The sequence below is a fragment of the Lygodium microphyllum genome, chromosome 2, assembly GCF_053477565.2.
Source record: "Lygodium microphyllum isolate KBCC chromosome 2, Lygodium_microphyllum_v1.1.10, whole genome shotgun sequence".
In the NCBI taxonomy this organism is placed as follows: Eukaryota; Viridiplantae; Streptophyta; class Polypodiopsida; order Schizaeales; family Lygodiaceae; genus Lygodium; species Lygodium microphyllum.
In genome coordinates, this window is record NC_141136.1 from 189917482 (window position 1) to 189989570 (window position 72089).

At 40.6% G+C, this 72089-nt stretch overlaps 1 protein-coding gene across 5 annotated transcripts; it reads right to left on the bottom strand.

The window, feature by feature from the left end:
* Window positions 1–14746: 14746 nt before the first annotated feature.
* On the bottom strand, window positions 14747–59033 carry LOC148040743 (Cysteine proteinases superfamily protein). 5 transcript variants are annotated; one of them, XM_087661413.1, is made up of 4 exons: window positions 58507–59030; window positions 35401–35483; window positions 35222–35313; window positions 14747–15127 (listed from the first exon to the last, which is right to left on the bottom strand). In XM_087661413.1, exons 1-4 carry the CDS (start codon window positions 58756–58758, stop codon window positions 15069–15071), a joined length of 486 nt encoding a protein of 161 aa, XP_087517539.1. In that variant the 5' UTR covers window positions 58759–59030; the 3' UTR covers window positions 14747–15068. The 5 variants fall into 5 exon arrangements, with proteins under 5 accessions (XP_087517539.1, XP_087517530.1, XP_087517520.1 ...); XM_087661404.1 differs by lacking the exon at window positions 14747–15127 and adding an exon at window positions 31929–32388 and having other exon boundaries at window positions 58507–59033; XM_087661394.1 differs by lacking the exon at window positions 14747–15127 and adding an exon at window positions 34234–34942 and having other exon boundaries at window positions 58624–59032.
* Window positions 59034–72089: the final 13056 nt, after the last annotated feature.

A 72089-nucleotide genomic window follows, 5' to 3' on the forward strand; every position in this document is an offset into this window, starting at 1 on the left:
GCACAGGGCGGGATGCACAGTTGCACCATCAAATGTGCACAAGGCATACACCCTTTGCACAAGTGACTGTGAGGATTACATCAATGGGTTTCAGGAAAAGGCTGCCCTCCTGTATCTATCCACAGAGCGTGAGACAGAGGGTGGGTTGAGTGTGACTGGAGTTTCTTCAATCATTTACCGAGAGGTGAGATTGAGGGACGTTACGACACTTGGAGTCAGGTATGTTCCAGTTTCCCTGTGCACCCACGGGATGGGTCTTTACCGTCCTCACAAGACACATCACCCTGTTCTGTACATTGCACCATAAGGCTCCCTTGCCTTCCTCCTTGCACTTATGCCAGACGGGTTGGACGCACTAATGCACCATCAACTGTGCACCCTGGCATACTCCTTCTACACCATTCCCCCTTGTCGATTTCTAAACCGGGTATGAGATATGGGTTTCAATCATTCTTCTTCGAGTGATATCAGTCATGGGGCGAGTGACTGATCTTTCATTCCAATTGAGTGACTGTGAGTTGAGTGCAATATCCCTCATCATCGACAATGCATTTCCTGCGATTCCTTCCATCAGCTACCTCCCTCGGTGCTGCGGCGTGGTCCCTGCCATGACAAACGTGTGCCAAGAAGATGCCTTGGTCCCTCCAGCGCCGACAACCACACTGGACGTGCCATCGATACTCAACCTTGATTCTTAACGAAACGGGCCAAGTTTTTCTAACCCTACAACTTCTGTTTCTTAGTGATGGTCATGTTTTAAGTGTGGGGACGTTAGTGGATGGTCTATGGCGTGGTCCTAGGTCCCTGTTACTCGATTAACCCTATCCGTTAAGGTCTTAAGTGTGGGGACGCGTCCCTGCGCGTCTATATTGCATATCCCTCTGCATATGCCTTACCCTGTTCATGCATGAATGCCTTGCCTTGCTTTTACCCTAATGGGATCCCTTTCCACCCATCCGGTTATGTTCCACCCACCCTTGGGGCTGTTCCCCTGCAGTTTTCCTTCATTCCCTGATTTTGAGGTCCTTCCATGTGAATGCACCCTACGTTCACCAAAGTCCCCATCCAACCTTACAGCCCTGTTCCTCCCATTGAACGGTCCATTTTTCCTTTTTACCTACCCCTGTTCCGGTGCACGGTTTTTGCGTTATTAATTTTTGAAGCATTTTGTGCAATTTAGCCGGGTTTCCATGTGAACGCGCTTTTCTTGCTTCGGAACCGTGATCTGATGTCATAGCCCTGACCACCACTTTTCCCCTGACATTTTTCCTTTTTATTCCACATCATTTCGATACATGGTTTGTCCGTTATTAATTTTCCGGTTTTTTAAGACTTTTTCGTGTGTATTTTTGACATTTTTCCATGTGAACCTGCCCTATTTGCATCAGAATTCCAATTTGATTTGACAGCCGTGTCCCTTGTGCCTTCCCCCACCTTTTTCCTTTTTCCTCCACCCTTTTTCGACTTCTGGGTTTTTACTTATTAAATTTTAAATGACTTTTCGGGAGTATTTTTGGAGTTTTTCACATGTGAACCCCTCTTACTTCCACCGGAACTGCAGTTTAATGTGATAACCCTGTGCCACCCCTTTCTGCGGACATTTTTCCTTCTTACTGCATGTCATTCCGGTGAATGGGTTGTCCGCTATTAATTTTCGATCCCATTTTCGGGTTTGTTTTTTTGGGTTTTTCCCATGTGAACGCATCTTATCTCAGTCGGAATTATGTTTTGATGTGATATGATTGTCGGGCACATCTTTCTGCACAGTTTTCCTTTTTTCTACACCTCATTCCGATGCACGGATCTTTCGATACTAATTTTTAAATTGCGTTTTTGGTTCGTTTTTTGTGTTTTTTGCACGTGACCGACCTTTACCCCTCCCGGAACCCCCGTCCCGTATTTTCCTTGTTTCCCCCCTGTCGTCCTGCCCACTTTTTGTTTTTACGCTATTTCGTTTTGACGTCCGGATTGGGAGTTATTAATTTTTCTTTATTTTTACGTTTTTTCTCGCGCCCGTTTTACGCATGAACGCGCGTTTTCAATTTTACGCGTCTCCACGCGCCCCGGTCGTGTCCGCGTAACCCGTACCGTCTTCCCCGCGCCATTTCAATCCCGTCACGGTAAATTTTTTTACCCCGCCCCGCACACGCGCGCGGGACGGGGGTACACGCCCATGGGCCCCCACCCTTTCCCCCCACCCCTTCCCCCCACCTGCCCACCCCATGGCCCCCCCATGGGCCCCCCCACCCCTCCCCCCCCCCAACTGCCACCCCTTCCCCAACCGCCCTTCTCAATCTTTCTTTCTCTCTCTCCCTTTCTTTCTCTCTCTCTGTGCACCTTCTTCCGCCTACCCCCAACCCCCCCGACTTCCTTCTTTCCTCCCCCCCGCCTTCTTGCCTTCTCCTCCTCCCGCAGCCGCCATCCTCCCTACCCCTCCCTGCCCCCCCAGCGCCTTCATCCTCGCCTTTTCTTCCCCTCCCCCGCCAGCACCTTCCTCCTCCTCCCTCGCCTTCCTTCCCCGCCAGCAGCCCCTCCTACCCCCGCCCGCGCCTGCTGCCTCCTACCCCTCCCCCAGCGGCCTTCTTCCCCCCGCCCGCCGCCATCTTCGCCTCCTACCCCCCGCCCGCCATCGTTATCTCCCCCCTACCTCCCGCCGTCTCCGCCTACTCCCTACTCCCCGCCCGTCCGCTTTCCTGCCTACCCCCCGCCCGTTCGCTGTCTTCTCCCTTCTCCTCACGCTGCCACGTCGCCCCAGACACGCCGCCACGTCGCCCCGTCGTCGCCGCCAGCGTTCCGACCACCCAGATCGCCGTCGCCGCCGCGTGGAGCCGCCATCAGCCGTCGAAACGCCGCCATCCACCTCCCCTTCCTCCTCCTCTTCCTCTTCCACCTCCTCCCTCAGGCTAGTCACTAACCTCCCTAGTTAATTAACTAACCTAACTAGGTTAAACTAACCCTAGTTAATTAACTAACCTAACTAGGTTAAACTAACCCTAGTTAATTAACTAACCTAACTAGGTTGAACTAACCCTGGTTAACTAACCTAATCCCACTAACCAGACTTAATTGACTTATGCTTAACTGACTTATCTGATTAATGTGATTTAGGTGACTTAATTAATCACTACATTCATTTTTCCATTAAAAAATTTAGAAAAATTTCTAAAAATTCATTTTGCCTTTTGTCAATTTTTGGGAATTTGCCTGCCGGAAATTGCCTACCCTATAATTTCTGAAAATTCCACATTTCCTAAATTTACCCCCAAAAAATGTAGAAAATTCATTTAAAAAATTGTAAAAAATTCTAAAAAATTTTAAAAAAATTCTAAAAAATTCCCCTCACCTCCCTTGCTCATTTTCCATTTATTCAAACATAAATAATCACAACTAAAAATAAAATAAATAAATAAAAATAAAAAACCAACACAAACCACATCAACACATCTGCTAAGGTGTTGTCATTGTTGTTTCATCAGTGCTCTTTACTTTTCCTTTACTGGAACTCTTCCATGCGCATTCCTGCATTACATACACACCCCTTCCAGGTATTTATTTTATGTGCTTTATTTATTTTTCATTTCCCCCTTAATCACAAATTAATTGTTAAAATAAACCCTTTAATTCACCCACAGTTTCCACGCGCATTCGCGCTAAACACACATACTTTTTAATTAAAATCAACCAGTCGTTCACTTAGCACGCGCTACGTGCGCTAAAGAGGCACTTTAATTTTTTTTAATAAAATAAACCAGCCGTCACATGAGCACACGCTGGCAAAAAAGCGCTCCACATCACCTTAATTTGTAATCAATGAATTGCATTTAGAGACCCAGTCGGGAATCGAAGTCCATGAATCAAATAACTGCACCGTTTTAACCTAATAATTGGTAAATAAATTTATAATAAGGAACCGCCGTTTTCTTGCTAAGGTTTATCACCTAATAAAAAAATTCACCCATTTTTATTAATTAATTAAAATCAACCCTTCATTAAATTAATTCCCCCCTCACTGCACTTAATTCCATTTTTAATGAAGCGTTTCGTGGGAGGGGTATGCGCAGTCATTAGTGTTATTTTCCATGGTCTAGTCTTGGTTCTATCACAGATGTTGTATTAATATGTGTCGGATATGGTATGGTTTTGGTTTCCTGTCTTAGTTACGGTTACGGGTACGGTATGCAGTTTTTTTTTCTTTTATTGCGTGATACGGGGTTCAGGGTGTTTGTCTGATGCATCGCATGAAGCTTTCGATCGCATTTGTCTCAAGGTCATGTCAAATTTTTTCTAGGATGTGGTTTGCTTGGGGTTAGTAGGTCGTGTCACGTTTGATTGGTAATTCTCTTATCCTTGGTTTTTGTCTGTTGCTTTGCAGGCATTCTCCTTGATTGTCTGTGATTGTGGTGTGTGTGTAACCATCTGAATGGCGCCTTCTCATGCTCCTCCCCCTATCCAGTACGTCCCATTAGTTAGTAGGGATTACTCGTCCCTACTTACTTTTGAGCCCCTCATGAAGGCAGGACTTGCTGCTTTTGTGGCCACTCCTTTTCCATTACTTCCAGAGTATCCGTCCGTATGTGATGAGTTCCTGGCCTCTTACAGCAAGAAGACAGGCGTAGTCCAAGGAATGTCTATGACATTGACATCTCGAGGCCTAGGGAAGGCTCTGTCTTTACCCTTCAAAGGAGAACCTTTTGTGACCACTCGTCAGCTCTTCTCTAATGACGAGATTCTGAAGCTGTTGCAGAAGCAGACAAGGGAAGTCCTTGATGTTAAGAAAGTGATAAACTCTTCAGGAGTTTCGTTTTCTATGATTACTGATCCCGTATGGAAGACGATCTGTCAGTTTCTTCAGGACAGGTTCATGCCTGCCAAAACGCCATCCCACTATTTGTCCAAAGAGCTTTTCACAGCTTCCAGGATGGTGCTGAAAGGAGTTGCTATTGATTGGAGCACATACCTCCTTACTAAAATGGATCAGCATTTTGTTAAAGTCACCAGGGGTAATGTTACCAATGTTACCTATGGATCCTATTTGTCTGCCTTCTTGACCTATTCAGGTTTACAGAAGACTGTACCTCCACCTCCTCCATCAGATCCAGTACCTCCTCCTCCACCTTCAGAAGAGTCAGCACCTATTGACATTGAGGATGATGATTCTCCGCCTCCCCTGGTCATACAGCGCAAACGCTTGAAGAGGGTAGCGAATAAAGCCCCTTCTGTACTTCCATCAGTGCCTATCCCTGCTACTTCTAGCAGTGAACTCCCTGGGTATCTCACTTGTAATAACCTGTTCCGAGCATATCGAGAAGGATCCTTGGAGATCTCAGTTCCCTCCCTGAACAGTCTCGTTTCAGGAGATGCCATTCCTTTCCTCTGCAAGGATATTCAAAGTTCCATTGAGTTGTCAGTGACAGCCTGTGTTCAACAGCTGTACGCATCTTTCTATGAGGAGCTCATACAGTCCAAAGACCAGTTGCATAAGGCAACATCTGAGTTAGCTTCTGCTAAGGATACCCTAGCAGATCTATTTAAGCAAATGTAACAGCAAACCCAACTGGTTGCCACTCAAAGCGATGAGATTTCTTCATTGAAGACCCAGTTATTCGAGGCTCAGTCACAGGTTACTAGCCTTTCAGCAGAGAAGGAGAGGATGTCCAGCGAAGCGAAAGAATTCCAAGTTGTTTTAGATGACAAGCTTTCAGCTTTACAGATGGCTAATGACACAGTGGCCAACCAAGCCTCCCAAATCCAGCAGTTGCAAGATCAGCTTGCAAAGTCCCGCTCTGTTCCTCCAAGCCCTCCTGTTCCATTGATTTCTTCTCTTTCACAGCAGGACTTGGCTGTCCTACAGAGACAGGCTACTTTGTGCCCTCTATTTCAAGACAAAGTGGAAAGATTGCAGTCCAGAATGGACTTGTTATGGTCTACCTTTGAACAATTTCAGGACTTTGTCCTACCAGACCATTCTTTCTTTGTCCACTACCACTTACAGAAGTTGGTCTTCTACATGAAGCTTTCCACGATGGATTTACCTTTTCCAGAGGATGGCTGGAGTGGGGCTTGGTCTGCTGAGTTGTTGACAGAGGTAGTCAGAATGGTCTTTGAAGATTCTGTCACGCCAGACACCATGTTGATGTCATACATGTATCTACGAGGAGATTTGTTAATTCCAAATGAGGTAGATATGGCATGGTATGTGGGGGATGTGGTCTTACAGGCTGTTCTATATGTCAATCATTTGGAGTTGCGCATAGCTGATATGTTCCAAAGTTATTCCTCCAAAGTAGCTGATTGTCAGGATAATTCGTGGCATCCCATGATTGATTCGGTGGTCCTCAATCAAAGACAAAACACAGCTCCTACCTTTGTACAGAGTACTAACCAACTGAGGATGGATCTCTTAACTTATCTTTCCAAACATAATCCATTTGATGCTACCTTCTTTGATGCCTATCATAGACGATCTCTCTTAGGACCTTCTGTTCCTACCCTCCTCTATTACCAACAATTGGCTCACCGCTATGCTATATATTTTTCCCTTTGTCAAACTAATTCCACAATAATTTTACCACTTCTTTTCCAACCTTCATCTTTCCCTCAAATTCTTATTTTCACTTACTGTTCCTTTATTGAGGATAGGGTATTTTTCCCTTCTCCACCCTGTCCTTCACCCCTCATAAATGTACCCTCCACATTTCCTATTTATCAGTTAACACCGTTCCTTAGTGATTCCTTCCAAATTTCTGCCACTCCTTCTTTAACCTTTTCTTCCTTTTATGATTTTTCCTATCCTTCCCTACATCCACTTTCCCTTATTCCATTACCCTCTCCTAACGCTTCCATATCTCAACCACCTCAGTTGGTTAGTGACTGTGACGGTTTTGATAATCAGATTTCCAGAAGAAGGGGATGGAGTTCGGATGATTGCCTTACAGGACCACAGATTAATTGGCCAGTAATTCCAGGGGAATGGACAGCTTCCAGTCAAGCTTATCAAAACTATGTTCATTTTGCCCAACAATATTCACAGTCTACAGATCCCTCAGTGAGATTAACTACTCACTTTGCTTGGTACCTGGCGTATATGCATAGGCACTCTCATACTGATTCAAAGCCTATTCCAAAGCTGTGCATGAATGTCAATGTTAGCATTGATTCCCAACAGCTGGAGATACTGTATTTTCATGCCCTCTGTTTGCCTAGCAGATACTTGGTCCTGTTGGAAAGGATGTGCTGTCTCCAATTTTTCCAAAATCCTCCTAAAAACTTTGTAGATGAATCCTTATCTATGGATCGATTCCGACAGCATCAATCTTTTAAGCAGGATCATCTTCATTGATACCTTTCCAATGTATAGTGGAAGCTTTTAATGGAAATCTTTCTTTTTGAAGAAGTCATTCAGATGGTTGTGTTGTGTATTAGTGTTTGTGTTGTGAGTTCATGTATGTCAAACGAACGTGGTGGTTTCCTATTGGATTTCGTGTATGAGCTATGTTTTGGAGATTTGTAGAGTTGGGGTCGTGGTTAGAGAGTTGAAGCTAATGCTGATGAAGAAGAAGCAAAATCTTATATCCTTTACAAATTTGTGATGATTTTTAGTTTAATAAGAGGTGTTAATTTCAAAAGAGTTTTCCTTTCTTTGTATTTTTATATCAGAAACAGGTTATAAGTTGGGGTCGTGGTGGACGGATTCTTTTTGAGAAGATATTGAAGATCAAAGTTGAGCTTTTCCCTGAACTTGTATTCCCTTTTTCCTGGGTCGCGAGGACGCTTCCTTATTAAGTGTGGGGATATGTTGAGTGTTGAAATGACTTGTTTTTTGGCTGATTTTTGTTGTTTTTGAGAGCTGAATGGTTGATTTTATGGGATGATTGATTGATTTGGAAGTGGTTTGAGAGTGTTTTAGATGATAATGATTGTGTTTTGGAAGTTCATGATGTTTGTTGATGGTTCTGTGATGTTCTGATAGGTTCTGATTGGTTCTGTATACCTTCTGTTTTGCTCTGTTTTGGTCTGTTTTGTTCTGATTGTCTTCTGTAAGGAGGGATAGAGTATTGATTGATGAAGAATGAGATATTGTGAAAGTTTATTGAATGGTTTGTGAGAGTTTGGAATGATTTAAGAGTGAGTTATGAGGTTTTGATGACCTTCTGTAACCTTCTGTAGGTCTTCTGTAGAGCTTCTGTTCTGTACTGTCTCTGTTCTGGTACTGTTCTGTAGACTGTTCTGTATGCTTCTGTAAGTGTTCTGTGGAATGTATGTGTGACTTTTGGGAAAAGTTTTCTAGCCTTGGAAAGAGGTGAATACAAGTGCAAAAGAGCTGAAGAAAGTGGAAGAAGTAGCTGCTGAAGACTCAAGAGAAGACTAGAGTGAAGTGACAGTAGTGAGCCGTGAAGAGACACTGTAGTGGCTCTGGTGACTCTTCATATCAGACATACCTCTTGGGAGGGGTGTCCACGACCTAAGAGTGATTTTTGAGAGTGATTTTTGAGAGATTGTAGTGAGGATATGATGTATTATCGATGGAGTGAGAGAGAGAGAGTCAGAGATAGCCAATTCTACTCAAACAAAGTGATTGTATATGAGAGATTGAGAGAGAAGACTATGAAGATATTGAAGATGAATACTATGTGATGTATTTCCATTCAAAGATGGTGTACTTCTTTGCTTTCTTTGTTCTATTGATGGATTTTATGAAGATGTTGAAGAATATGGTTGATTCTATTAAAACCGTGGGAGATCTACATGATGTTGCATGAAGATTTGTTGTGCCTGGTGTTCTTTTCTTCATTGTGATCATATGAAATATGAAAAACAAGCTTGTTGATGTTACAAGATAGATTTTCTTGCAAAAGAATTCCCTTTTCCTTGGTGTTCCTCTTGGGGCTCCATGCTTCAAAAAGCCAATATCTTCCCAACAACAGAGGGTATGAGGTCCCATAGGAATTTGGTTTGACCACCAAATATATCAGCCAATAGTCTCTTCTTTCCAAGGTTGTCTTTATGTATGGGAGAATGCCCAAAGGCTTGATTCTGCTTTGGTCTGCCAATTTGATAAGCCACTATGTAGGTTGTGTTCCTTGTAAGCCTAGATCTTTCATTGTCACATCCATCATTATATTTATTAATGAGCTAGCATCAATCAATGTGTCTACTACTATTAAAACATCCTTTAATCCATAAGCCAATCTCTAGAGTTCCTGGATCTAGGAAGGTGTGAGGTGCCTCCTCCAACAGACTTGGAGGAGTCCTCTAGTAGTCGACTGAAATTCATATCCATTCACATCACCATTCCATCTCCCCATGGGAAACCTTGGACTTAGTTGAACATGGGAATCTCAATTCTACTTCATAGGGGAACATGGACAAGTCACCCCTAATAGCAATCTAGCGCCCAACTAAGAAATGCCACTTTGTAATCAATTAAAGGCAAGAGTGAGGTTAACACCGCGCTTGGTTCAAAGAGAGTGAGAGACGAGGGAGAGTGTAACTCGATCCCCCTACCCATAAGGTAAAATCCCAGCTCTGGCCCCCTAAAACAGTGTTAAACCTAGTAACTAATCCTACCGGTATTGGGGGGTCGTGATTTAATCAGCTCTATATCTAGTATTGGAAAGTTACTCGACTTATCGAGTCCACCCAGTAATAGGTGTCCAATCGTCAGGATCGAAGCCTCCCACTTTTCTCGATGGGTTTGCTTAGTTTTCTAATTAGCAAAGCATACTACCACACTATCTGGACATATAAAATCAACTTTCTTTTATTACTCTGTTAAACTGGGTTCGTTAAACTCGACCTTTAGCACATAACAAAGAATTCAAAAAATTAGATACTTTATTTTATAATAACATCCAGAGCCATCACTCCACAGAGTGGTACAATACCATCTTTTTGTAGAAAGATACCGTCCAGCCTAGGATAGGACCTTCCAATCCCTCGGGATCAGGCTGTATATGATCACACTCCGTCTGCAGTCAACAGGGAAATTTACTGGCTCAGAGCCCCTCTAAGCTTCCCTGAGTCTGAGGAGCCGTCCTACATAACAAGGGCACTTACCACTCGGCCCTTTGCCCTCTCAGGTGCTTGAGTGATCAAAATCAAAAACACCTACCTCCCTTGGGAGAGTAGGACCCCCACGTGCAGGTGAGTTTTTTCACACTCCACAAAGTATAAGGGAGCATTGGATTGGGGAACCCAATGTCCCGAACCACCGCAATCCACAATTCGTCCGGCTGTGCAAGCCCAGAATCATAAGAGCCATAATTCATCATTCACAAATCCAAAAGCAGTCATAACCATAAGACATTTTAACACAGTTATCAATGCTATGCATAGAATCTATCCTCTTCATCAATTTACGTGTTCCTTCCTAAAAAGCACTTGATAATACTAATGTGATTTTACAAGTCTAAGTAAGTTCTAACTAATCGTGATCCATATCTTAGATACTAACCTGATTATCTCCGTTTGGCCATCCATCGTGACTACGGTTTATAGCTGCAACCTCAATTTGTTGTGGGATAGCTGGTTCTTCTGTTTGAATGGGTTCAGGGTTAACTTCTGCTTGTGCTTCAGCATCGTGTTGAGTTTCGTCAACAACAGTGGTGACCACTTCCTCGTGTTGGGGAGGTCTTTGATCGTGACCTCGCTTAGCATCTCGACGTCTCTTGGGAGCCATGAAAGAAGCTTCGTGGGTTCGGGCAGCGCTTCCATGTAGGGGTGGAGAGAGAGAGAGAGAAAGAGAGGCTCGGCTGATTGTAGTAGAGCTTTGTCACGTCAATAGCAGTAGAGAGACATCTACATGGATCATTGTGTCTGTGTGTGTTTTTTATGTGATGCTCTATCCCTGTTTATATAGTAATTGGGGGGGAGGGAAGGGGGATAAAGAGAGGGTGCTTGCTTTTTGGCGTTTTTTATGATATCATCATTTTCCTTTATTTTTTCCCTGCAACTTTTTTGGATCATAACTTTGTCATATAAACTCAAAATATAGTTGTTCGGGTACTCAAAACAATCGAAACGCATTTAGTCGACAAGCTTACATGGGTAGCATTGCAAAAATCCATCAAAAATAGGTTAAAATAACAATTTTTATAAATCACGTTATTTTTATCGATCCTTTATCTTGGATGACTTATTCCCTTCAAAATAAGTCACAATATATATTTAGATCCATCTAAAGTGGAAATTAAGTCATCTAAACATGATACTAGAGATTTCAAACTATTCTAGTAAACCAGTCCTGCTTCTTGTAAATCCTGTAGAAATTCTGTAGTTTTTTTTTCCATGTGTGGGTGTGCAACATAAATCAATTTTCTTTGGAATGTATACACATATTGTTTATTAAAATAGACTAAGTAATGGGGACATTACAGAAGGTGTTAGCCACATCTACTTTCTTCATGAGTTCTGAGGCTCTGTTAGACCCGGTTGCCACTAAGGGAGCAATTCTTAGGCCTCTTCTTCTTGTAAGTATGCTTTTGAATTTCTTTCAACAACTAGGAGACAACATAATCAACAACTATCAGAATGTTAAGTTTGGTTTAAAAGTGTCTAGGTCTTTGACTAAATCATATTCTTTGATAGAATCCTTAGGCTTTTCCAATCAGCTAGGGAATGGGACTACGCCCACTTTTATCTTCCCTTTTTCTTCTAGGAGCAGAAACATCTGTGATTCTTCTCTATGAGGAGGTACTTCAGCATCCTCTATCTCCCAGACCTCTAGTTGTGCCTCTACAACTGTCTCTGTGGCTCTATAGTACTTTTTGTACTACATTGTTATGTATTGCCACTGTTTTGTTTTTCCCTAGGAAGGTTTAACTTCACAACCTTGGCAGAGGGAACATTCTCTTTTGGAATTACGGGTTCTCTTTTCTTTGCACATGTTATTGTGGCCACTTCTAATTCCACCAAATCAGAAGCAAGTTATTGGGTCTTCTGTTGGGTATTAGGAGTAGCTTTCACAAGAGCAGGACTTGGACAATCTTTTGCAGTGTGGCCTTCTCCTTTGCATTGACTACATAAGGACTTGTAATCCACAGACCTTCTAGGGTTTGAAGAGTTTAGTGAGACATGACCCTTTTATCCACATCTGTAACACTCCAGCTCTGATCTCTGGCCACTGCTAGACTGTCTTCCTCTGTAACTCTGAGAGGAAAACCTCCTTGGACCAAAATTAGGACCGAACTCCCTAGGCTTTCATCCAATGTCATGTGTTATCATTTTGGATTCCAGCAAGTTGAATCTTGTGTCTTTATCTTTCTTTCTTCTTTCATGCATCTCTTTCAAAGAGAATATATTCTCTATATGGTTCTTCCTCAAACAGTATGAATAGAAGACTCTAGGAATGGTTGGTTTTCTAGTACATTCAATGGCTAAATGTCCCGCTTGATGGCACTTTCCATACCATGTATTAGAATACATCACATCCCTCTCATCTCCCTCAGGAGTGGATATATCGGTGGTATTCACCTTCGGTGTCTGTAGTTGTTCTATAATCATATCCATAAGCTATTTCTTGATACTTGCAAGATTGAGTTGGATAGGTAGTCCTTCAAATTTTCACCTCCTAGAGTACTTGTAGTAGGGTTTTGGGAAGCTTCTGTGATCACTGTATACACTGGTTGGGTGGATCTAGAGGGTCCTCTGTTCTGGTTCTGATTCAAAGCTCCTATTGAGACTTGGGATTGTTGATTCTAGTGGATAGTATTCCATTGTTGTTGAGTTGCCATTGGAGAAACTATTTGGGGCCACTGTTGTTGTGGTTGATCCATAATTTGAGGCATTGTTGTTTGCGACCACTGTGGATTAGGTGCATTGTACTACGACGTTATTTGCTTCTGGGGGTAGGGATAGAAAACTGTCCTTGGGACTGCATTTAGTGGGTAATACTATTCCTGGCATGGGAGGACGTAAGACTTCTCTTCTTGAGGTCATTGACAACCTTGCTTTAACTTCATCATATAGTCTTGCACCTTCCTCACTGCAGCTTGCAGATTGACTAGTCTTCTCAATTCCACGAACTTGCAAACTTCTGGTTATAGGCCTCTGAGGAAAACTCCCTTTTGAATGCCTTCGTCCAAATGATGGTTAGTCCACCTCTTTAGTATGGATTCCATTCACGAGACATAAGCTTCTACTCTTTCTCCAAAGAACTGACTTAGGTTCATGAACTTCTCTCGCATCCACTCTTCAAAACCTTTACGCTTGAATTTAGTGAGGAAAGCTAACTTCAGGTCATCTCATGTGCCAAAAGTTTCTACTGCTTGTCTTTCATACCACTGAAACGCCGCACCTTTGAAAGTGGCGGGGAATATTTCTAACCAATGCTCGGGGATTTTGACATTGTTAGCCACACATGCTATCATAAACTCTACTACATGAAGATCAGGATATTCATTGTACTCTCCCTTAAAAATGGACAATGGGACTATATTTGCTAGCATGTCATCAATATTTTCAGGGCAGATTTAACTAGGAAGGGAACCTTGAGTTGCCATAGGGACTTCTATAAAGAGTGTTTTTAAGGTGTCAAAGGACACTTCTATTGCAAGCTCGTTCTCGGCCTTGATTTTTACATTCTCTCTTCTCACATATCTCTGGACTCATTCTAGTGCTTGCCTCTTGATTGCATCATTCATCAGTGAGTTGGCTCCACCTAGTTGGTCTGTACTCAACAAAACAGAATCAGAGGGGGCTTCAATCACTGGAGGACTCTGTGGTCAACATCTCTTCTACTTCTTGCTTTTCTACGTCTCTGAATTCAGCTTTCAAACTGCTACAGAGAGAAAGGTATTCCGTTTTGAAGGTATCAAAACTCATTCTTCTAAGGATTGTTGTGGTGCCATCATCATAGTAATACCAGCTTCTAATAGTTTCAATAGTACATGTTGTGAAGAATACTCTATCCACCAACTTCTAGTGGGTTGCTAATTGGACAAACAGAAGATTGTCAGTACACCATGTATCCCATGTGTCCTGTTGTTGAGCATCCATAAACAAATTCTAACTCTTTTCTTTCTTGTTTTCGTGAACCTCCACTTGCCACAACTCTTGAAGCTTCTCCACAATCTCCCACTTGATGATGTCTCAAAACTTCTCAATGAATGTTAGATCTCCTATGAATGATCATTCTCTCTATTTCTGCACTTCGCTTTGCTCCCAACTAGTTTGCTACTAAGATGCACATCTCTATTGCTTCAATAAGAAGAGGAAATAGTCCACCATATGGAGCATGCACCAAGATGGTGATATGTTTCCACCATTGTGGAATGAAATTCTTCTGGAAAGTGGCTTTAGCAATAAAATTCTCTAATTCTTTAGTGGTTGAAGGAACTCTGTAAGCATCCATTGAATTCTTATCTTCTTGGCAATGTCATTTCCTTCATTTTCTGGCTCTTTTGATACTTGTTGATGGCAGTGTTCCCCGGCTCTGCACCAAAAACATGGAACCCTAAAGGGAACACCACGGAAATAGGATTTCTACTGCAAGAAAATATATTTTGTATCTTCAACAACCATGTCTTTCATCTTTTATATGATCACAACAAAGAAAACAACACCATGAACAAGAAATCTTCACACAACTTCATAGAAACAATTCTCCCACAGCTTTAACTTTAACAAAATCCATCATTCTCTTCATATTCTTCATAGAATTCATTGATAGGCATTGAAAACACAAAAGAATACTCCAATTCAAATGGAAAAATATAATATATAATTCATCTTTAAAGATCTCGTGGCTTTCTCTCACAATCTCTCATAGTAGATACATTGGTTGTTGGCATAGAATTGACACACACACACACACTCTCTCTCTCTCTCTCTCTCTCTCTCTCTCTCTCTCTCTCTCTCTCTCTCAATAATACATCATCTCCTTACTATAATAATCACTCATAATAGTCCTTCTTTGATCATGGATACTTCTTCCAAAAGGTCTCATATGAAAGGTCACCAAAGCCACTACATTGACTCTTCATAGCTCATCACTATCACTTCACTCCAGTCTTCTCTTGAGTCTTTAGTAGCTATTTTTTTCACTTCCACGAGCTCTTTTTAACTTACATTCACCTTTGTCCAAGGCTAGAAAAATTTCCCAAAGTCTCACATATATTCCACATAGCACCTATAGAGGCATACAGAACAGAACAGAACAGGAACAAAGGCACTACAGAAGCTCAACAAAGGGTTATAGAAGGTCAACAAAAAACATCAGAACCACATAAATTATACTAAAATCATTCCGAACTATCAAAAAAAATTCAATGAGCTTTCAAAAAACCCCAACCTTCATCAATCATTACTTTATGCTTCATATAGAAGATAAACAGAATAAACAAAAGCTATCAAAACCTCAACATAACCTACCAAAATATAACAGAGTCTCATATCTCTATTGAAAATCATCATGAGCTTCCAAAACACAATCAACCTCATCCAAATCACTCTTAAACACTTCAAAACTACTAAAAATCATTCAAAATCCATCAAAAATCAACTATTTAGCCCTCAAAAACAACAAAAATCATCCAAAAAACCTAGTCATTTCAGCATTCAACATGGTTACTACAAGATGACATGGGCTTATTTCTTGAAGTTAAATTTTAAGGCTTTCTCCAACTTTAAGGATTGGTTACTCTTTGAGAAGAATAGGTTTGGGTCGAAAATTGAAGACCTTATGATCGGATAAGGACAAAGAATTTGTTTCTAATGAGCTTGCTCTTTTTTGTGTAAATCTTGATATTCACCAGTACAAACACCCCTCAAGAGAATGGAATATTGGAGTGGAAGATTTGCAATATAATTGAGATGGCCCATACCATGATGGAGCATCGTCAGAAACCTCAATGTCTACAGCTGAGGCTACTGCAGTTTGCATTCTTAATTGATCCCCTACTTCTATTGTTGTTGGTATAATCCCTTATGTGGCGTGCTTTGGGTCTAAGTCAGATGTTTCTCCTTTCAAGTTTTTGGGTGTGATGCTTATATTCACATCCTGAAAACACATCATGACAACTTTGAAGTGGCTTCCAAAAAATAGGTATTTGTGGGCTATAGCTCGCAATATCAAGGCTACTGATTGTATGATCCCATTAAGCGAGATGTCTACACGAGCTGTGATGTTCGGTTTGTGGAATTTCCAACCTTATAGGGGGTGAGGAACACCCCATTCTTAGAGATCTCAATGATAGCGAGGTAGTTGCAACTATTTCTCTGGAGTTTATGCCTCTTGAAGACTCTTCTTCAATGAGGAATTTAGTTCTCACCCACACGGGACTCATCGATTGCACCCCAACCATCAATGGACCTTCTAGAAACTTTAACAGATGGAGAGCGATGACCGGCCTCCTCATTGGGCTAGTGATACTCTTCATGATGTAGGGATTGAGGGGGTCCCTAAGGAGTGGCAACCGTAGGATGGCCCACAATGTTCTCGGAGGAACCAAACACACCGTACTACGGAGCTTGTGTACACTAATTATTGTTTGATTACTCATGTCCTGCAAGATCGGAAGCCCACCTTCATGAAGGAGACTTTATAGCATGATCATTGGCGAAAAGCGATGGAGTAGAAGCCTGAGTCGATGAGAGGAATGGCACTCTGTATCTTGAGTTGAAGCCTCCTCATAACAAGATCATTGAAGTCAAATGAGTCTTCAAGACCAAATATCGCAGTGATGGCACATTGGACAAGCACAAGACCTGCCTTGTTGCTAAAGGTTTTGCACAACACCCAAGCATTGACTTCCATGATACTTTTGCTCCTATAGCTTGGATGGCTACTATTCATGCAGTTCTTGCCTTGGCTAGTCATAGGAGATGGCCGGTCTATCAGTTGGATGTGAAGTCTACCTTCTTGAATGGGGAATTGAAGAAGGAGATCTATGTTGACCAGCCTCCCGACTTTAGTTCTTCTAATGGTAAGGTGTATAGGTTGAGGAAGGCTATCTATGGCCTTAAGCAAGCTCCCTGTGCTTGGAATGAGAAGATAGATTGGTTTCTCCAGGAGATATTGGGGTATTGGTATTCTAAGGCCGACTCCTAGTTTTATTCACACCTCAGGTGGAGGTCCTGTGTTGTTTGTCCTTTATGCGGACGACTTGATTGTGATAGGTGAATATACTCAGATGGTCAAGCAGACAAAGGCAGCACTTCATGAAAAGTTTGAGATGATGAATATGGGACTTCTTCACTTCTTTCTAGGTCATGAGATCTATCAGACTCCAAGGGAGATCTTTATTTACTAGTAGTGGTATGTACAAGAGCTCATGACAAAATTTGAGATGGCGGGACGCAAGTCTCTTATGACTCCTATGCTCTGGAATTGGAACGCTACAACTCATTCCAATTCTCCTTTGGTGAATGATCCTTCATCTAGCTTCTCAATACTCGTGTTGACTTATGTTATGATGTAGGTGTGTTCGCCGAGTTCATGAGTGAACCCAAGATGGTACATTGGCACGCTACTCAATGGATTTTGTGGTTCTTATAGGGGACTCATGATCTTGGGATTTATTAACCTATAGGTATAAGTGCTACAGACTTGGTCCTTACAGGATGGAGTGATTCTGATTAGGCTAGCAATGTAGATTATCGAAAGTCCACAACATGTTATTGCTTTACGTATTGTTTCCTCGAGCAGCAAGAAGCAACCCATGATTCCCCTATCTTCAATTGACGTAGAGTATCAGGCGCGGCGTCTTCTACTACATGTGAGACAATGTGACTTCGCAAGCTCTTGTAGGAGCTTGGCTGCCCGTAGAAAAGTCCTACTGTTCTTCAATGCGACAATGAGAGTTGCAATTCCTTAGCCAAGAACCCTATGTTGTTTCATGCTCGAATGAAGCATATTGAGATCTAGTATCGTTTCATTCAAGAGAAGATTTTGGATAAGACTATTTTTCTAGCCTACTGCAAGACAGAGGGCAATCTTGCGGACTTGTTTACAAAGGCGCTTCCTCAAGCTTTACTTCACCAACTCTCCAGATCCCTTAGCCGGCTCTGTTGTGTCCAAGATATGAGAGGGAGCGTTAGAGCTTGACATTTCTTGAACATGCAGGTGCAGCAGGTGCAACACGCAGTCCGCATGGCAGGAGCATAGGGGAGCATCTTCAACAAGACAAGTGGTAGGCTACAATCGATAGGATTGTCCAATTAGATAATTTTTCTGTTTACTCGATTGCATTTAATGTAGACGACTTGCATTTTCTGGTGTATTTTTTGTGGCCTATTTATTGGCCTTGGTTTCCACATTCTTTTATAGATGTGCTCTCAGTTTTTTGGGTTGCAAACATTAGTGGAGACTATCCTCAGGGTTCTCAGATAGTGAGATCTTCACATTAGTGGAGACTATCCTCAGGGTTCTCAGATAGTGAGATCTTCGAGCTGGATACATACATAGACATTCCCTCTACACCCATGTATATATCTACATCCCTATATAGCATTTTTCACTGCTGATTTTTTGTGTTTCTCACACACACACACACACTCTCTCTCTCTCTCCCTCTCCCTCTCCCTCTCCCTCTCCCTCTCCCTCTCCCTCTCCCTCTCCCTCTCCCTCTCCCTCTCCCTCTCCCTCTCCCTCTCCCTCTCCCTCTCCCTCTCCCTCTCCCTCTCCCTCTCTCTCTCTCTCTCTCTCTCTCTCTCTCTCTCTCTCTCTCTCTCTCTCTCTCTCTCTCTCTCTCTCTCTCTCTCTCTCTCTCTCTCTTTGTGTGTTCACTCTTTGTTTTGGTCGTATGCTTCCACACTACTTCACTCTGACAATATATACTTTATCATCTCAACAAGAGTCATCAATTGTTTCATATCCTCAAAAATAAGAAGCATTTTCAGAGCCTTCACCTTATCAAGGTAACTTCTATTCTATTCTAAGAACCGCATATGTCCCAACAACTTTACTCTAGCTTGTGCTAGCTTACACTCCTCAAAATTAGCTGGAAATCTGAAACAGTCCAATTTGGCAAAATCTAGGTTCAATTTCCCATAATGATGAGCCCTTCACTATATATAGCAAAATCATTAATGGATACTTATGAATTTCCCCAACTAAAGAGCAAATACCACATTTGGCCTCTCCTAAAAGCATTTAGACCCATGGGATAAACAAAAAGGTGAAACCCTGTAACATTCATAAGTCTAAAGAGTAATGAAGGTCATCTTCTTCTTATTCACAGGAAAAATAGACAATTGGAAATACTCTGAATATCCATTACACAACTCAACCATACCTCTCATAACTAGCTACTTTATCCAAAATCTTATCAATGAATGATAGAGGATAGTGATCCCTTTGAGTAATTGTATTCAAATGTTTGAAAACCCCATACATTCTCTAGCTCTAGTCTTCTTACAATGGAACTTACCCATTCTGAGCAATCCACTTTGTATATGAACCTTATCTTGAGAAATTTATCCACCTCATCTTTGAATACCATAGCTTGTTCATTTGATAAGGGTCTAATCTTTAATATACAAGCTTGACTCCATTCTTAAATTCTATGTGCAATTTCTCTTATATGTATCCTTGAGTCTCCTTATTAGAAGTAATGGACAAGTTTGGATACTTCCAAAGCATATCTTGATAGGTCTTCTTATCATGTTGGGTTAGCATTATCTCCATTGAGGTTCCTTTTCCAATGAAGGATACCTTTTGGCTTTGCTAGCTCCTCTATTTATTCAACTCTTCCATTTGGATCTTCCTCCTCTTTAACTTGGCTAAGAACCACTTTCTCTACTTCTAAGAGGGTAGTAAATCCTCTACTTTAGAAAAAAAATCTTGTTTTGATGCCTCCTCTTTTGTTTTTTCAAAAATAAATGTTTCCTTCTCTTCACTTTCACCGTCCCATGACTTTCTTGCTTACCATGCTAAACTTCCTTATCAAATCCTTCCAATCATAGAGAGCAATGAGGCCTTGTCCCTAACCTTGAATGGCATTAAATGCTCTCAACCATGGTCTTCTCAAAAACAATAGAAGGCTCCTATACTTGCATGCATCACATGATAATTTATTCTTGTGGAAACACCAAAAACTTTACCTCAAAATCTTGATCCCTAGGCACTTAATCTTTGAATGATTGGCAAACCTAATCCAGAAACCTAAAAGCTTGTCATTCCAAATCTATCTTTGCACACAAGCTTGTGTTATCCTAGATACCTAAGTACCACCATCAATATATGCTTCCCCAACATTTCTCTATTATTCAAGACATATGTTCAGAATATCCTTGAAAATTTGCACATTACCATCCCTTTCCAAATCTACTTTGGTTCGGTTCATCAACTTCTTCCATGAAGTTGAAAACTGAGGATACAGTTCCATCAGCTGACCATATGTCACATCCACCTTCTTGTTGAGAAAGTTCCTCTTCAAGTGATAGCTTTATTGTCCTTCCCCTAATGGCAAATCTCCTTTCTTTAACTTCCTACTAGGACTCTTATCTTCTTTATCCCCCTAGTTTCTCTTCTATAGCCTTCTTATTCATGTATCTCTAAGAACTTTCATCTTCCTCTCTTCTTTTTTTTCTAGGTCTCTTCATAAGATCACGATAACTTCCTTTATGTCTATTAGATTTATCACTCCCTTTCCAAACTCTTCTACTTTCACCCCACTAGACCCCCCTTTGTCTTTGATTTCTATAGCATAATCATCTCACGTAATTGGAACATTCTAGTGCATTGAATACATATTTCCTCATCTTCATGGTAAGGACACATGTTACTTGGATGACCAACTTTATTGTCATAATAGCATGATTTCAATTCCCCTCTTACTCCTTGAGGTCTCACATCCTCATCATATCTATTATGCCTCCATGTTCTCCATCCTAGTCTCCTCGTTTGCTCCTCCATTACATGGATCCTTAGTTCTTGTAACTACTTGGAGATAGTATTTATTTTTTCCATCAAAGACTTTTACTTTTTAGGGATTTTGCATTCAAGGATCTTTGGTAGAAATAACACATTGCACCATAGAGGAGATACAAGGGGTTTGCCCATTGTCCCGACCAAGCCATCTTCCATTCCTTTGCATTTGCAATCTTTAAACTTACTCATACATCTCTAACTTCTTTTCCACCTTGAGACAAAGTGGAGCCCTAATTACAACAAATCTTTAGCATCAAGGGTGACTTCTCTTCTCCCAAAGCATTTGTCTAGTGGTCCCCCAAATCCTCAAATCCTCAAGTAAAATCCTCCACATTTTGAGCTTCCTTTTGTATATACACCAAGAGGTCCCACCATAGCAAAATCACATCCTTCTTCTTGGTAAATCTTTGAATCAAAATTATCTTGGCATCCTCATAATCCACCTTCAATACTAGTTACCAGGTAGCTTGTTGGGCCATATACATAGCTACCTACTTTCTAGCCACTCCATAGATCTTATTGCAAAAGATATTTGATAAATTGCATGGTGTATTCTTCCTTTCTTGCAAATAACATCTTAAATTATGTGGTCATCATTTCTACATAAAGCTTGTAGGAAGATCCTAGGGTGGGGGTAGCAAAATATGTGATGTAAAAAGAAACAAGAACCACATCACAACCCACCAATGCACCAACACATGTAAGAAACTCTAAAACCATAGGTAACCATAATACATCCCAACTTGATACATATTTGAAAAGGGGTAATGCTCATATAGGATGATGTAAGAAACTCTAAAACCGCCTATAACTATAACACATTGCAACTCGATACATATTGGAAAAAGGGTCAATGCTCATATAGAATGAAAATACAATCTCCTACCTCAATAGCAAAGTTCAACGTCACAATCTTCAAGCCATAATCAATGGAGCATGGTGTATGAGGGTGTTTTGACAATGTAGCTTACTCAAGAATGAACTTGACATTGACTTTAAGAAGAAAGCTCCTAAGCAAGGCTAGCTCCTAGGCAAGGGTATCATCTCAAACACAATGAACACAAAGTAACTCTCCTTTTTTGGACATGGTAGCTCATTCATACTTGTAGTCTCTATCCAATGTATAGCCCTTCAAAGGGCTAGGCATGATAGATCAGGGTCTCCAATCCTATGTAAGGCTTGCACACTACTTGCATCAATATCAAAATCATGTGCCACTTCCAAAGTAGTTGGCAAGTAGCTCTCAAGAATTTTGGTGTACGTGTGAGAGAGGCTAGGTGATCTATGAGAAAATAGCAGCACCATAGTAAAATTTGCATCCACATCAAAGGCATGATGTGGATGCAACTATTAGGAGGTAAGATCGTGGCATAAGGTACATCCTTATCAAAGTTTGAGTAAGTGCAAACATAAGATACGTGAACACAAGTGCTTGCTCATGTATGCATATTCACACACTTCCACAAAATAAGCACCATACCAAAGCCATACTTGCATTCACAAATATCATGAAGTTGCATGGACTATGTTTTCCAATTATGAGGTGGTTTGTTGCAAGGCTTTAGTTTTATGATAGCCTTGAAAAGATAATTTGATTTAAGCAAAGAGATGGTCACTCTGCCTCAATTAGTTTGAAAGAAAATATTACGATAATTCATCATTTTAGTTATAATCTCAAAAACATAAATGTCACTGTTTGGAAAGTAATGATAAGAAGTTCGGGAGGGGGGGGAGAGAGGAAGAGGGGTTTACATATTTATGCTAAAGACGTACATTAACACCCATGCTTGCACATGCCTAGCATGTATAGTCATAAGGCAAATATAAGTACACAATGAATTATTCTGCTTGCATAAGTTTATGTGTGGATGTCATACATTATGAATCCATGAGTGAATGCATATGGCATGATGTGGCATGTAAGACCAAAATAATGTGTATCTTTTGTGTGTTTTTAAAAAGTGTTTTTGAGTGAACCACGTAGTTTTTGGCATTGAAATGCAATATGGGCTTGCATGCTAGAGACACAAGCTTTTCTTGCAAATCTTATGCATGGTGGACACTAACCAAACTTTAGAATAATGATTTGCTCTAAGGATTTCATCTATGCGAAAAACAAGAAATAACAGTGAACAAAATCATTAGATGGAGGTGCATGGTGAAGAGCCTTTAGATACTCCATATGGTATGTTATATACTTGATTGAAATACTCATGTGGGAGGAGAAAGAGCAAGAGTGTGTCTAAATGTGTATGAGCTTGCATGATATATCAAGCTCCATGTCCTGCAACATTTAGTGATTGACTTGGTCACTAAGCATCCGTGCTAGATAAGTGCCCAAACACATGCACTTGTGGTTGCATGAGTATTGATAGCAATGCTTAGAAAAGCTATTTGAAGACTAAATGAAGCTCTAATCATTTCCTTTTTATTGGTTTTATCTATGAACAATCTAAAATGAAATGCTAATGTTCTACCTCTCTCTCACAAGCATACATTGTGGTGTTGTGAGAAAATTATAAGAGGGTGGTATATTATTTATATCTTGCAAGAAGTAAGTTTAAGACTTAGGGTATAGTTGTTGGTGGAGGTGGTTTTTTTTCCTTTTTGATTTGGGTGGGTTTTTTTTTTAAATACTATTGCTTTATAGGCACCCTAATGACCTACGAGAGAGAGAGAGAGAGAGAGAGAGAGAGAGAGAGAGAGAGAGAGAGAGAGAGTGTGTGTGTGTGTGTGTGTGTGTGTGTGTGTGTGTGTGTGTGTGTGTGTTTTGTTAACCTCCTTTTAGGAGCCTTAAAGGCGTGTAAGACAAGCAAAGAGACACCGAATTTTTTGCACTAGTCCACTTCAAGATGCCATTTTTGGTACAAAAAGAAAACCCATGTCAATGTGTCATTTGTGAAAAAAGGAAACAAGCCACTAAAGCTATCAAAGATATTAAATGCATCATGATCCAAAAGTGTCAAGTCTTTCTAAACTCCTCTATCATGACCTTTGCCACCTTGATAAATTGCCCATCCACCCTTCTTTCTAACTATCTTTACATTGGCAATTGCGGTGTTTTGATGTAAGTTCAACTATGATTCATACTTTTGCTCACTTGCAACATTTTGATTGCATTAATTTTTCGACTTTATCTTTCATGATACCAACTCCAAAGTTGCTTGATTTTTTCCTTCTTTAATGACTTTCCATGGTATCATCTACTTTGAACCCTTTTTCTTCTAATATTGACACCTATGTCTCTAAATATCCTTGGTACTCTTCACCAACTAGCTCCTATTGTATTTCTATATGCATGCCTCAAGAAGGCTTCATAAACATGCATGGAATGCAATCTTCTTTGGTATTGTAGCTTCCTCACTACTAAAAACATAGTGTTTGTCATACCTTGTTGATCTACCTCCTTCCTTGTTTCTATTTCCTTCTACATTTGCTCTTGCACATATGCACCCACAACCATACACACATACACATGTAGATCTTGCCTTGAGACCTTTTTGAGGGAAAGAAAGAAAGAAAGAAAGATATATTAATGTCTTCCAAGGCCAAAATCATCCTATGAGGCAAATCCATGTACAATACTTATCCTCACTAGACATCCAAGTGTGACATGCTAAAAGATACTTAAATATATTGTGCAAAGAACACACACCCACAAAGAAACCTTGTGTATTTGCCTTACGCTGAGACCTTAAATGACAATGTGTTCATATATGGCCTTGCTCAATCTGACTTTATATTGACCATTGGCTACAAGCCTTTCATATCTACAACCATTATAAACCCTATCAACTTTCACTTGAAATCCATGTCATAGTCTTTGAGACCCTCATAACTATGGCAAACCATATACACATACTACAAATGCTCATGTCATTATGAATTGGCACATCTTAAGAGAGTAATCCAAATATACTAAATAAACTTGATCCTTGAGCCTTTAAATGAAGGGTTCATAATGATATAGCTCATTCAAAATGCAAGTTACAAAGTCTTGAACTTACAAATGAATCATACCCTTAATAATGGAAGAATAAACTCTAGAAATACATAAATTTTTGAATGAACTATAGCCTTAATATGCATGCAACTCTGTCTCATAGAAACAAATGGGCAAACTTGGAGGGTTCAACTCACACTTGGATAACTCCCTTAATACCACTATGGATGTAAACCCCAAAGAGCACTTAGCTATATTGAAGCTTTCTTATAAGTTGCTTACTAGCAAAGCATCTGTGTGACCCCATTCCGAGCTTTATATGGTTAACAATGCGCATCATCTCTTAATTTTTCCAATCCAACCTTGCAAGTAGATATACCTTGGGCAATGTTTACGAGATAGATGACCAAGTGAAAGCAATCCATCAAGACATCATCCTCAAGATTGATAAAAGATGTATGCTAACAATAAGAGATGAAAAGGATTCTTGAGTGGAGGACGTATGGTATTCCTAGTGCCTATAAAGAAAAATCTCTATACCTAGGTATGTACAAAGAAGCTAAGTCCAAGATATTGTACACCCTATGTAATTACTAAGTTTCAAAGAAAGCGCACCTATAGACTTAGATTGCCCAACCATCCCAAAAGTTCATTATGTATTTCATATAAATTTGCTAAAATTCTATATACCTAAACCTAAACATATCTTAGATGATGAGTAAATTGTAATGCATGCTCAAGAAATAATGAAAATAAACGCTAATAGAAACACAAATACTAGAGAAAAGCCTCTAAAAAGACACATACTGTAAATGCAGTATGCTTAACAATTATGATATTCGCTTGTTTTCGAGATTTAATATAAAATTGAATGAACACTTAAAGCTGAAAATGAAAATTAGTCACAAAATTACAGCCATGAAAATGTAAAAGTAATAAAGACAAGATTGAGGGTTGAAGATGGGCAAAACCCCCCTCCCCCCCCCCCCCCCCCCCCCCCCCCGAAGGAATGTATTTCTACTCAATCCAAGTCCCTTAGGAAAGAGCTCAGTTACAATCAACCTGAGAGTGAGAAAAAGTAATTCTCACTCTCACAAGATCATGCAAATATGTACAAACACGCATGCATTATCTATTATGCAATGATAAGAACTGATTTCTTTACAGTATGAGAGAAGAAAGAGGGGAAATCAGCCTTTCTCCATCGTTGAACAGTAGTACATTGATAGGGCTTCCTTCTTGTTGCTAAAATGGAAGAAAGAGCTTGAGAAGGAGGTGATGTAATGAATTTATAGGCTTGCTGTCTTGTAAAACAACAGTGATAGAAGAGGGAAAATGGAGGAATTTGATAATGGAGAAGTGGAGGATGATGATGGGGATGGATGGGAACAGTTTTTGGCTATCTGTGGGTGTTGTACATGAGTTTACAGCAAAGAAAAATGATGCTAAATGAAGAAAAACGAGCTCTTATTTATAGGAGAGGGAAGAGCTAGTACAAAAGGGAAAAGTGGAGTAGCACAAGACAAGTGTCCAGCCACATGTCATGAGATGTGACAAGTGGTGGAACACTTGGAAACTTGTGTGACAAGTATCTTGACACTTGTCTCTTCTCTATGGCCTTCCTTTTTGGGCTGAATACTGTCAAGAATAGAAACAACCAAATTTAGTAAGCACGGTCAGAGTACAGAACTTACTATTTTTAGAATGGCATCCCTATTTTTTAGGACTAGCATTTTTAGGCTAATTCGAGGCTCCTAAAATTTAGGGACCTTCTAAAATTTAGGGACCCCCCCAATATGGGTATCGTATGAAAGCTTTTTTCGTGTACATCGCAAAAACGGTATCAAAATCTTCATGTGACTTTCCTATCCAAAGAAATGTGCATTTCAAGCTTTCAGCCCACACATACACATTATACAAGCATTTCATGATCATGCCATCTTGTTGATTGTAACTGTCTGTTCTGGTGGATCTAGCCCACACTTCAAGGCATCAATCTTTTCTGTGTGCAAGTCTAACCCTGATATGCGTGAATTCTAATCACATGCGCCCAATCGGGCCATATAGGTGGAAGTGTGAACTATCTTTTCCTCTAACCCACCGTGTGGGTCCACCATAACCTGTGACCACTCATCAGTGGCTAGCTCCAATGCACTTTTCTTTATATCTAATTAGTGCAAATGAAATAAATTTAATAAATCATTATATAGACAAATTAATGAAAAATTATACAAATTCAGTTTCTATAGAGTTGTGACAGTCCTCTGGCTTTTATTCAGTTGTCCTCAGCTGAAAAGCTTCTTGATATGGCTGAAGAATGTTTGGGTAATCCTTCATGAATTTTTCATCTACCCACTATGCATCTGTTGTGGGTAGATTCTTGAATTTTCGTAAGAATTTTCGTGTCACAAGGCCACTTCTCATGGTTCGATCCTTGTGAAACAAAATCTGTTCAGGTTCCAAGAGTTGCTCTATTTCTTCAACTTCTGGGGGATCTTCAATAATGGGTTCCTTTAGTTCTGGTCCTATGTAAGGTTTTAGCAAACTTACATGAAAAGCATTGTGTATATTCCAATGAGCAGGAAGCTCAAGTCGATAAGAAACTTCATTTATTTTCTCAATCACTTTGAAGGGTCCAAAGTATCTACTGGAGAGCTTTGGAAAAGATGAATTTTGACCGGAACCTTGTTTGAGTCTGCTTTTATCAAACTTTAGCAAGACATATTCACCTTTTTCAAAAGCCAAAGGTCTTCTTCGTTTATCTGCTTGTTTCTTTTGCCGCTCTTGGGCAACTTTGATAGTGGCTCGAACTTGATCCATTGCTGTTTTTAAATTTAAAGCAAACTCATCAGCAGCAAAAATCTTATCTTTAGTGCGAATAATTGGAGGAGGAATCACTTTACCCTGTACTATTTCATTTGGAGCTTTCCCTGTGGATGAGTGCACTGTATTGTTGTAAGCAAACTCCAATAATGGAAGATATTTCTCCCATTGTGACTTATGTTCATAAGCTTTCAACATATCCAAAAGAGTGAGATTCATCACCTCTGTTTGGCCATCAATTTGAGAATGAAAAGCTGAGAACTTTAAAATGGTTCCCAAATTCTCAAATAAAGCACGCCAAAAGTTACTTGTGAATTTGGAGTCTCTACCTGAAATGATCTCAGAAGGCATACCATGTAATCTGAAGATATGTTGAATGAAAAGTCTTGCAACTTGTGCGGATTTCAATGTTTTATGACATGGAATAAAATGTGATTGTTTGTTGAATCTATCAATTATGACCCAAATCATATCATGACCTTGAGATGTTCTTGGAATACCTGAGCTGAAATCCATTGTGATAGATTCCCATGGATCTTTGGGCATTGGAAGAGATTGCAACAATCTTGGAATCTTCTGCCTATCATACTTGGATTTTTGGCATACCACACAAGCCTCAATGAAGTTATGTGTATCTCTTCGTAATGTTGGCCAATAAAAGTAGCACTCAATTGAACTTAGAGTGGCTGCCCTCCCTCTATGCCCTGCATAAGGAGGTTCATGACTTTCTTTAAGCACCTTTTGTCGAATAGGAAGAGTGACACAAAGGCAATTGTTCATGAGAAGGTAACCGTCTTTGATGGAATAATCTGGATGAGAACCTCCTTGCTGTAAATTTGACCAAATTGCTTTTCTCCACATCATTTAGACGGCGGCTTTCAAAGGCTACGGCATGGCCTTCTTGATTTAGCACTGCACCAATACAATCACCGCAAGCATTTGCTTCCACCACAAATGGTTTTACCAGATCTGGAATGATAAGAACAGGTCCAGAAGTAAGAGCTGTTTTCAGCCTTGTGAAGGCTGCCTTCTCTTTTTCCTTCCATTGGAAAGAGATCTTCTTCTTTGTAAGGTCATGAAGTGGAGAAGCCATATGTGCAAAATGCTTGATGAAGCGGCGGTAATAAGAGCATAAGCCAAGAAACGATCGCACCTCATGTACATCATGAAGATAAGGCCATTCTTGGATTATCCTGATCTTTTCAGGATCCATCTGAATCCCTTCAGAAGAGAGAGATGACATGCCCAAGGTAATTTATTTTATGCATGAAAAATTCACTCTTTTTACCATTTACCAAGAGTTGATTTTGTTGAAGTAATTGTAGAACAATTTCCAAGTGTTGATGATGCTCCTCTTCATTCTTGCTAAAGACAAGAATATCATCAAAGAAAGTACCGACATATTATCGATGCTCTCTAAAGATGCGCTCCATCATTCAATTAAAGGTGGCTGGTGCATTGGTTAATCCGAAAGGAACCACCAAGAATTCATAAAGACCGTATGAAGTGCGGAAAGCAGTTTTGTGTACATCTTGTGGTATTACCCTAATTTGATGATAACCACTCTTTAGATCAATGCGGCTGAAAACCTTTGAGCCTCCTAGACGATCCAAAATATCGTCAATTCTGGGAATAGGAAACCGATTCTTCACAATGATTTTGTTGAGGGCTCGATAATCAATGCACATCTTGAATGTGCCATCTTTCTTTTGAATAAGAAAAACCGGTGAACAAAATGGTGAGCTACTTGGCCTAATTAGCCCACGGTTAAGTAGGTCTTTGACTTGCTTTCTGATTTCTTCTTGTTGAGGACGGCTCACACGGTATGGTGCTATATTAGGAGAAGAACTGCCCGGGATAATATCAATATGATGGTCTTCTGGCCTTTTTGGGGAAAGCTGATGAGGAAGATCTTTCGAAAAACAATCTTTATACTTTTCCAAGAGCTGAAGTTGCTCTTGGTTTTCAACATTCATATTATCTTTTACATCAGTGACATAAAGCAAATAACATTGAACACAATCCTTAATTGCTCTAGAGACTTGCATATGGCTTACCATAGATATGGTGTCTCCAGAAACTCCAGCTTGGATCTCGTACTTCTTGCCTTTGTTGGTGAGTTCTACCTTCTTTTTCTGAGAGAAGATTGTTGAATCTACTCTATGATTCCAGGGCATGCCAAGAATCACATCGCAACCATCAAGGTCTCCGATACAGAAGGTATCTTCGTCATTGTAGCCTTGAATTTGAAACTTGAGCTTGCCAATGTAGGGTGTCACAGTCTTCACTGTGTCACCTTCATCAGCATTTAAAGCTTGGTGAACTTCTGCCGGAGTGTCTATCTCTTCATTCTTTAATCCAAGCTCTTTAGCTAATTGCAAGGAAATGATATTTTCATTCGCCCCAAGATCTATCAAGAATAGTGATTGCTTACCTTGCAATTGTCCCCAAGCTTTTAATAATTTGCGCGTCTCTGGAGTGTGAGTTGTGTTTGCAACTACATCACTGATAGCATTGATTTTCACTGGCGACTTAGACTTGTTGTCAGAAACCTTGCTTTGTCCCTTGTTTGGACATTGCTTCACTATGTGGCCTGTTTGTCCACATTTAAAGCACTTTTCTTCTTTCATGAAGCGTTGCTTTTCTTCTTTGAAAAGTTGCTTTGCTTGTGGATATAGATTGGAGCGAAATTGAGGAGCATTACGAGGTGCATAAGACTTCATCTTCTTTTGATTTGATGGTTGCTTTTGCCGTTGTTTTTGTCCTTCATTTGGGGCTGAATACTCCTCATCATCAGCTACTCTCTTTTTATCATTCTTTTGGAATGATTTGTTGCCATTGTGCTCCATTTCCCATGTCTCAGCATGGTCAATGAGTTCCCTGAGACTAGAACAATGATAATGATTAAGAGCAGTACGAAGTTCAAAATGCAAACCTCCTTGAAACTTCCTAAGATTTTCCGAACTGCTGATCTTCTTGAAATGTTGGACCTTCAAAAGTAGCTTACAAAATCTCTTGGTATAGTCACCAAGTGACTCATTTTTCCTTTGCCAAAGCCGATCCCATTCCATTTTTACATCTCTTTTTAAATGAACAGGAAAAAATTGGCTTTGTATCATGCGAACAAAGGACCGCCATGATTTTGGGGCAGCATGATCATATTCCAACCCCGTCCACCAAATATAGGCTAAGTTGGTTAAATGTAAAGCTACAAACTTAATCTTTTCTTTTTCTTTATACTTGTCACGACCATACAAAATTTAAAATTGACGAATAAACTTCAGAAGAAGATCAAGATTTCGGGAACCATCATACATACTGAACTTAATCTTCTTTTCAAGTTGAGATAGTGACTTAGTCTTTTTCTTCTTCTTATGCCTTTGTCCATGCTTGGATCTTGAAGTTGAAGATGATAAAGTGCTTGATGGGGATGAAGATGGAGACGAGGGTGAAGAATGTCGACGCCTTTAACGATGATGAGGTCTTTCACGATAAGGGTGTGACTCTTCGTCATTAGAAGAGGGTCCATCAGAGTAGACGCCAGATGACTTTGAAGAAGAGGATGAGCTTCGACGCGATCTCTTTCTTTGTCTTGAAGTAGAATGGGACTACCTCTTAGAAGTAGTTGGACTTCTTGATCGGCTCCTTTCATTGGTATGGCTTTGTCTCCTTAAAGCAGATGGGCTTCTTTTCTTAAATTCTTTGGAATTCTCAACTTTTTCTAGTTTGAGAAGTTGATCACGAATTTGTTGATTCTCCTCTCTAAGAGTTTGAATGGCTTGAAGAATAACACTCGACTAATCCATTGAGACTCTTAAGAAAAAATATGCTCAAGCACTCAATGCAAGGGCTGAAAACAAACAAACTTATAATTGTAAGCACTACTAGTGTTGGGGTGAGAACCGAGCCAAAGCTCTGATACCCCTGTATACGTCCCGAACAACGTAGTATGCTTAACAATTATGATATTCGCTTGTTTTCGAGATTTAATATAAAAGAGAATGAATACTTAAAGCTGAAAATGAAAATTACTCACAAAATTACAGCCATGAAAATGTAAAAGTAATAAAGACAAGATTGAGGGTTAAAGATGGGCAAAACCCCTCTCCCCCCCCCCCGAAGGAATGTATTTCTACTCAATCCAAGTCCCTTAGGAAAGAGCTCAGTTACAATCAACCTGAGAGTGAGAAAAAGTAATTCTCACTCTCACAAGATCATGCAAAGATGTACAAACACGCATGCATTATCTATTATACAATGATAAGAACTGATTTCTTTACAGTATGAGAAAAGAAAGAGGGAAAATCAGCCTTTCTCCATCGTTGAACAGTAGTACATAAATAGGGCTTGCTTCTTGTTGCTAAAATGGAATAAAGAGCTTGAGAAGGAGGTGATGTAATGAATTTACAGGCTTGCTCTCCTGTAAAACAGCAGTGATAGAAGAGAAAATATAAAGGAATTTGATAATGGAGAAGTGGAGGATGATGATGGGGATAGATGAGGTCAGTTTTTGGCTATCTGTGGGTGTTATACATGAGTTTACAGCAAAGAAAAATGATGCTGAATGAAAAAAAACGAGCTCTTATTTATAGAAGAGGAAAGAGCTAGTACAAAAGGGGAAAGTGGAGTAGCACAAGACAAGTGTCCAGCCACATGTTACGGGATGTGACAAGTGGTAGAATACTTGGAAACTTGTGTGACAAGTGTCTTGACACTTGTCTCTTCTCTATGGCCTTCCTTTTTGGACTAAATACTGTCAAAAATAGAAACAACCAAATTTAGTAAGCACAATCAAAGTACAAAACTTACTATTTTTAGAATGACATCCTTATTTTTTAAGACTAGCATTTTTAGGCTAATTCGAGGCTCCTAAAATTTAGGGATCTCCTAAAATTTAGAAAACCCCCTCCCCCAATATGGATGTCATATGAAAGCTTTTTCCATGTACATCGCAAAAACGGTATCAAAATCGTCATGTGACTTTCCTATGCAAAGAAATGTGCATTTCAAGTTTTCAACCCACACATGCACATTATACAAGCATTTCATGATCATGCCATCTTGTTGATTGTAACTGTCTGTTCTGGTGGATCTAGCCCACACTTCAAGGCATCAATCTTTTCTATGTGCGAGTCTAACCCTGATACGGGATCTTCAATTGAAGGTCGCAAAATTAGATGAAAAATGACAAAAGGAAAGGGGACAGGCAACAGCCCCTAAGTCAAGAAAAATATGTATATGGTGTAATAGTTTGCAGCATGAGAGAAAGGATCGTACTGCCTATCAGGAGGCCTTGGCACGACAACTCATCTTTTGGAAAGATGGCAAGTTCCATGCACAAGAAACGGGATTGCCTCTTGCTTTGAATTTTGGAAAGGGAGGTATGCAGAAGTTGTTGGAAGACTTGGTTGTCTAAAATGCTTATGCGGCTGTACATGCTTCTACTTTTGGTCTACAGTTGGATAGAATGCATGGCTAAGTGATGATTGGTCCAAAGGTTAAAATATGGACACATGCTTTACATTTAGCTAAAAAGAGAAAAGTTACTGATAGTGAAATATCTCATGCAGGGCAAGACATTCATAACATAATTGGTTGGGAATCACCAACAGATGCATATTCAGTGTATGCATATTTAACAAAGGTACAAAACACGGATGTATTTGTGGAAGAGAAACGAAAGAGAGATGAAGATAATGCAAGGACATCTAAAAGAGTGACAAGAAGAAGTGTGGATCAGCCTAAAGCTACAAATCAACCACCTCCCGAGCATATATACGTGAGTTCTGGTCACAAGCGCCCAATCGGGCCATATAGGTGGAAGTGTGAACTATCTTTTCCTCTAACCCACCGCATGGGTCCACCATAACCTGTGACCACTCATCAGTGGCCAGCTCCAATGCACTTTTCTTTATATCTAATTAGTGCAAAGCAAATAAATTTAATAAATCAATATATAGACAAATTAATGAAAAATTATACAAATTCTGTTTCTATAGAGTTGTGACACATACTCTGTGAGTGCTTAATCCAATGGAATGGCTTCTCAAAGGGCAAATGATTTCACTCTTTTAAAAATAAAAACCCCAGTTCTTGCCAAAATGAAGGCCTCTTAATTTTGTCAATGTAATGTAGCAAATGTTTACATCACATGAATGTAATATTCAAATCGAGTTTTTATTTACATGCACAAAGAAAAATCCTAAGGAGAGAACTCTTAAATTCGGTACTTCAATTCAAATTCAAAAATCTCCTCTTCTCCTTTCCTTTCTACCTCTTGTGGATCAAAAAGAATGGAAGGGAAGTGAAGTGAGAAAGGGCAAAAGTGTGAGAAAGAAGTCATCATCAACATGCTGTTGGTTTCTACCCTTTATACATTCTCATTCTTCCATAAGCCCTTTTCTATCGTTGAGCATTCATCAAATTGTGTTATGACGTGTCTTACACTCTATACCTTGTCTACTTACCCTAGCATTTCCTTATAGAGTCCACAACCTCTTGATGGTTGTCACCCAAGGCCTTAGACCACCTAGGCTAAGGCTTTGGAGACTAAAATCAAATGGATTTCCACAAAGTCTGTTTCTATAACGCATCAAGCTCATGCAACCCTAATTTCTTGCACTGTCATTTTTAAAGTCCAAATTCATCCCCACTTATAAAGAAGTATAGCACTCACTAGCAATAAGTTGGGATATCAATCAACACTTGAGAGTTTGTCAAATTTACAGCTTAAAATAAAATCTTTATGCAAAAGAACATGATATTGCACTTTCAAGTCCCCAGGGGCATAATGTTGGCTATGTATATGGCTTTTGCCACTTCAAGAACTGCTGGATCACTTGATTGCATACTACTTTCAGTTTCTGTAGGCCCTTCCTTGATCCAATGTGGCTCTTGCCCAAGGACCAAGATTGCATTATTGCCATCCAAATTCCTGTGCAATAAGCTCTTTCTCTTAACACTCAACGAAATCTGAGATATCAATTGAACCCAACATTTTGTTCCATTCATTCATACTGAGTTTTTTTGTATTTCCATAAGTGAACCACAAATATCATCTGAAATGTGTCTTTGCCCTTTTGACAAATTTAGGATAAGATTTAACAGGTTCTTCCTCATGTCATCCACCTTTTCAGGTGTCACTTCTTTTTCAAGAAGTGACCTGCACTGTGCGGAGCCTGTCAAACCTTCACTATATGCCTGGCAAAGGGTTTGACATATAGCTATGACATATACTCCACAATCATAACCATTTTTTTGCTGAGGTGCCCATGGTTCATAAAGCTTTGCGGATTCACCATATGAACCTGCATTGACCTGTGATTATGCTCATAACACAATACAGTGCAGAGACATCTCTCATCTTTAATGCGTATAAAGCATGGGACAGGTCTGTTTCTTAACAGTTCAATTTTATTGCCCTTCACGATCAGCAATACAAATATGCATTCTTATATCCTTGAGCTTTTATCTAGGAATGGTTTGATTCCCTGTAGTTTCCTTTTATGAAAACAGCTAACACTTCAATATCTGCCCTTCACAATCATCACATTACCAACATACACTCAAATATCAATGAGCCTTACCTAGGAATGGTTTGATTACAGAAACCAGTTTTTTGGCAAGCCTTGAGTTGATACCATGCATGCTGTCATAATGCTCAAAAGCATTGTGCCTTCTGAAAGTCAGGTGATCAGTCAGTAATTATAATTTAAGAGCTAAGAAAAAAGATCAGGGTGAAGATACTAGACTCTGAAAAAAGCACCTGTAGTAAACAAGCAGGGACCAGTGAGATCCACCATCTGCAAGCTCGACATCCTCATTATTGTTCAAAGGGAACATCAGTACCTGTTAGTGAAAGAATTTTTTCAGGACAGAAGGGTCAAATACTTCAGGGAAAGCCTTACGAAAGTACATCTCATTCATGGACTGCCTCTTTTCTTTTTTGGGTTTGTAACAGGTCAGTCGTCAAGTTGGCCACATGATCAGCATGTAGTCCAGCCATTCTACAGCTTCACAGACGCACAGAGTTCCCTATAGTTAGGGCCACCATAACCCATAAGGAACCCACCAGTGCCCAGCAATACACCCAACAATACAGGACAATCATGACTGGCTATAATTGGCCAAGATTTCTGTTGAGCTGATGATTTGAGAACCATGGACACAGGTGTCAGACAGAATGGCTTCAAATAAGGATACTCTTCCCTTGACCACATCTTCAAAATCACAAACCATCACTCAAGAGGGCTTGGGCATAGAGACAGAGTATCTGTTCTCACACTTTATGAGTCATGACGACAGATTGGGTACATGCCTTAGGTTCTTGAGAATGTCTCACATAGTCTGAAGAAGGATCTGTGTGAAGCATGGGTCCCCCCACCCCCCCCCCCCCCCCCCCCCCAACCTACACACAGGACTTTACAATGATGAGATTGCTGATTCCAACAGGATTAACAGGCCAGGAGCATCACTTGACAAAGGTCTTGATCCCAATCTTACTATATGCTGATAACACTGCACTGATTTCAGATTCTTTTGAGGCATACCTACTTCAATAACGACTTCAGACCACAGTTCACCCACCAAGCCCTGCACACTGTTAATCAACACCAGTAAGGGATCAAAGTCCTTTGCACTCATTTCTGCCCATCAAACCCCTCTACTTCCACCCTGATTTTTTCCATGATCTAGTCTACAGCACATGAGACACCAATGTGAAGCATGGGTGTTTCCCCTCACCTACACTCCTTAATATACACATTGATAAGATTCACTTATTTCATTAAGAATCAGCAGCCTAGAGCACCACCTATGTAAGTATTTATCCAAATCTTTAAATGCCGATCAAATTCACTATTCTGCTGATTTCAGACTCTTTCAACGGATTACAATACCATGTTGATGCTCTGCCTGTATGTTGCACAAAGGGGACCTCAAACTCAATCTAGAGAAGGCCAACGCCATAATCTTCAACACCTTAGTTAGTTGCATCACCACTTCAGCACTATGGTCCATTACCCATAGTTCACTCACTAAGGCAATGTAATGAAGCAAGTGTTGAGCCAAGCTTTATTTTTTACTAGTAGGACAAATACCCAAAAATCCTCCATAAATAGGCATGTTGTGGGCATCCACATCCAACACATCATTATACCTTCAGCCCATGGCCACCTATCATCTCCACTACTGTGTTGAGTAAAACAAGGAGCGTTTCACATTTTAAACAGCCCCAAAACTCAAAGTATATTACTAAAATGAGTGTTTGCGTCCCATAGGCAAACTTCCACAGTTTGGTTGGTTCCTGATCTATAAATAGATGGTGTGATCAGTCACCAAGCATCCTAGGCATTCAATTGCAGCCCTTTGTTTTTCAGCATACATCTGATCATCTCCATGAGTGTGTGATTCTTTCTTTCAGCCACTCCATTCTCCCAAAGACCCTTGGCAACCAACAGATTGCACACCATGAACTCCACAAGGAGTAATTGGTGCCATCTAGCGTATCCTCCTAAGTGAGAACACCCAAAATGTTGCTATGACCACTATGACCTTGCTGGGCCATTGCTGCAATTGAATGCACAGATTGCAACCAAACACTTCCAAGCTGAAGTGCAACATGTACTCCCACGAGTACCAAAAGCCCAGCATGGGATAGATTATGCAACCACAAAACTGTCCAAAACTATCTCAAAGTAAAATCTGCCTGAAAAGCGTACCAAAATTGTTCAAAACAGCAATACACTACTGTATCCAAAAATGTGTGCCCAAAAAGTCAATGTCAGCAATTTAATGCTCCCCAAATTTTCACCAATTTCTGTGCCAAATCTGTATCTAACAGAAACTGAATGCTGTACCTCCACCTATCTGCTACTTTGGGATGCATGAAATGCAAAAGCCCCAAATTTTCTCTCCAAAATTTTAAGAAATTTAATAGATTTTATACATACAACCTTACAATTCCATGAAATGTTGCCTCGAGATGTGTGTTGAAAGCAACCAATAACTGCACTACACATTGGGATGGATTCTGGACTGGAAATTTGCAAATGCCCCAAATTTCTCGTGGAAATATCGAAAAAATTGCTCGACGTTAACGATTTCCGAGGAGATGTGCAAGGGACTTCAAATTGGGCAAAAGCCCCAAATTTGTGAGTCCTCAGACGGGTGCATAGACACCAAATGTGTCAGAGATGTGTTGGACAAACTTCGGGCAGCACTCACAGAGTGGCACAGCTGCTGGCATCAGGCTGGGGCAGTGCTGCAAGAGTAGGCTGGGGCAACTAGACAACGCTGCAAGAGCAATGCTGCCAAAGTGGGTGACTCAGTGTGGTGGTTGGGGTGGCGTGCGCAGCTGGTGGAGCAGCTGGTGTGCTGGGCAGGAGAACCTACGAAAACTAGAGTGGCAACATTGCAGGCTGGAGCAGTGCAGGCGGCTACACAGGCTTACAAGGAAGTGGCGACGGCTGAAGTTGGAGCCTGAGATGCCCACACGGTGGCAGAATAAGCTGGTGGCACTCAAGGTAACAACTCCTCAAACTTCAGCAGCTCCTTCTCCTCCACAAGAGTTGATCCAAGTTGGCAACAACATCGACCACAAGCAGGTGGCACCAGCTGATAGTGGCGAGATGGAACCTACGTGTGTGGCTTTAATACCAAATGTGAGATGCAACTAGCTATGGAGGAGAGAGAAATGAGAGACAATAAAAAGTAGAAAGTGTGAGCTCAACAGAGTGTATTAGCTCAAAATTGTATGACAGAGTGAAAGTACGAAGTATAACTAAGGTCTAAGGTTGACTTAACCAAACTCCCACACCCTAACTAGAGTTAAATTAACTTAACTCTAGAGCCTAGTGGTGGCACACTTAAAATTCCTAGACACACCATAGAATGCCAAAGCCTGCTCTTCTCTCCTTTTGAGCTATACAGATTCTGTGCTCGTGCATGTTAGACATCTCCACACTGCTATAGAGATTCGGAGGAGATTGGCATCTCTCTTTCGCATCTAGACGTTTGAGCATCGATTGTCTCTTGAGTTGAAGCTACAACGGCTCTTCATCGCAAATTCCCCTATGATGAGGGATCACATTGTTAGCAAATATGTCAGTTCACGGCTGAGTCTATGCATGTGATTCTATGGGCTAGGGCACCAGTATATTTCCTAGATTATTTAGGCATTTTATCTCACATTTTATAATGTCTATTTTGGGCATTTTATGCTGGCCAACCAGCATTAAATATTGGCTAACCTATTGCATTTATGGCATTATGTTTACTTATTTATTTCATGCTCCTCCACCACAATTTACATTCATCATCTGACAAGTTCGGGTGGAGGGAGAGGAGCAAGTGCCAATGCCTTCACAGCTGGAGACTCACATCAGTTCTATATCATCTCATATCTTGGTATATGAATTCCATTTCTGGAGTATCTCTTTACTTCTGAGTTCTTTGTACGGTGTTTTTTTCTTTTGCAATGTTTCTCTTCTCTCGTGTTCAGCAATCTATTGTAGCAGTTTTCCACGCTTCCATCACTACATCCACTTCTGACATGGTATCAAATGGCAGGATCATTGTTCCTACTGCTGTTTTACACTGTTGCAGGTCTGAATTTCAACTATTGTACAAACTTGCCACAAGGCTTGGTTGTGAAGAGTTTGAACTTTCGGATGTTTCCCAAGTGGATATTTATTCCTCAACTCAGAGGTGATTAGTCGTGTTAACGGAGTGCTCCAACTAAGATGTACCTTCTGAAGGAGTATGAGACGAAGAAGAGTGAGGCCGTCGTGAATGATCCTAAAAGAAAGGTTAGTAGATGGAGCGTTGTCCTCCAAATCAAGACCACAATGCTTCAACAAAGCCTTCATTGTAGGAGTAGTTGAGAAAGCATCACAGGATCCGAAGATGGAGTTGTTTGAGCCATTATGAATTAGTTATGTGTCATTTGTGTATATCATACAAACCAAGCCTCCACAATAGCCACAAGATACTCTTTAGAAGAGCACAGGTTTTGATACCACATGAGTATTCATTCCTCTTCCTCCTCTACAAGTGCACACTTGGATTTGTAGTTCTTTGACATTCGCAAGGGCTGCTGGCCGCACACTCCATCTCTGTCACCATCTCCAATGCTGTCATTATTTTCCAACCTAATCCAATGCCCTCATTCACGCTTTGGGTTGTGTGCTCATATTGATCAGCCCATCGTTGTATTCAGCATTCTTTCCAGATTCAATGCAAATTTCTCTTTCGTTCATGCTATCTTCTCTCTTCTCATTTTCTCTCCATGTTTGTGTTGCACAATCTCACAAGTTCCCCATTGGTGGATGCATCCCGTTATAGACAATTTGTTGGGTAATTGATGTGGCTTTTGAATATTCGAATTGATTTGTGCTTCTTAGTCGGTTTGCTGTGAACGTAAGAAGGTTCATTGGTAAGCTGCTGTGAGGATATTGCAGTTCTTGAGGAGGACTCCCCTCCTTGACCTATTTTATCCAATTGGTGTAAATGATTCATCTTTGGTGTTATGCTAGACGAGGGCTGGGAAATGTTGACCACAAGAGGTCTACGACAAGTTATCTTGGATATAGGTGCTACCTCGTGGAGTAGCAAGAAGCAGCCCATAGTTGCCCTATTATCTACAAAGGCTGAGTATATTGGTACTACTACTTGTGAGACTGCTTGGCTTTAGAGGTGGTTGGAGGACCTTGGCTATTCACAAACAAGAGCTACTACACTTTTGTGCAACAATGAGAGTTGCATAGCCTTGGCACGGAACCCCGTTTTCCATGCTAGGATGAAGCACATAGAGATACAATATCACTACATTCATGAGAAGCTCTTGGACAAGACCATAGATGTGGAGTACTGTAAGATAAAATGATATGGCATATTTGTTTACCAAAGCAATTCCTCATACCGTTCTTCGTCAACATACCAAATCCCTATGCCTTATGCCACGTCCAATATCTAAGAGGGGATGTTAGAGATTTGGTCATCCCCAATATGGACACAAGTTGTGTCAAGATAGCTTAGGGAAAATTTACCCAGCTTGGAGCAAGTTGGACAGTTTTTGATACAGCTGCCAACATTTATTACAAAGTTTCGGCAAACGGGGTAGAGCAGACATGTGCCACGTGGCAATCAAGCAACAATTGCTGCATTTTGTGATTTTTATTATTATTTTATTCAAATTGTTGCAATTGGCCAATTTTCAATTGACCGACCTACTATATTATTTTATTTTATTTCATGCTACTTATAGCCAACCTACCAAGGGCACTCACACATTCAAATTTTAGTTTTTTGCTAGTGAGAGAAAGCCTTGCCAGTGATACTCTCATAGCCCATTGTACAAATTCTTCTTCAATCTTCAGCATTCATACTCTACAATCTTCATCATTCTACTATCTCTTTATCTCCTCTCTATGTTAACTTCCTTCTTTCAGTCCAATCATATGCTGCACTATAGCAAATGCCATAAGCAAATGATGCTAGTGGGGCAATTGATGCATATGCAATGCCAACTTGGAAGTGCCAATCCAATGCTTTTTGGATAGCAAGGCATGCATGCTAATGTGGGTCACTTGAGGTACTTTAGTGGCGGTTTGGTATTCCAAGCAATGGCTGGTAATGCTTCGGCCATGGGGATACAAGTGTTAGCAGTCATGTTTGTCATGCTTTGTCATCTCCTGCCTGTGAGCCTCAGTGTAAGTTAGACGAGGACTTTTGCAGCTCTGATAGATATGTCGTGTTTTTATGGGGGAGATACTCATTCTAGAGTGGCTATCTGGGTGCATTTCTTTTGTTTGTCAGGTTCCAATGTATTTTCCATGAGCAGTTTCTACATTTCCTAGCCTGTCCACATCTGTTAGACATTGTCCCTACCAATCAAATTTTTTGGTGGCCATTTGGCATTTTTTTAGGCATATATTGTGCCATAATCAGCATTGAATGTTGGTTGGCCAACATTTATGGCATTTCCGAATTTCAATAGGCCAATTTAGGGGTTTTGTGGCTATTTATATCCATTCTCCACTTGGCAGTCATTCATATCATTGTCTTCCTTCTTCCTTGCCAGGTGCACACGCCGACTCTGCAATATTTCTCTGTCTCCAGTGCTACTGTCATCATCAGCCTAATCTTTAAGCCTAGGAATATGTCCCTGAACATTATAGGCTGAATCAAAAAGAAAAGCATTCTGAATGATCCAATTGTGCCAACAGCTCCAGTATCTAAGAAAGTGAAACAAGATCTTCATATGTGGCTGAGCCGGTGTGGGGTATTTGGGCTGCGCAAAAACCTTGTCAAAAGGGCTTAGCAAGAAACCAACCACTACTCTCCAAACTACCGACAAGAGTGACCAGATTTTCTTGGCAAGAGGGCAAGAAATAAATCGATGACGGGCCGATTCCACACTAGTGGTGCAAAAGATGTTAGCCTCCTCTATTTTCATTCTCAGTCTGTCATCTCCTGGTTGTGAGCTCCTGTCAGACTCTGGCAGGAGACAGAGGAGCTCTGTCAGCTTTGTATCTGTTGTTTGTGTCTGCATTCCTTTTTCGGGAGTCACACAGCCCAAACTGGGCCTTTTTTGGTGTGCAATCGGCCCATATTTGGGCAGGTCGGCCAGATCTGGCCAAGTCGGCCAGATTTGGCAGGTCGGCCAGTTTTCTGGCCTGGGGCTATATATAGCAGCCCCCCAGTCATTCTCAGCATTCTCTTCTGCAGGTTCAACACACTCTCCGTCCTCTCCCACTCCGGCATTGGTGCTGCCATTGCTTTCAGTCTATTCTGGTGGCCTCACTGACGCTGCGGGCTGCGTGTGAACTATGCTCTTATGTCTCAGATTCTTCAGGATTCCGAGCCTTCCACTGTGGAGGAGGCTCTTGCATAGGATATTTGGAGATAGGCTATGCAGGCCAAGCTCGATTCCATCGAGCGAAACCATACTTGGGAGCTTGTACCACGTCCCAAGAAACGGAAGGTGATAGGTGTGAAATGGGTCTTTAAGACCAAGTATCTTGCAGATGGCTCCTTGGACAAGCATAAGGCTAGGCTTGTTGCCAAGGGTTTTGCACAGCGCGCAGGATTGGACTACTTCAAGACTTTTGCTCCTACAACTCAGATGTCCACCATTCGAGTTATTTTGGCTCTTGCAACTCACCACCGTTGGCCTGTTTATCAGATGGACGTCAAGTCAGCCTTTCTGAATGGCGTCCTTGAGGAGGAGATTTATGTTTCACAGCCTCCTGGTTTTCTTGTGCAAGGGAAGGAGGATCATGTCTACAGGCTGCGGAAGGCTCTTTATGGCCTGAAGCAGGCTCCTCGTGCTTGGTACCAGAGGATTGACCGCTTCTTTCTATAGAGTGGCTTTCAATGTTCCGCTCATGATCCCAACCTCTACTTACGGGTTGTGGATTCTCTTTGTGTTTTCCTTATTTTGTATGTCGATGATCTTATCATTACAAGGAGCGACACTCAGTAGGTGGAGCATACTCGGTCTCTTCTTCAGCAGGAATTTGACATGACGGATCTAGGGATCCTTCACTTCTTTCTAGGACTGGAGATCTATCAGATGGCACAGGGCATCTTTATCTCGCAGCACAGGTACATCTCCGAGCTTGGTATGGTCGCGTGTCGGCCTATTTCTTGTCCCATGGACCCTGAGTCCAAGCTTTTGGCAGATGGAGTCCCCCTTACCGATGCCACTCGTTACAGGTGCCTTGTAGCCTCTCTCATCTGGCTGCTTCACACTCGGCCAGATATCTCTTTTGTGGTGGCTTTGTTGTCTTCTTTTATGAAGACTCCTACACAGGATCACTGGCAAGCAGCCTTGCGTGTTCTTCGATATTTACAGGGGACTCAATCCTTCGGGATCATGTATGGAGATGGGATCACCCTTTCTGTATGGAGTGATTCTGATTGGGCAGGTGATGTGGATTCGAGACGATCCACTACAGGTTATACTTTCACGCTTGGATCCGGTGCTGTCTCTTGGAGCAGCAAGAAGCAGCCTAATGTGGCCCTTTCTTCTACAGAGGCTGAGTATCGGGCCCTATGTTCGACCGTCAGTTACATGTTGTTTGAATGCTTTCAGGCTTATGCTTTACAGGTCTGAGATAGCCTGGGATTTATGCTTCGGATGTACCCTACTGGGATTTAGCATGTCTAATGCTATATATTTGATGTATTAGAGTATTGCTTGCTCTCTTTGCATCTAGCTTCACTTCCAGTGGAAGCCTCTTTGTATATTCGGATGTACACCGACTCTTATTTACAGATGCGCTTGAGCTTATGGGACAGTTACATGCATTTGCTCTCTTAAGAGCTTTATGTCTGCAGTTTGTCTGTAGTGGGCTGATTTGATACGCCTATTGGGACAGGCACCTATCTCTGTCAGGTTTGTCAGTTTTGTATGCATCTTGGATAGTTATGTATTGAGCTTCTTGCTCTATCAATTGTGCTTATGCTTGGTCTCTTCTCTTACCCCGATACCCATTACATGCATGACTTCTGGACCTATGAGATGTCTCTTGCCTGACAGGTTATTGGTTTGACAGTTCTTGGTACCTTCTTGCCCCTGGAAACTCACTGTTAGATGTATCTTGCTACCTGGCAGTTGCAATGACATATGTATCAATGATTGCTTCATTTTGGGACAGTTTTATATACTACTGTCATTTATTACAGCAAGCTGAAATCTGCAGATTTTAAGCACTTCTATGAGGGTAATGCTTACTATTTGATGTTATCTTGGTCATATTTGGTGGACAGGTGCTTCTCTTGGTGAAATCCACTCTTTCAATCAGTTTTAGCAATGGTTTTAGTGCATTTTCTGCTCATTACAGCAACCTGCAATTTTGCTTTTTTGCTTTGATTTGGGACCGTATGGCTGGTCATCATAATGTTGTTGAAGATGAAAATTAGAGTGCATAGGATTTATGGGAGAAGATTCAGGAGCTCTATATGCAACAGAGTCCTGCGTCACAGATATATTGGCTGAAGCAGTTAATGGACCTTCGCATGAAGGAGGGGACCTCCCTTTCATCTCATTTCAGTCAGTTTCATGCTATCATGAAGAGTCTGTTGTCATAGGCCATTGAGTTCAAAGACAACTTGCACCCATTGTTTTTGCTTGGCACCTTGCCTAAATCATGGAATGTCTTCCATATTGCCATATGCACGAACAAGCTTGATGGGCTGAAAATCAAAGATGTTGAGAGTGCTTTATTGACTGAGGAAATCAACGGGAGAAACAATGATGCTTCCCTCTCTTCACATGCATTGACTGTTAGAGGTGGCAGACATGGCAGGCATGATATGATCATAAGGGCAAGGACTCTCAGAAATCCAGGTCCAAGTCACGTGGTCGCAGTAAGTCCCATGGATGAAAGTCTGATCTTACCTGTCATTATTGTGGGAAAGTAGGAAATATTAGGCCGCAGTGCCATAAAATGCGCGATGATAAGCGCAAGGAAAAGGGAAAAGAAAAAGTGCAGGAAAAGTCTTCTAAGCACAGTATTGTACCTGCAAAGTCTAGTGTGAAGATAGAAGAGGTTAATATCATGCAGGCCACTGATTCAAATGATGATTACATACTTACAGCTTCTTCATGTGATGCCTTACATACTTCTGAGATACATTCTATGTATGCGTAGTGCTAGCTCTTGGATTCGGGTGCGTCCTTTCATATGACACCCTGTAGAAATTGGTTTCATACCTATCGTACCATATCTGATTCTGTGCATCTTGGTGACGACAGGTCTCTTGACATTGTGGCATTGGAGATGTTAGGCTACAATTTCCTTCTGGCAATTCTTTTGTTTTGCATGATGTACGCCATGTCCCTGCGTTGACTCACAGCCTTATGTCAGCTGGACACCTTGATGATGCACGGTATTTCGTGTCTTTTGGAGACTCTGCATGGAAAATTACTCATAGCAGGCTTGTACTTGCAAGAGGCGCCAAGTCTGGTAGCCTCTATCCCTTACTTGTATCTGGAGCTACATTGGATCATGTTTTGTCTGTGGGTTCTATTCCCCATGTATTCCTTTGGCATGCTCGTTTGTGACATATGTCTCTTAAAGAAATGAAAATGCTCTGTGCTTTACAGTATCTTTCGCCTTTTGACTCTTCACATTTTGATTCTTGTGATCATTGTTTGTATGACAGACAAACTAGAAATACGCATAAAAGGTCTGGTAAGAAACGCATGGGTGAGCCCTTGGCTCTTGTGCACTCAAATGTATGTGGGCCCATGCCCTGTCAGTCACTTGATGGGGCAAAGTACTTTGTTACTTTCATAGATGATTACTCACGTAAGGTTTAGGCTTATCCCATAAAGAGAAAATCTGATGTCTTAGACACATTTCAGCATTGGCTTACATTGGCAAAGAACCAGTCTCAGAAAATGCTAAAATGCCTAAGGTCAGATAATGAGGGTGAGTATGTATCGCATGCTTTTGAGCAGTTTTGTGATGAGCGGGGTATTGAGCATCAGTTGACCGCCCCTTACACCCCTCCCCAGAATGGTATGGCTGAACGCATAAATAGGACCATTCAGGAAAGCGTCCGTAGCATGCTTAGCCAGGCTGGCTTACCGCAGCACTTTTGGGTTGAGGCAGTTACTACTGCAGTGCATCTCATTAATAGGTCGCCTAGCAATGGCATTGACTTTCAGGTTGCAGAGGAGGTATGGGCAGGCAAGCCACCCTCTTATGATCATTTGCGTGTCTTTGGATGTGAGGTATTCTGCCATGTGCCCAAGGACAAACGCAACAAGCTGGATCCTAAGTGTCAAATGCATTTTCATTGGCTATGGAGATGCAAGAGAGATGGGTTACCATCTATGGGATCCGCAGGCGCAAAAAGTGATCCGCAGCCATGATGTCATCTTTCATGAGGACAAAATGCATATACAGTCTGAGAAAGTGGTTAAGGTACACAGAGTTATCTTTCAAGAGGAGCCACCTATTCCCGTTCAACCCGCTCCACGGCCAGCTAGACAGCATGCAACATCACCTGATGCTCATGGCCCAAATGCTAGACATGCTAATGTTAGATAGGATGTCGGTCAGGCAACAGAGCCTAGGTTGAGACATTCTACTAGAGATAGACGACCTCCTAACCGTTTTGCACCCTCTATGGATTATGTAGTGGTTACAAATGCAAGAGAGCCTCTTACTTATGATAAGGCTATGCGCACGGGTGATTGTCACTCTTGGGAGAGAGCTATGCAATCTGAGCTTGACTCATTGCATAAGAATCAGACTTGGAATTTGATTTCCTTGCCTCAGGGTAAGAAGGCTTTGCCATGCAAGTAGGGGTATAAGCTGAAAAGTACCCCTGGACAACCCAAGCCAACATACAAGGCTCGATTGGTTGCTAAGGGTTTTAAGCAAGAGCATGGTGTTGACTTTGATGAAGTTTTTTCTCCTGTGGTCAAGATGACCACCCTACGCTTAGTCTTGGCCTTGGTTGCATAGCTTAACTTGGACTTGTACCAAATGGATGTCAAGACGGCTTTTTTACATGGGGACTTGCATGATGAGATTTACATGGAGCAGCCTAAGGGCTTTGCAGACATTGATAGGGAACACCTAGTGTGCAAGCTAAAAAAGAGTCTATATGGCTTGAAGCAAGCACCTAGGGAATGGTACCATAAGTTTGATGCATTCATGAACTCACAAAGCTGCAGCCGCAGTGCTAAGGATCCGTGCTTGTACACGAAGAAAGCCCATGACGATTCTTTACTGATTTTGGTACTCTATGTGGATGACATGCTTTTAGCAAGGACAGCTCATGAGGAGCTAGATGCTCTTAAAGCTCAGCTCAAGAAGAGCTTTGAGATGAAAGATCTAGGACAGGCCTCTCATATACTTAGTATACGCATTACGCACGATCGATGTCAGGGACTACTCTATCTGTCTGAGAGAAAGTACATTTATAAAGTCCTTGAGCACTTCCGCATGCAGAATGTTAAGCCTATTGACTGTCCATTACCTTCTCATGTAAAGGGCTATCTCTTGGATGTCCAAGTCGCAGAAGTGTACGGCTCTTTCTACTACAGAGGCCGAGTATATTGCAGCCACAAAGGCTTGCAAGGAGGCCATCTGGTTAGGCCATTTGATTGCTGACCTTGGTATGACAGATGATATATCTACACTGCATTCGGATTCTATAAGTGCCATTCAATTGGCTAAGAATCCGGTCTTCCATGCGAAGACGAAACATATTGAGATGAGGTATCACTTCATTCGCGAGGTCGTTGAGGACAGGTCTGTTGACCTTGTCAAGATTCCGACTGAGCAGAATCCTACAGACTTGCTCACGAAAAGCCTCACTACCGAGCACTTTGCCTTTCTCAGGAGATTGATAGGCATTGGATGAGATGATGTCTTTTTCCTCATCCTATTGTACATGTGTACATGTTGTACTGTCTTTTCTTTTCTCTCTCTCACTAGGGCAGATTCGCCTTTAAGTGGGAGGTTGTTGGGGTAAAGGCGCCTCCGTCTAGCCGTCCGTGTATTACTACACTGACAATATCCGCCATTGCACACTGCAGGTGGCGCATCACAATCACTTATTCTTTATTCTTTTAGTGACAATTTGAATAAAGGAAGGCCCAGCCACACATTGTGATTGTTGAAGTTCCCACTTTTGAGTCTCTCTCTCTCTTGGCTCTTGCTCTCTATCCACCATAGCTCTCACCGCCAAGCTTCTTCCTCCTGGATTCCACTTCCCTTTCACGAGCCTAGGGAGCCACCATCGCAGCATCAGAAGTCTTCAGTGTAGAGTCCTCAATAACTGCTAAGTGTAGAAAAGCAACTGATGAGGATACAGCCACCACTCCAGAATCCTTCGTGTCCTTCTTAGTATCCTTCTTGTCTTTGTCGGGGCAATCCTTCTTCCAATGACCGGTCTTTCCACAAATATGACAAGTCGATTCCTTCTCCTTATCCTTCTTGGATTTGTTGTCCTCCTTCTTCTTTTGATCCTTTCCCTTCTTCTGAGAGGCTTGACCAACCAAAGCCTCCGATTTGAAAGCATTCTGCCCCTTTAACTGTTTCTCCTGGTCCAAGACCATAGAAACCAACTCTTCCCACCAAGAGTCGACTTCCGCCCTGATGCAATAAGAGCGGAATAAAAAGTACCGAATCGTAGCAACAACTGGGATAGTAAAGTGATTGCCATGTCTTCGGAGGAAATAGGCTTCCCCGCATTTTGAACCTGCATCTGAAGCTACCGAAGCTTGTTGATGTGTTCCCGAAGCGAAGAAGGCTTATTCACGGACAAGGTCCGCATCTGCACCTCCAAAGAAACCCTCTTTATCAAGGTTGTCCGGTTGTACATCTGATCGAGCTCCAACCATATCTCTCGAGCCATCGTCAAGTGCTCGATGTAAGCTATCACTGCTGTAGTGCAAGACAGAAACAGAAAAGATTAAATCCTAGCATTTAGTTCGTCCCAATGAGACTGAGCTTTGGTCAACTCCACACGAGCATTGGAAGAGAGTTTGGACTCATCCCTCGCCGAGCACCTGTTAATCTCCTCCATCACCAGTTCCGCCAAATCATAAGACTCCAAAATGGCCAACATCATCACCCACCAAATGCGGTAATTGTCGCCATCAAGCTTTTGATCCAATGGAAGAGCTGGTAGAACAACCACCTTCCTGTCCATAATCGCCTGGAACTCCTAATCAGTCTCTGTAGACATGTTAACCTATGATACCTGCACAAACGCAATCCCCCTCTGACTATGAAAATGCAGCCTTCTAGGGCTAGTTCCTCCACTGCCCAAACCTTCTTCACCCGCCGGAGGCGATAAAAATGTAAAATCTGCAATGAAAGGCCTCAAACGCAGCCTTCCTCCCCTTCGAACAGCAATAACCTACAGCAAATTCACCGATTAGACTCCTTTCCCGCACGCCCACGCTCGCTTCAGCCTTGATCCAATGCGCAGCCCTCCCATACGCCCTCGAATCCTGGAAACACAGCCTTGTGTCGTGCTGAAATCTCCTCTTCAAATAGGTTCCCTCAATCGCTCCATCTTCACCGCTCTAATACCATGTCAGAGTGCAGCGATGTGAAAGCATAGGACAAAGACTGAGAGAGAGTGAACACAAAGAGAGAGAGAGAGAGAGAGAGAGAAGAAAACAGTGTAAACGCAGAAAATCTGCAGTGTAGTATGCTGTATAAGAGTGCAGAAATACATGGGGGCAGAGAAAATATCTGCGTGTGTCTCCAACTTGATGACCTCGATCTCCGTTAGCCCAAGCACAGTCTGTCTCAACCAACAGATCTCAAGATCAGAATCTGAATCACTGAATAACGACAATAGAAGTGTCATGAGGACATGAAAATTTGATGCTTTGCTTATGTTTAATTGACATTTGATTAAAGGATTAATCAAATGTGCAATTAAAAGATGCACATGTGTTGCACATGTGAGGTGCAAGCTACTTTCTCACAATTAAAGACCGAAGGACCCTGTGAAAAATATGGGTGTCAAAGGCAAAAGTTGTAACAAGTTACACTTGTTAGATTCTAGGTGAATTTTGGTGTCAGTTTGCCCCTAGGACCATTAATTGGCCATTAAGTGTCAGTGGTGACACTAGGGACTAGGCATTAATTAATGGATTAATGCTTGTCCAAGGATCAATTAATGCATGGGACCACTTTGGGTTGCAAATGGCCTAGCCAAATAATTTTTGGATGGGTAAGGTCAATTTTTTGGGCATGGATTAAGGGCTGAATTAATTTTCAGAATTAATTAATTCTGAAAATTAATTAAATGGCTGGAAATTGCTGAAAATGGATTAAGAAAGCTACCACTTGGCAAAACTTTCCCATGCAAGTGGGGGAAAGGTTAAGGGAGAGGGAAATCTCGTTTTTTCATTTCGGAGCTGTTGGAAAGAGGTGTTGGACTGTTGCTGCCAGCTTTTGGGGCCAATTCCAAGCCATTGGAGACCATTTTGGTGATGGAGATTGCATATTGTTGACCTTGGGAAGCTGACAATTGCTGCTGATGCACTTTCTCCTAAAGATCACAGACTCTGATGCTCCTATTGTTGTTGGTGCATCCGTTTGGGGCTGATACAGCAGGGCAGCAACTGATTTTGATCAATTCTTCGTGACAAACCTCAAAATTTTCTCTCTCTACAGCATTCTCTCATCTCCTTCAGCCTATGCTCAGCCATTCTCAGCCATTCGGAGGAGATCTCTGTCATTTTTGGTGGGCTGATCTGTAATTTCTGCAGTAAACCCTAATTCACAGCAGAAATTAGGGTACCTTGGGATCCATGCCAGAGATTGAAGGCTCAAGGGACTAAAATTAGCAGCTGATAATTGAAGATTATCAAGGGATTTCAGGAGCCAGCCCATCCCAAATTGATTTGGGACAGCATTTGGCCAGCCAAGGGTCAAATTGGAGAAGAAGTCCTGGGTGAAACAAGGGGCAAATGACCCAAAAGGCTTGCTGGACATTTATGACAGCAAGAGTAATTGGTTAGCAAGAGGAGATTGAAGAATCTCAATTTGTACTCCTTCCAATTGAATGAAAGCTAAAGAAATACCGCAAGGGGCGCCAATTTTGGAGCCAACAGGGTGTCTACTGTCCAAGAATGTTATGGTAAATTGTGTATTTCATTTTATGTGCATTTATTTATTGCTGTAATTAACTCTTAAATCAGGTTATCACCACCCATTCCAAGAAGGAAGGCTGGTTTCAAGAAGTGTGCACCAGGGGCTAGCTATTTATATCTAGGAAAAGAGCAATCACAGCAGCAGGTCGGCTGCATTAAATGCAGCCAACTGTACCTAAAAAAATGCAGAATCTGTCCGACTGCCCATAAAAAGTGGCGCCTGTACCTGCTGTGCCACCCGGCACCTGTACATTCCCTGCGCGGACAGTAAACTGTCCGACTGCTGACATGTCCTCTGCTGACGTGTCCTCTAACGTACGACTGTCCAGGAAATGACTGTCTAACAGCCCAAAACGCAAATTTATGTTTTTGCAGGTGTCTGTTTCCTAGTGCAAGCGTCTGCAAATTTCTGCAAGCAATAGCTTCCTCAACCTTGGTAACAGCTTTCTGCTGTGGGCGACAGTTTTTTGTATAGGTGACAACCTCCTGGTGGTAGGCAACACTGTCAAACGTAGCTTTCTGGGAGATTGTAGGTTCAAAGATGTCTTATCACCAATTCTTTGCTCGTTGTTGACGATTCTCGTTCCATGAAGGATCATATCAACAAGTTGGAGGACACAAGGGTCATGCTTGCGTCCCTTGGCAGGATGATCTCTTCAGAGGATATGGCTATGGTTCTTTTGACTCAGCTTCCATCTCCCCGATTTGATGACTTTGACACCAACCTTCTTACATTGAAGACCCGTGAGAAGCTTCTATGGGAGGAGCTTGCCCCACTTGTTTTGGAGCATGACCAGTGCACCAAAGAGGTAGCCAGTGGATCCACCTCCCCCAAAGCTTTTGTTGCAAGTTTGGGAGGGGGGAAAGAGAACGGGAAGTCATATGCTAAAAGATAGGAGAGTTTCTCAAGCTGCTCTGACTCCAATTCGGAGAAGCTAAAAAATCATTCTATGGGAAGGGGACACATCTAGAGGAGAAATGTTGGAAGAAGTACCCTCATCTTTGTTTGGAAGCAAAGGATGGAGCTAAAAAGTCCAAGCCTTCTACCTCTACTCCAACAGCTACCCATGAGTCAATGTTCCTTCATATTGTTGACTTAAAGGAGCTAAAAAGTCTGAGCCTTCTACCTCTACTCCAATAGTTATCCATAAGTCAATGTTCCTTCATATTGTTGACTTAGAGGAGGCTTCTTCAGTGCCTCATCTTTTGAGGAGCCTTGGCTGCTTGATAGTGGAGCTTCAAGTCATATGGCTCCACGAGGTGATTTGTTGCAGGATCTACGCCTTTCTAAAGGTTTTGTCGCTGTTGGTGATATTGTTTCGGTGTCTAATTGTGGTGTTGGCACTTTGCCCTTGTTTCCCGACCGTGCATCGAGCTCCCTTTTATAGACCCTTTATGTTTCGGACTTGGGCTTTCCACTCCTCTCAATTTATGGCCTTACTAGGCATGGTATCCAAGTTGTCTTCACCAAGCAAGTCATTTGTATTGAGAATTTTCCTACAAGGGTCGTTATCGTGACAGGCTGGCACGAGAGTGGGCTTTACAAGCTCCATTCCCCTTCTCTTATACAGGGTCCTCTGAGGCAGTTGTCTTTTTCTAAACCCATTCCCGCTTGTGCATCGTCTTTTCCAAAGGTTCCTTCCCATCCCCCACCCTCTCCTTCAGTGGTTTCCTCGCACCCCCCATCCCTTTCAAAGAGGGACGATCTCCATAATGCAACTGTGGATTCCCAAGCCCCTAGTATTTCAGATAGGATTTCCCAAGATGTGTGTGTGTGTTTCTCTTATGTTGCGCACTCTCACAGCAATGACCAAATGTATTTGGTATGCAGTCACCTATGCAAGGTATACAAGGCCCAATGTATCCAGGTATGGCAAGTGGAATACAATATCCTATGTATATTGATGTTAGCATGATGCCTAGGGCACAAAGTGTCATGTCTAGCAATGCATATATAAAGCTACTGTATTTGGGACTCATCGTATTAATGTTGGTCACACAAATGCTCTGTATAGTGCTGGTCATGAGAAGAATGCAGCTAGTAAGGCCTAAAATGTATGGGCAAATATATCTTGGTATGGTTGGTGGTATGCAAATTCCCATGTACAACCACATTGCAATGTTCCAAAGTATACAAACAAGAATGTTTTGGAACGCAAAAGTGCACCTAGCATATTACCTACACAAGAGGGTATAGTCAATTGGATGCGATGATTGATGTTGGTTTAAGTTAGGAATGCAACAATGTGAAAGTTCCAAGGATCTGTGTAATCCGAAGGGGAAAATGACTCGAACTTAGTGCAAGATTCACGGCATGTGAAATTAGAGGTAAAGTTTTCATGTGCTTCCTGGTGAACTTTTAGTTTTGCTTCACTATTGATGGATGCAAATGGATGGAGGAGAGAGACCCAGTAAATCATCATGAGTATTGTACTTTAACCTTGATGTGTTTCACTTGGAGCCGACATTGGATTGCACTCAAATAGGTTTAACAGAGCAAAGGTCCAGAGTATTTCCTAATCCTCAAGGGGAAGGCTACACCTAGCCTCCCCTAAAGATGGACAGCTCGGTTATATAGTGGATCTCAGATGTACTTGGTTGCATACATGGTATTATATGCTAACAATATTTCTGCCCTTAGGATCACTATTTAGTGCACTAGTCACTATGAGCTAAAATGCAAATGTGTATGGTTTGCACCTAAGTTTTGTATACGTTTGCAAGGCTACTGGTATGTATGGAGTACATGAGAAGTACATTTGCCTAAGATACATATGGTTTGTAGTAGTTGATGTATGCTTTACATGAGTATCATGTGGTACATTATTGTCATGAGGCATTGTTTATGCTCCGTTTATGCATTACTTTACCTTCGCAGTCAGAACAATGTTGAATTTTGGCATGTGTATGCATCCCTTATGATCCTAACAATAGATATAATTCATGTGTGGATCATAACTGGTATAGATGGCTAGAATTTTAGACGAGCAAAGGGCATAAAGTTGGTTAAAGCACTAGGCACACATATTTGAATAAGATGCCAGCATGTATTTCTAGTGGTCACTCATGCCTTTAAATCATTGCAATGCAATCAAGGACAATTGTAGGGATTTCAAAGGAGAGGTCTGTCACAAGGACATAGTCATTAATCAGACATGCAAATGTGAGGTGCATGTTGTCACAGCATATAAGATCGAAGGCCTTAACCAAAAGGGTTTCAATAAGAACGTTGTAGAAAGTATAGAAAAGATTAAGAAGATGAATTGATTACGGAATTCCGGAATCCAAACACACTGTTTGAAGCCAAATCAATGCCCTTCGATTCATGACATGTACATCAATTCAAGATCAATGTATGCGCTGCAAGTAACAATGTAAACCCTTTATGGAATGATTGCCCAAACACTCTGAGTCAATAGCTAAATTGATACCCTGACATTGATCAATTCACTGCTGTACATAGGCTCCAAAATCAATGTGTAATCATGCAATTTCATGCCTGAAGGTAGCATCTAGCATTTGAACATAATACCAAACTGTAGAAAGCATAGGACCCTGACAAAACCCTATATGGGCCACTAAATACCACTTCAGCCCTGTTATGACAGTTTATTACAGCAGCATAAAAAACCCTCTTTGCTAGTCCAAATCCACTCTAATCTGTAGTCTTGATAGCATCCAATCCATCCCTAGTGTTAGAGAGCAAGATTCCATCAACAAATGCCTTTAGAAGCAAGTTTAAAGCTCTTTACCATCATGGACAGCATGCTGCCTTGTTTTAGCCTGTTATTCCCTGTCAATTTCAACCCATTATCATCAGAGGAAACTCATCTCTTGCTGTCCAAGAGCATCCAAAGCGAGTCCATATACATCATGCCTCTGTCTCCAATAGACCAGCAATAGAATTCACATGTTGCAACCACCTATAAGTTGTATGCTGAATTTTTTTTTACAGCAATATATATGCTGTTGTATACTCTATTTTGACTATCAATTTCAGCCCCCAAACATCCATTAAGTCTTTTCCTTGATGCCTCAAGTCCTAGGCTATGGCTGGGAGTGTATCCGAGAGTACCTTCAGCCCCAAAGCCTCATAATCTCTGACAAGATGGGAGAAGAAAGTTGTCTACTGCTGTAGTACCTTGTTCTGGACAGCAAAAACACTTCACAGTTCAGTCCTAAACCCCTCTTCCAAGTTCCTTCCCATTTGCTTTGATGGCTCCCCCTTTGTGCCCTGACTTGAGAGCTTCACCAAGGCCACAAGATGCATACTTTTCTTCTCTTCTTCAGCCCACGTTTTACTCAGCCTAATGGTGCCAAATTGCTGCCCTGTTTGTGCCTGGTTGCTGCCTTTTTTCCCTTCCAAGACAGCACATGTCTTTCCCTCCCCAAAATATCCCATAAACTCTTGATTAAAGTCCCCTTTAGTCCCTATCACAAGGTCTCATGCATACCTTCCCAGAAACTTCAGTTATCACTTGATATGTGGCCTCCTTCTCTTCAAGTTCTTTTCATGACATAGCAAACACTTGGAGTTTTTTTACACACACAAGATAATGAAGGGATTGATCTTCTCGTAAAGCTCATACATTACATCCTGCATGTATACCACTAAGTTCTTTGAGAAGTGGTTCTTCCTATGGCTTCCAACTCCTAGACATATAATCGTAAAACAACATGTTGTGCAAGTCAATTAATTCATAATAACAGGCCAAGAACCCCGAGAAGCCAATGGGTACCAAAGGCAAAGTTGCGATAAGTTATATTGGTTACGTACTAGTGGGTACCTAATGTCAATTTGGCCTGGGACGTTTAATACATCAATGATCGTAAATGGTGATACTAGGAACTGAGCATTAATTAATTAATTAATGCTAGTTCAAGGGTCGAGTAATGCATAGGACCACTTGGGAGTCAAAATGGCCTAGCAAATTTAATTGTGGATGAGCATAATTAGTTTTCTTAGTAGGTACAAGCCTCAAGGGTTGAATTTAATTTTCAGAATTTATTAATTCTGAAAATTAATTAAATGACTGAAAAATCTAATTAGAAGGCTCCCACTAGGTAAAACTTGTCCATGCAAGTGGGGGGGAAAGGTTGTTAGCTGATAATAAGGCCATCAGAGGCAGATGACAGCCCCTTTAGGCGACAATAGGCAAACTACAGCAATTCTAGGGCCCAAAGGGACAAGCGTGCACCTCGGGCTCTTGTTGATGGTGGGATGCAATCATTCAACCATTTCCAACAAGGCAGCAACAAATTTTAGCACTTCCTTATGACAAAAATTAAAATATTCTCTCTCCTCATAGCTCTCTCTCTCATCTACAATCATACCCTCGATCTTTCTCAACCATTTACAACAAATCTCAGCCGTAGGAGGTGGATACCAGAGCATTTGCTATTGTAAACCCTAATGTACAACAAAAATTAGGGTTTAGCAACCACCTCGAGTCATGTGTCCAAAAATTGAAGGCTGAGTACTTTGAATCAACAACTGGAATTCAAGGAATTACCAAAGATTTCAAAAAGCCAAGCATCCCAATTGGATTTGCTATTCATCCTATCCAAAAAGGAAGGCTGGTTTTCTTCACCTAGGATATTGTACTCTCTTTCAATCATTGATACATCACCTCTCATTTTGTGACTGAGTTTAATTGTGCATCAATGAATTCTCATGTTATCTTTCATTCTCTATTAATTAATTACGCAATTACCCTACACCTGAGCCAACACATACTAGCTGCCAGGGACTTCAACCTAGAGTTTTTCTTCACATCATCATCAGCTCTAGGCACTCCAAATTGGTGTGTCGACTCGTTTTCTTTGTCCCAATGTTTATAGTACACGCTATGTTTCTCTCTACAAATGCTATCATCTCTCAACACCTTAGGGCACACTAGGCTAGTCTAGAATTACTTCATACCATTAGTTCATTAGGCTAATGAGTCGTGCCCATAGACTACTCTGTCCTCATGCTACTTAGCTTTAGGATTTTTTCATTTGTCCTCACCTGCATACATTTATTTCTATGTTCCTTGCATTTAAATCTTAGCTTTTCATTACTCTTATTTGTTTAGCATCTGAAAATCTCACTATAAAGCACTTGTATATAGTTTCTAATCTCTTCTAGAGATTTAAAAGGGCACTTGGCAAGTGAGCAACTTTCCTATGAGGGACACTTTCCGAGTGGCGCCTTGCCACATGCACATTCTCATCATGTGGCAGTCATCTATTCATCTCATTGTGCAAACATCCTTAAGCACATTGCTCACATCGAATCCCAAGTTGTCTCCACAGGCAAAACATATATCTAGAGTCTACACACCTTACTCCATCACTAATACCCCCAAGGTGACTGAGTACATACTATATGTTTCATGATTTGTGAGCCAACCATCCTTTGTTGCCTCCCCTTGGGCACAAATCCGTCAACACACACACACACACACAATTCTAGGGCATTGTCCCTCCATTCCATCAAAAGGAAGAGTGTAAAGTGATCAGCAAACTATCACCTAGTTGCAGACAGCAAAAACGTAGACACAACAGGTCACATAGATGAGCAAGATGCCAACGTCAGTTGACAGCAACAAAATGCAGTAGATAGATAGGTGCCTCTATAAGAATGGGCAATAGCTAGAAACAGGGCATCAAGGATGTAGATGATCAATGGCAGGCATTAAGGATGTAGATGATCAATGGCAGCAGTCGGGAAGGAGTTGGCAGCCATTGGAAGGCATAGAGTGTTGGAACTAAATGACCAGGATAATAGGTGACTGAGCACATCATCTATTTATAGATGAGGAACCAACCAAATTGTGGGAGCTTGCTTATGGGATACATAAACTCTTTTTACCATTAAAGTCTGAGATTTGTAATTAAGGCTGAATGTGAAATGCTCATTTATTAACCTAACACCCCCTCTCAAGCCCAAAATTGGAACTAGGAAAGATTGCAACCGTAGCTCATCCCTTGTGTACCCCAAGAGATTCCACCCAAGAGTAGCCAAGGCATCAAACAATGGATGCATGTTAGCTCCAAGAACCTACCAAGACTATAGAGGCAATGGTTATCTCATCTCAAGAGCCCAAAGGGCCACCCAAGAGAGGCTAAGAAATTGAACAAAGGGTACTTGTTGGATGCCCAGTGGTCTACTAGGACCTGCAAAGATCATCTCTCTCTCTCTCTCTCTCTCTCTCTCTCAAACACAAAAAAAGCAGCTCTTACTTCACGTTCTGGAAGAGAAAGGGGGTCGATGGTGGCACGGAGGCTGGGCCTGTCGGGGCAATGAGAGATCCAGAAGGTGATGCCAGGAGGCACGAGCAGGAGGGGAAGGCGACTCACAGCAGGGGTAGAAGAGAGGTGCGCGAAGGAGAACTCGATAAGGGGGTCATTGAGGAAGAAGGGCCCACGAAGGAGCTCCAAATCCAATCTACGCAGAAGAACGTCGCCATAGCTCAGGACTTTCTGGTCTTCCATTCACAACAAACAAGCTGATGATGTCACCGGGTAGATGCACCTGCTATTTGGAGGGTGTCGTACTACTAATGCTGGGGGCACTGATATGGGTTCGGAGAAGATGGAGCAGCTTTGAGAGGTCAGTCTCCGTACAGTCTGATTTGGGCAGAAAGCCGACAGTCCTAACATACCGCACATGGAGTACTCGTTATATACGCGTTTTTAAAAAATATATTTACGATTGATATTACGCGCACATATAACATCTCTCTCTAGTCACAGGTGAGCATCCTGGCAGATTCTCCCAAAGCCCATGAGTCTTATGCTACTTCCCATTGGGGTTCGGAGCAGCAGTGTTAGTAAACCAATTAGGACATTTCGTGTATCTTAATAAGATATGTATTAATATTAATCACAATCTATTTTATTCATATTGTGGTGTTCACAGTGCAGGCTGGCAATAGATGATTGAACCAGGCTTAGATAGAGAGAGAGAGAGAGAGAGAGAGAGAAGAACAGAGTCCAAGCCTTTTCTATTCCTTGCCTTCTCTACTTACATAGTGTTATGCCAAGAATTTGCATGTTAGATTATGTTACATTAACTGCATGCTAAGTTGGTAATAGCATGTGTCACTGACCTAGATGTCTGAGTTGGAGGGACACAACACCTCCCCCCAAAAAAGCAAGTGAATGTTTTGTTGCTGTGAAGTGGCTCTTTCTTTGGACTCCTTCAGCATGTTATCCTTGTGTCCCAGTTTGTGGAGGGAAAGTAGATGAACTTTTTAATTGTTACTGTAATTGGCTAATACTTTCCTTGGTCGCACTTTCTAAGCATGTTGGTTAGCTTCCACGTTTCTTATCCATGGTGGTCTTGTAGTTGCATAGGGATTGTAGTTGCGTAGGGATGTTTAGTGTTGCTCTCCATACGGGCGTGCTACCACTTGTGTTCAGTCGGCTTATGGCCGGTCTACATGTTGTTGTAGTTCATCATCACGTGCATGTCGGCTTGTGGTGGGGGGTGATCTGTTGATTGTCGACTTTCTAGTCGAAGGCTTTATAAGTTACCATATTATTGTTGCCGATCTGGCTTGTGTTTTGTTAACTGTATAGCTTTGATGCAAGCTCATGATGATGAACTTGTGTTTGTTTTCTTTACTACAACTATGGCTGATGATTTTTGAAATCCCTTTGTGTGTTGCAAGTAACTAACTGTTGTTATTATTGATTTATTCTTATATATGTGTTGTACTTGGTAGGTTCCTAAGGCTCTTTTTGTTGCAAGTTGTCTCTTAGGAATGGCATGGAGAAGGGTTTGTCATGCTACACATGGGTGTATGCCGACGTGCCCTTGTGTAGGTGTCTTGCCTTATATATGCATGCCCTTATCTTATCCTTAGTTTTGTAAGGCCCTACCCACTTGTGTACAAATGATTCTGAGAGTCCATGCTTACGAACGGGATGTCACATTTATTGTATTCTTTATGCTAATGTGTTTGATCGTATTCTCTTCTCTATTTAGCTTGTGCTTGACCCAAATTCCTTTGGATTGTTGTTCTTATCATGGGTTGTTTTTCCAATAGGTGGGCATACCAATCCACCACATCTTTGTGATGTGGGTACAATTGCATTATCGCCAATTTAGGTGGACATATTGGGTCCCTTCCATATAATGCTCGAAATGGGCTTATTTTTGTTGATGATTATACTAAAGGTCGGTAAGCATGTGTTACACATGGTAACACTTCATCCCATGATTGATGTAGGGGGTCAATATATGCTATTAACATTTGCTTGATAGTTTTATTTAGTCTCTCTATAAGACCATTCATTTGAGGATGGTCGAAAGAAGACAATATTGATCAATGCCCATGCCTTTGGAGAATATCTGCATGACTTCACTTTTGAACTATTATCCCTAGTCTAATAAGATTATTTTTGAACATGAATGTTACAAGATGACCCTGTGTAACATGAAATCTTGCTATTGTTATTGGTGAAGTATTTGGTATAGCCATTGTTTCACACCAACATGTGAGGTAATCTGTGAGCACCACAATGTATTTGTTTCCTACTTTTGTTTCAAGGAATGGTCCCATTAGATCCTGGTCAACCATTTCAAATGGCGTATTTATTACGATGGGTTGTAGTTTCCAATCATTCATTGGAGGGCTCTCGAATGATTGGCAAGTCGAGCATCCTCTTGTACATTGTGATATGTCTTTTCTCATTTATAGCTAGCAATACCTTATTCTTATTTTTTCTAATATTTTGTGAGATCCCATATGTCCAAACTTTGGGTGTGAGTGGAAGTGTTTCATGTATGTGTCCCTGAATGAATGAGACTCTTTTTCTTATTGTATGAAGTGCAATAGATTTTTTTTCACGTGGTAATTCATGGTGTTTGCTTGCTGGTCATTTTATTGTATGATGATCATTATTGTTTTGATGTATTCATCTTGTTGTTGCAAATATGTTAGTGTGTCTTGATATGTTGTGGTATGTTGCATATCTTATTGTTTTGGACTTCTAGATTCCTTGATAGACAACTTGCAATGACATTTGTGTTTCCCTTTATATACTTGATGATAATTTGATAATCCTAGAGGACTAGGATCCAACATAGCAATCTCCCATGTGGGTGGGCCTTCTACATCATTGGTACTAAAGGTTGATGATATGTCTCTACGGTGAACTTTTTACCATGTAGGTAAGGATACAACTTACTCAATGCCCAAACAATTGCTATTAATTCTATTTTCATTGTGCTATAATTATGTTCTGCTTTGGTGAGTGAGTGACTGATATAAGATATTGGATGCCACTTGTTATCATACGATTCTCATAAAAATACAACTCTTAATCCTTCATTAAAGGCATTTGTTTGCAACTTAAAATTTTTATTGAAATCTAGACATGCAAGCCTGGTTATTTTTTGCATTTCTTTTTTCGGTTGTTGAAAACTTTTTTTGCATTGTGGGGTCCACTCATATTTGGTGCCCTTTTTTAGAAATTTTCTTAATGGTTATGTTTTCGATGCTAGGCTAGGTATAAATCGGGTTGAAAATACTACTAACCCAATAAAGCATTGAAGTTTCTTTGTTTTTGTTAGCCTAGGAAACTGTTGAATTGTAGTTACCTTTGTGGGATCAATGCTGATTGTTGCTGATGCTAATATGATAAATCCTATGAACTTTAGACATGTGGCACCCCGCGTACACTTGCATGGTTGGACTTGCAAGTTATATTTCTTGATCCTGTCTAAGACTTCCATGACCACTTGCTTATGCTCTTCCCATGTTGTTGTATGAATGAATGAGTATATCATCTAGATATATACCTAGGAAATTCCTTTCAATGAGATCTCCAAATATTTTGTTATTCATTCTAGAAGGTGGCGGTAGCATCACTTAGCTTGAAGGGTGTCTTTGTAAATTGGAATAAACATGATGGCATGCGAAAAGCTATTTTGTGAGCATATTTTTCAGTCATGTATACTTGCCAATATCCTAATGTCAAATAACATGATGTAAAGTATCTTGATCTTCCCAATGTATCCAAAAAGTCATTTAGCCTTGGTAGTGGGTAAACATCATGCTATGTAACCTTGTTTAATGGCTGAAAATCAATGCAAAAATGATAAGTTCCATCACCTTTTCTTACTAGGTGAGATTCTAAAGCCCAATCACTGCATGATGATTTTATGATCCCCTTAGATGTCATCTCTTCTATTGCTTCATTGACTTATTGTATCTCCTTCGCATGGCCACCTTTTTTGGCTGAGTTATACCTATCCTTATTTCATGAAAGATTGGGAGCTTGATAGTGTAAGTGGTTGTTTTAGGATGAAATAATTCTTTGTAGTGATTTAGTATGTATTGAATGTCTTGCTTTCTTTTATTTTGGTGATCTAGGAGTTCTTCCTGTAGAAGTTGTGCATCTCCTCTTTATTAGCTGGTGCAACTAAGGGGATTGGGGTTTTCCATGTATTCTTAGTGTTCTATTTAAGATTTTCAAGATGTTGAAGCTCTGTTTGTGTGATATTTTGTTGGGCAAAGTCCCTTATCAATGCTTCTCTCATTATGCTCTAGTTGGACTTCATTTGAATAGGTTGTTGCATAAACCCTCGAGGTTGCAGCAATTCCCTCTACAAGTGTTCGGATTTCTAATTATTTTTTGACATCATTCCAAGCATGGTAGTTGGTTACATTCTCAAAGTGGTCGATCCAACTAAGCACATATTTTGTCAGTAAGCCATTGAAGTGTTTAGGTCTCACTTTTGGATCTATTTTGTATCCCTATTACATATTATTATTTACTAGCAAGTTTGCTAGCTTCTAATTAGTGTAGTTTATTTGTAGCATTAGTGAAGAAACCACATGGAACATCTATTCCATAGTGTGATATTGTGGTTTATGAATGAACTTTGGGTTCACATGGGGAGGATGTGCTTGAGGTGAGGCTTATTATGGTGCGCATATCAGATGCTAGACGTATGCATAGCGAGCATCGGAAGGTCCCCAAGAACCAAAGAACTCTATTTTTGCACAAAAAACAAGAGAGAAGACTTGCATGACATGAAGCAAAAAGACTAATTGGGTACAATCTCCCCCATGCCTTGTGTGAGCGCTCCACAAAGCATGTATTTAATATATTATTCATCTCCAAGCTAAAAAAAATAGCACAAATTTACAATTAGCACGCTTTAGCTTTTGTGTTTGCTTTTGTCCAAATAAAGAATAAAGCGATTGGGCGCCCAAAGAGTCAAGCTGTGTCCAAATATAATATCCAATAACAAATATTTAAATCGTGCACCTATGCACATACAAAATAATAAATATATGTCAAGCACTTTAATAAATAAGCGCGCCAAAATAAATATCAGCGCCATGCCTAAAATGCGCACCCATCAAAAATAATAATTTCTTCTAAATATCTTGAATATACGCTATCGCCCAGTGCTTTCTAGCGCCACCTGCTCTACACATCAACTAAAGCATTCACAATTGTTAGAAAATAATAAAATTAAATCGATAAAAGTGAATACCTAGCAGTCTTCAGTTACAAAATAAATAAATTGTTTAGAACACAGTCCTAACCTTAATTTATTACGAGTGCGCACTCTAAACTCATAAACGTCCATTAATTTAAATATGTATTTTACAGAATCACCCGCTATGGAATCACCCACTTGCACATTAAATTAACGAGACGCTAAAAAAGGATAGGCGTCCCCATTGACTTTTCGCACAAGGAATCCACCTTGTGTATGAGCCCCGGCAACAAATATAATTTTACGGTATCCACTGTAAAACCTCACAGAATCCACCGTGGAATATGCCTCCTGGCATCATATCCCCAGGGTGGGATAGCAGTTGTCCTCAATTGCTATTAGCTCAATGTGGAGCCAACAGTGAGGGGTAAGCACTTAGGTCGCGAGCGTACATCCATTGGGCCTCTTCAATAGGATGATTTTTAAACTTAACCAAATATCTAGAATATTTACGGCCAGTTCTAGTGGTCATAAAGTCAGTATCTAAAATAGTTTCATGTTTAAGGATTTCAGTTTCTTCTTCTAATAAAGAAGGGTTTTCATAGACAGGGTGTACATGTAATTGGCCTCTAAAAGGTCGTAACAAACTGATATGAAAAGTGTTGTGGATTTTCTAGTATTAGGGTAATTCTAGCTTAAATGCATTGCCATTGATTTTGTGAATGATCTTGAAGGGTCCATAAAATCTAGGAGCTAACTTTACAACAAGGTGTTTGTCAATACTTTGTAATCTTCTCTTTTCAATGCGTAACCAAACATAATCATCAATGTTGAAACTCATAGCTTTTCTTTTCTTGTTAGCTTGTTTCGTATATGATTGCTGGGCTTTCGCAATCATATCTTTAACTTCATAAAAAATAGTAGCATGCATATTCGCAATCATATCTTTAACTTTGGTTGATAATGATGTAATAGGTGTAGGCAATCTATATTCATAAATGATTTCAAATCATGCTTTCTGTGTAGCTGTATGTGGTGTGTTATTGTATGCAAACTGAAGTAAATATAAATGTGTATCCCATGTTTGTGGTTTTGAAATTGTGTATGCATGCAAAAGATCTAAAATTGTACTGTTACTAGCTTTTGTTTGCCCATTTGTTTTAGGATGAAATGCAAATGAAAAATCAATCTTTGTTCCTAAATTAGCAAATAAAGTAGTCCAAAAATTATTGCAGAATCTAAAATCACGGTAAAAAATAATAACTTTTGGCAAACCATGGTTAGTGAAAACAGTTTTAAAAAACAATTGAGCAACTTAAGATGCAGTTCACGTTTTCTTGCATGAAATGAAATAGGCTTGTTTGCTAAATCTATCTACAATAGTCCAAATCATACCATGATTAGCTTTAGGGTTGGGCAAACCAGTAATAAAATCCTTTGAAATCTGTTCCCATGGTCGTTCTGGAATTGGTAAAGGCATTAATAAACCATATTGCTTACCATAGTATCGCTTAACTCTTTGACAAATTAAACATTCGGATACAAAGTTAGAAACATCAGATTCCATCTGTGGCTAATAAAAATCTTCAATCAATGTACACAAAGTAGAAATAATTCCTCTATTGCCTTGATATGGGGGACAATGAATTTCGCGCAAGACAAATGATCGAAATGGAATAGTTACACATAATCTTTTTTCATAAAGCATAAATCCATCAGCGTAAGACAATGAATCAATTGGAATCCAGTTATTTGCAACTAATTTATTCCAATAAACTTGAAAGCTAGGGTCTTGATCATAGGTATCTTTCATAGGGAGAAGAGAATCAAAAGATATCACAGAGATATTATGAATAGTCGGTCTTCTACTTAAAGCATCGACAACAACATTTTCTTTTCCGGGTTGATATTGTATAAGTGGATGAAAACTTTGAATAAAAGTAATCCATTTAATGTGTCTGTCAAATATTTGTGGTTGACTAAGGAGATATTTAATACTTTGTTGGTCAGTTTGATCATGAATTTAGATCCCATTAAATAGTGTTTTCATTGACGTAAAGCTTGTACTACAGCTAGCAATTCCTTATCATGGGTAGAATACTTAAGTTCAGAGGGTTTAAGTTTGCAGCTAGAGTAAGCTATGAGATGGGAATCTTGCATAAGGATAGCTCTTATTCTAGATCCACTAGCGTTAGTGATTACTAGGAAAAATGGTCTAGTAAAGTCAGGAAGTTGCAATATAGGAGCATGAGTTAAAGCATGTTTCAGTAAATCAAAGGACTTTTGCTAATTTTTGGACCAATGGTACACAATACCTTTCTTTAATAATTTTGTCAAAGGTAATGCAAGCAATGAAAAAATTCTCACAAATTTTCTGTAAAAGCTAGCAAGACCTAAGAAAGAATGTAATTCGTGCACATTTGTAGATATCGGCCAATTCAAAATTGCTTCTATTTTTTTAGGATCAACTTTAATACCTTGAACCGAAGTTACCATTAGTTTGGTATTGTTGTGATCGCTTCTCTTGTCCTTGAATTTTGTCTTCAGCATCATGGGCCAAGAAAATTGCATCTTCGAGAATCGTTGGCTTGAACATGTTCACCTCCACATAAAAATGTCCAAGTAAACCAGACATAAACTTGTGTTTATGGGTTGCCTCAAGTATATCTTCGAGCATTCGAAGGTGCAATAAAGCATTCCAAAAACTCTCGATATATTGTGAAATATGCTTGCGATCCATGTGTTGTAGAAGATCCCACTGTGTTTGATTGCTTTTTCGTGGAATTGGGTTGGAAGAAAATTTTGCAAAAATTTCTTTTGGAAAGTCTCCCAAGTAGTAGGACAATCAATGCTTTTGCAGACAACAGTCCACCATAGGGATGCTTTGTCCACTAAAATGATTAGTGGCACACTTAATTTTGTCTTTCTCAGCATACTGTTCTTCATGGAAATAATCATCAAATTGACTGATAAAAGCAAGTATAGTCTTTCCATCGCGTGACCCATTGAAAGTACGAAATTTGAAATTTTTTAAACTTATCTTTGTTTCTTTCCGAATAGATTGCGCTTCAAGTGTCGCATCGATCATACGTCGTATAATATCTTCATATTGCAGTCCATCTTGGTCAGCAGTAGATCGTTGCATGCAAAGTTTGACGTGCTCTTCATTCCTCTTGAAGCTGCATCATAATTAGGTCCAGTTTTTGCTCCATTGTTGGTTCCGGTAAATCACCTTCGGCCATAAAATCTTCCATGGTTTGATCAGACAACCTACAAAATTTCAAACAACCTCACACACTCGAAATCTTGTTAGTGGGATGAGCATAGCTCAAAGTCGGGTTTACAAGGGTTATTTCTCTTTTTTTTTAAATGGCTTTTTACAATATTTCTTCTTTACGGATGCTAAAGTTGATGTCACAATCTTCTTCCAAGTGTATACTTCGTATGTGTAGACTGCATATAGTAATCTGTGTGTTGGAAATCAACGTTGTCATAGTGTAGGTGTGAATAGGGGCTTGCAGGGAGGTTGACAACGAGTTCGTGATTGATTCTGTGGAAACTGCTGCTATGGAGAAGATTTAAAGAGGAATTTTTTTAAAAGCTTTAGAGAAGCTTAGAATCTTTAAGCTTTGAAAAAGCTTAATAACTTAAATCATTCGTTTCAGGACGGCGGCATGTCCTAGTCGTAGTCGACGTCGTCGTTGAGTTCATCCTGCTGCCACAGTCACTGAAGTTTAGGAGATTAAACTTTTTATAAAGCTTATTAAGCTTCATAATCACACTAATTGAAAATTCTTATCTCTTTCTTTTGAGAATAAACGACTTGATGAAGGAGCTTGAGAAGTGGTCCTCCATCTCTAGAGAGTGGTCCCTCGTGATCCGATTGTGTAGCAGGGGGTTCTTCACCACCAGGAACGCGCCGGTATTGACGGATTGTCGTGAGACTGACTATAGAGCTCAATCATTCCAGGAGCTTCACCTTTGCGTGAGATGGTAAGCGATTGGAAGCCCTTGATCTCAGCTTCGCTGTAATACCACTGGTGCACATATCGGATGCTAGATGCGTGCATAGCAATCGCCGAAAGGTCCCCAAGAACAAAAGAACTCTACTTTTGCACAAAAAACAAGAGAGAAGACTTACACGACATGAAGCAAAAATACTAATTGGGTACAATCTCTCCCCATGCCTTGTGTGAGCGCTCCACAAAGCATGTATTTAATATATTATTCATCTCCAAGCTAAAAAAAATAGCCCAAATTTACAATTAGCACGCTTTAGCTTTTGTGTTTGCTTTTGTCCAAATAAAGAATAAAGTGGTTGGGCGCCCAAAGAGTCGAGCTGTGCCCAAATACAATGCCCAATAACAAATATTTAAATCGTGTGCCCATGCACATACAAAATAATAAATATATGTCAAGCGCTTTAATAAATAAGTGCATCAAAATAAATATTGGCGCCACGCCTAAAATGCGCACCCATAAAAAATGATAATTTCTTCTAAATAACTTGAATACACGCTATTGCCCAGTGCTTCCCAGCACCACTTGCTCTACACATCAACTAAAGCATTCACAATTGTTAGAAATTTATAAAATTAAATCGATAAAAGTGAATACCTATCAGTCTTCAGCTACAAAATAAATAAATTGGTTAGAACTCAATCCTAACCTTAATTTATTACGAGTGCGCACTCTAAACTCATAAACGTCCACTAATTTAAATATGTATTTTGCGGAATCACCCGCTATGGAATCACCCACTTGCACATTAAATTAACGAGACGCTCAAAAAGGACATGCGTCCCCATCGACTTTTCGCATAAGGAATCCACCTTGTGTATGAGCCTCGGCAACAAATATAATTTTACGGAATCCACCGCAAAACCTCACGAAATTCACCGTGGGATATGTCTCCTGGCATCATATTAGCTCATGGTTATATTATTTTATGTTGAAAATTACTTGTATGGCTTTGAAAGATTAGCATTTATGTGTTACTTATCACTGAAGTTGCATTGGGTCTTGGTGCCAAGTTGGTTGACTGGTGGTCCTTGAAGTTTTGAGGTGTTGAATTTCTTGATTTACTGTTGCACTAAGTAGCTAACGGATTCGTGAGACTTCCCCACTATGTGGTTTATGTTGTTGATGCAACCCCTACCGTCTCCACCAATGTGGTGTTCATAGTACAAGCTGGTGATAGATAATTGAACTAAGCTAAGATAGATAGAGAGAGAGAGAGATAGAGAGGGAGTGTGCGAGAGAGATAGAGAGAAGAACAGAATTGAACCCTTTTCTATTCCTTGCCTTCTCTACTTATACATTCTTCAATATTATGCCAAGAATTCGCCCCTTGAATTTTGTTATGTTAATTGCATGCTAAGTTGGTAATGCCATGTGGTGTTGATCTAGATGTTTTAGTTTGTGTGTGCACGTAGCTATTTGCAAGTGGGGTGTGTGTTCAGATGTGGTCACTTGCCATGTGGCTTTGTCAGAAGCTTTTGTAGGGGAGGGGGGCTCCGTGTGCCCCATGTGTTCCCCCCAACCCCTTGAAAAAAAAAGTTTTTGTTTTAATAGATAATAGAGAAGAGATAGAGATTATACATTAAATATAATTATTAGAAAATATTATGTTAATTATAATAATACTTTATTATTAATGCATAATAATAATAATAATATATTAATTATAAATGCCTTCAAAAACAATAAAATGATATTTTTAATGTATATATATACACATATTTATATATGTATGTATGTATGTATAAACATATTAATAATGTATTAAATAATATTAATGTTTTAAATCTATATAACATATTATCATTCATTATTAAAATATGGTATATTCATATCAATATAAGTGTATAATACTATTATAGTAATTAATATAAATAAATTATTATTAAAAATTTATTATTATATGTTATTATAATACTTACTAATAATATTTTATATAGATATATTAATTTAATATTAATTAAGATGTTATTAATATATTGTATATATATGGTGCATTATATATCATGTTATTATATATATATTATGTGTTATTATATTAATAAATAATAATAATATAATCACACCATAGCCACCCTCCATAGTACCCCATTAGAGGGAGGAGTACTGGAGCCACTCTATGTAGCCAACCTAGATCATATGCTACACTTGCTAGAGACCGATGCATTTGAGCATATGAATGCAAAATGTGACATCAAACGTGAGAAAGACATGTCCACCATATCTCTAAATCTCACAATTTTCTCAAAAGACATTAGTGCAAAAATCTCATTAAACGCTACATTTGAATAGTGTTAGCTCATGATGGAGGAATAACATTGTTGTAGGAAAGAGAGAAACAAGTGTAGGAAGTGGATGTCTACAAACATAGTGTGTGTGATGATCTATATAGAAAAAAGAAATACCAATTGGTCCAATACGTGAGAGATTGACACATACAATAATAAGTGTGTGTGTGTGTGTGTGTATGTGTGGACCCACATTAAATACAAAAACATTAAATGAAGTGCCGAATTAGTGACAAAAAGAGATTGGAATAGTGAACTCATCATGCACACAAATTGATCTAAGATTGCATAACTTCATCCAAGCATAACTTGTTATACACCAAAATATTTGTGTAGAGGTCTCCACAAAAAGGATTCCACATCATTATCACGAACCCCCTGTAAAAGATGAGAAGGATTGAAGCTTGCTTGGAAGTGAGCTGTGGCAGAGAGCAAAACCAAGAAGAGAGAGAGACACAAATGGGAACTCCAACAGTCACAATGTGTGATCGGGCCTTCTCTTATTCAAACTGTCACTAAAAGAATAAAGAATAAAGTGACTGTGACGGGCGCCTGCCACCTGCAATGTGCAGTGGTGGGTACTGTCAATGTAGTAATACATGAGCGATTAGGCAGAGGCACCTTTAACCCCAACAACTTTCCACTTAAAGGTGAATCTTCCCTAGTGAGGAGTGAAAAGAAAAAGAAAAGATAGTACAATGTACACATGTACAACATGATGAGGAAAAACATCATCTCATCCAATGCCCATCAATCTCCTAAGGAAGGCAAAGCGCTTAGTAGTGAGGCTTTTCGTGAGCAGATCTACAAGATTTTCGTCAGTGGAGATCTTGATAAGGTCAAAAGACTTGTCCTCCACGACCCCACGTATGAAGTGATACCTCACCTCAATGTGTTTCGTCTTCGCATGGAAGACTGGATTCTTGGCTAGCTGAATAGCACTCATAGAATTCGAATGTAGCGTAGGTATAGCATCAATCCCAAGGTCATGAACCAAACGGCCCAACCATATGGCCTCCTTGCAAGCCTCAGTGGCCGCAACATACTCGGCCTCAGTGGTAGAGAGAGCCATACACTTCTGAACCCTAGACATCCAAGAAACAACACCTCCATCATAGGTAAAGACATAGCCAGAAGTGGACTTCCTATTATCTGCATGTCTGGCATAATTAGAGTCTGTATAGCCCACAACTCCTGTGTCTTGACTGCCATAGCAAATACACATATTTGCTATGTCCTTCAGGTATCTCATGATACCCTTTACGGCATCCTAATGCTTTTTGCTAGGTGTAGCCATATAATGTGCCACAACACCAACTGCAAAGGCAATATCTGGACAACTGGCTATCATGGCATACATCAAACTGCCCACTACTAATGCATAAGGGATCTTGATCATCTCGGCCCTCTGCTCATTTGTCTATAGACAATCAGTCTGTGAAACCTTCACATAAGAAGGTAATGGATAGCCAATAGGCTTTACGTCTTGCATGCGGAAACACTCGACTTTATGAATGTACTCCCTCTGTGAGAGGTAGAGTAGTCCTTAATGCATGTCGTGCTTAATGCACATACCAAGAATGTGAGAGGCTTGTCCCAAATCCTTCATCTCAATGCTCTTCTTTAGCTGAGATTTAAGAGCATCCAACTCATCATGAGCTTTCCCTGCTATCAACATATCATCCACATAAAGTACCAAAATAAGCAATGAGCCATCTCGGGCTTTCTTTGTGTAAAGACATGGATCCATAGCACTTCTATTGTAGTCTTGTGACTGCATAAAGGCATTAAACTTATGATACCACTCCCTAGGTGCCTACTTCAAGCCATAAAGACTTTTCTTCAACTTGCACACTAGGTGCTCCCTGCCAGGCTCTACAAAGCCCTTAGGTTGCTCCATGTATATCTCATCATGCAAATCCCCATGCAAGAATGCTGACTTGACATCCATCTGGTACAAGTCTAAGACAAGCTGTGCGACTAAGGCCAAAACCAAGCGTAGGGTGGTCATCTTGACCACAAGAGAAAAAACTCCATCAAAGTCAATTCCATAC

Bases quoted from the DNA above. Each gene is read 5' to 3' on its own strand.
- LOC148040743 (XM_087661387.1), bottom strand. From the start codon at position 58,758: ATGGAAGACCAGAAAGTCCTGAGCTATGGCGACGTTCTTCTGCGTAGA. The intron at 35,484-58,506 runs GTAAGAGCTGCT...TTTCACTAACAG, and splicing joins TTTCTCTTCCAGAACGTGAA to GTACTGATGTTCCCTTTGAA. The intron at 34,943-35,221 runs GTAAGGCTCATT...AGGTCAATGCAG, and splicing joins TGTAATCAAACCATTCCTAG to GTTCATATGGTGAATCCGCA.